This window comes from Coenobita brevimanus, chromosome 53, assembly GCF_032717465.1.
Source record: "Coenobita brevimanus isolate Jiangsu-jjx chromosome 53, ASM3271746v2, whole genome shotgun sequence".
Classification (NCBI taxonomy): Eukaryota; Metazoa; Arthropoda; class Malacostraca; order Decapoda; family Coenobitidae; genus Coenobita; species Coenobita brevimanus.
In genome coordinates this window covers 1,840,238-1,912,326 of record NC_137006.1, presented here as the reverse complement: position 1 = coordinate 1,912,326, position 72,089 = coordinate 1,840,238, and the positions used below count along the sequence as shown (strand labels likewise).

At 42.3% G+C, this 72,089-nt stretch overlaps 1 protein-coding gene, 1 non-coding gene and 1 pseudogene across 2 annotated transcripts; 1 reads left to right on the top strand and 2 right to left on the bottom strand.

Annotated features, from left to right (window-relative positions):
* Nucleotides 1–16,511: 16,511 nt before the first annotated feature.
* On the bottom strand, nt 16,512–65,609 carry form3 (FH2 domain-containing protein formin 3). The gene is made up of 26 exons (XM_080273138.1): nt 65,543–65,609; nt 60,303–60,418; nt 58,177–58,336; nt 56,488–56,521; nt 55,019–55,163; nt 53,555–53,752; nt 51,924–52,403; nt 49,275–49,466; nt 47,986–48,047; nt 46,664–46,852; nt 45,678–45,849; nt 44,257–44,364; nt 41,843–41,913; nt 41,299–41,425; nt 40,315–40,460; nt 39,429–39,541; nt 38,373–38,497; nt 37,467–37,623; nt 36,504–36,638; nt 34,397–34,574; nt 33,259–33,380; nt 26,503–26,670; nt 25,028–25,254; nt 24,186–24,312; nt 21,925–22,070; nt 16,512–18,761 (listed from the first exon to the last, which is right to left on the bottom strand). Exons 1-26 carry the CDS (start codon nt 65,607–65,609, stop codon nt 16,512–16,514), a joined length of 6,015 nt encoding a protein of 2,004 aa, XP_080129264.1.
* LOC145400852 (5S ribosomal RNA) lies at nt 25,612–25,730 on the top strand (annotated as a pseudogene).
* LOC145400891 (5S ribosomal RNA) lies at nt 56,335–56,453 on the bottom strand. The gene has a single exon (XR_013897515.1). It is a non-coding gene; the product is annotated as a 5S ribosomal RNA (ribosomal RNA).
* Nucleotides 65,610–72,089: the final 6,480 nt, after the last annotated feature.

Below are 72,089 nucleotides of genomic sequence, written 5' to 3'. Positions count from 1 at the left end.
TTCTGAACATCCTACCACACAGGTCACATTTGAAGTTTCTAACACCAATGTGACACATCTGGTGACACTTTAAGTTGCTCTTCTGGGTGAACTTCTTACCACACTGATCACACTCAAATCTTTTTAAACCTATGTGCAACAGCTGGTGAGTTTTCAAATTGCTTTTTAGAGTAAATCTTTTGCCACACACATTACACTCATGGTTCCTGATGCCTGCATGACAAAGTTTATGGCTTTTTAGGTTGCTTTTCTGAGTGAATGCCCTCCCACAAAGATCACACTCAAAGTTTCTCTCTCCAGTGTGAATCATGGTGTGTTTTGTGAGGCTGCTCTTCTGGACAAAATGCTTACCACACTCGGGACACTCAAAAGGTTTCAGCCCTGTGTGGGAGTCTTTGTGCCGGTTGAGGTTGATTTTCTGCGAGAATTTCTTCCCACACACGTCACACTCAAACTCTTTTAAGCCCGTGTGGATCACTTTATGCCGGATTAAAAACGCCTTCTGGGTGAACTCCTTTCCGCACTCATCGCATTCGTATATTTTCAAGCCGGCTTCGTCAACTTTAAAAAGCATGTCGTCTGTTTCACCACCTTCATAATTTTGGCTCTCTGATTCAACATGTTCAGAATTTTGGCCATATGGCATTGCAGTTTCAAAATTTTGGCCATTTGAGTCTGCACAACCAAAATTTTGTCTACCTCCTGTGCATTCCAAGCTTGCCATGTTTGATTTGCCAAAGTTAAAATGTTCCCCTCTCGACTCACCATTCTCTAAGTTTTCAAGCTCGGATGTGCCATAATCATCACTGTGTTCCCCGCTGCCAAAAATTCCATGCTGTATAAAAGGTCCAGTTTCGAGTAAGGCCTGGCTGCCTCCTCCGTTCCTAAATTCTTGAAGACCACTAAAACTCATTTCTTTGACAGCATCCATTTTGTACATCACACCATGGACCTTGTTCAAACTCAAAAATGTACCATGCACTCTGTTCACACTCTCAGCCTTGAAATCAAACCACGGGCTCTATTCAAACTCTCAGCTTTAAAATTGTACCACGGACTTCACACTCTCAGCCTTGAAACTGTACCAAGGGCTTTGTTCACCCCCAGCTTTGAAATTGTACCAAGGGCTTTGTTCAGACCCTCAGCCTAGAAATTATACCATGGGGTTTGTTCACACCCACTCCTGAAATCATACCAAGGCTTTGTTCACACTCTCAGACTCAAAATTGTATCAAGGACTTTGTACAAACTCATATCCCTGACCTTTAACTGTGGATCTTAGTATATGAGGCAGGCATCTAGGACACCTGTTGACAGTCTACTCTCATGTCCAATGCCTGAGTCCACACCTGAAATAAGAGACGCCATTAAATGTGTAGATCAGAAATATATTCATCCTAAGGTGTTTAATGGAAAAGTTTCTAGAGAAGAGAAAGAAGTTGTCTGCTGCCTTCATGGATTTGGAAAATGCATATGACTGAATGGATAGACAAGGAATGTGGAATATATTAATAATATATGGAGTAAATGGAACGCTGCTGAATGCTGTGAAGAGTAGGCCTATATATGAGGGTGCTAAGGCTGCAGTGTGTATGGTTGGTGGACTGAGTGAGTTTTTCTATTTGATGGTTGGTTTGAAACAGGGATGTGGCATGTCTCCATGGTTTTGTATATGGCTGGAGTTATAAAAGAGATACAAGGTAGGGTAGTGGATGTTGGAGTGGCCCTAATGGGACAGGGCAGCATTTGGAGACTTCCTGTTCTGCTGGTTGCAGATGGTACTGTACTGTTAACTGAAGATGATGGGGAACTGCAAGGCTTGGTGAATGAGACTGGGAGAGTATGTAAGAAACAGAATCTAAAGATGAATGTAAGGAAGTGTAATGTTATGGTCCTCAAGAGAAATGAAGTCAATGAATTCACAGTGAGGCTGGATAGTGAGGAAATGGTAAATGTGGGTGCATTTAAGTACAGTACTTCAGTAGTGTGATGAGTAAGGATGGTAGCTTGAAGGATGACGTGCTTGAAGGGGTGCAGCAAGGATGAAAGGTTACTGGTTCTTTGAATGCAATGATATGAAATAAGGAAGTGAGCAAGGAAGTAAAAAAGTTGCTGCATGATAGTATTCTGATGCCAACTCTAACATACGAAAGTGAAGCTTAGACCTTGTTGGAAGGACACAAGCATGAAAGCAGTGGAAATGAGTTGTCTAAGAGGAACATGTGGAGTTACATGAAGAGACAAAGACAAATGAGGAAGTGAAGAAATGTGGTATTGATGATGATGTGATTAAAAGTGTTAGGAATAATAGCCTGAGATGGTTTGGCTACATGGAGAATGAGACACACTAGAAAGGTATGTAAGTGAGATGGAAAGGGAAAGACACCAACGAAAAGATGGAGGGATGGAGGGGAGAGAGATATGAAAAGGGGAGTGTGAGTTGCATAGAAAGCAGTCAACTGGCAGAGAACAAGGTGACATGGAGGTGATTTGTTTGTGGCCACCCCTTGCAGGACTAAGGAGTCTGTCTATAGGCAGGTAAATATAAAGAAAAGTCTATGCTCATGGTGTCACTGCATGGTTGAGAAGTTTCCCGATGCCTTCTGGGGCTTCAAACCAATGCATGTAACATATGATGGTACTTTTCACCACTAAAACAGATATTATTACAGTAACGTTAACTGCCAATCCCATTTTGCACCCTTCAGGGCGTAGTGGCCCGAGGCTAGGCTACCGTAGTTTCGTTTTCGTTTTCGTTTTCGTTTTTAAAGGCTCCAACATGCTTGCATGTGTCGGCCTTGGTCACCTAATGGCGGCTCTCCATGCTGCACGATCCATTGCAGCCTCCCTGTTCAGTCCCTTAACCCTAAGGTCACACTTAATGACCTCGTCCCATGTCTTTCTCGGTCTACCCCTCATAACCCCACCCCCAATATTAACACTTCTCACCTTCCTCACCCAACTATCATCCCCCATCCTCTCCACATGTCCAAACCACCTCAATCTACCTCTCCTCATCACAACACCAATACACTCCAGTCCCATCCTACCTCTCAACTCTTCCATTGTAAACCCAGCCCCTCCAGGCCTTGGACGCAGGGACGCACTGCACATCCACCTAATCATTGTCATTTCTGTACGTCTGAGCAGCGAATGTCTTCCTCCTTCACTGCCCAGGTCTCACTGCCATACAGCATTACACTCCTAACACACGCTGCATACAAAGACCCCTTAGCACGTGAGGAGAGCCCCCTCAATGTCAGGAGGCAAGAAGCTCCCTGAACTTCTTCCAACCACTTCTCACCCTAGCCACAGAGCTAGCTCCAGCCCCACCTCCAGCACACAACATGTCTCCTAAATAACAAAACTCTTCCACACACTCAAAGAGATTCACCAGCAAGTTCAATTCTTTCACGTCTGACGATCTCCACCTGCTCACCCCGGCCACGCCGTACACATAAAATCAGCATTATCTCGCAGTCTACCTCTGATACCACTACATCTCTTATGCACCCATTTATCACACACACCGCACAAGATGGAATTACTTCCCACGCCCTTGTGGCAAACTGCACATGGCCACTCTCCCTCGTCTTTGACAGTACCGCCACCAACCCTAGATATCATCACTTTTGTTTTATCTGCATTTACCCTTAAACCCTTTTTGCCCCATACCATCTCTCCACTTCCTAAACCTTTCCTCCGCCTCCCTTTCATTCTCTGCAATCAACACCAAATCATCAGCATACAACAACTCCCACGGGAGTCCGTTTCTAAAGTCACGTGAAAGGGCTTCAAGTACCATGATAAACAACATGGGACTCAAGACTGACCCCTGATGCACACCAACATTCACGGAAAACTCATCACTCAAATCTCCATTCACTCTCACCTGGGTGTGAGCACCCACATACATGGCCATAACCACCCTAACCAGCCACTCCTCCAAGCCAAGCTTTCTCATTGCCCACTTCACCACCTCTCTAGGGACTCTGTCAAAGGCCTTTTCCAAATCAACAAAAACAAAATAAAGATCCCTTCTCCTACCAATATATTTTCCTGAAGCTGTCGAACAATGAATATGGCATCAGTGGTCCCCCTACCTGGCATAAACCCAAACTGCATCTCATCAATATTCACTCTTTCTCTAATCATACCTTCTAAAACTCTCTCCATTACCTTCATTATCTGATCTAAAAGCTTTATACCTCTATAATTCCCTCTTTCCAGGGCATCACCCTTCCCTTTATACACATTTACAATTACACTCTTCAGCCAATCATCTGGGACAACACACTCATAAATAATCCTATTTATCAGGTCAGTGACTAAACTCACCCCTATATCGCCTGAGTACTTCAACATTTCGGCAGTCAACCCAGACACACCTGCTGCCTTCCCCACCCTCATCCTGCCTATTGCCTCACTCACAGTAGCAGTATCAATCAAAGGCCAAGGGCCAGACACTGGATCTGCTGGCTCCAAACCTTCCCTGTCCCAGTCAAACTCCTCATTCAACAACCGGTTATAATGCTCTCTCCATGCATCTTTAATATCCTCACTGTTCACCACTACCCTTCCTTCATCATTCTTCACACACTGCTCACCTATGATATCCCGATTATCCCTCTTCACCTGACCTGCCACCCTAAATATATTTTTCCTTTCCCCATGATTGAGGTTATCAAGTAATTGTCTCTGTGACTCAGACTTTGCCCTGTATACCTCTCTCCTAGCCCTACGCTTGGCAGCCAAATATTCCTCTTTGCTACCACCCTTCTTCCATTCCCGGAAAAGCCTTCTTTTCTCCTTAATTGCAGCTTCTACACCCTCATCCCACCACCAAGTTACTTTATGTCTTGGTGGTCCTCTTGTCCAGCCGCATGTTACATTAGTAACTCTCAAGAAATTGTTCTTGAGGGCTCTGTACTGTTCATTAACGCCTCTGTCTACAGCTCCCTGTTCAGCCACCACTCTCCTCAACTCGCTATAGAAGGCATCCCTTACTACTTGGTTTTTCAGCTTCCATATTTTCCTCCTAGGTACATAAGTCCTCTTTTTCATCATTTGTTCTTTAAGCACCATATCACAAATCAATAGTTTGTGCTGCTGCACACACTCCTCACTTCCTATAACTTTAACATCCCTCACTAACCTCCTATCGGCCCTCCTAACCAGTCTGCAGCATTTAAGGGTAGGAGATCAACCTACATCCCTGGCAGCATTTTGCATGACACAAAAAACTGGTCACCAGCTGGATTAAAATTGTGAACCATAAGCCACAATATTTGGCCTCTAAAATTCTGCCACCAGGGCCCAGTACATATAGGTCACTTCCATTTGCTCATCATTTAAATCTTTAATACTGTTGTTGTTACTTAACTCGTCTGTATGGCCAGGCAGACCCACTGACTACAGGTAAGCAACTGCTTCTATGGGGTCTTTCTACAGATGCAGTACAGCATGTACAGTACACCCTGCAGGGAACCATCATCCCTTGTGGTAGATAGTGCCTTGCCAAGACCAGACCAGAAGCCTTCCCCACAACAAGGTGCAGGGATATAATTATGAGGGGGTTTGGCTCCTGGGTGGATGCTGCAGCTGCTTAGCTCCACCCAGGTGCACAGCACTACTGTGTTCAGGCTCTTCATCATCACCAAATCTTGGGTGTAAATAAATACAGTAGAAGTATCAGGAAGTTCTGATACTGCAGCAACTTCAGAAGCAATTCTGTCAACAACAGTTCTTACAGCAAAATACACAGACCCTAATGCCATGTTTTGAGGACGCAAGAGGAATATGAAATGGTGTTAAGAATCAGGTGTTCCGTTATACTGAATGGTGTGCTGAGTAATGTTGTGGGTCTGTATGAAGAAAGGTGTGCTGGGTTTTTGTTTGGTTATAGTATACTGTAATGATGACTGTTCCAGTCAACATGATGCACAAAATAAGCAAACTGGCATGGGATACAGAAAAGGTACCAAAGGTCAGAGGAAGGCAGTGATGTATATCAACCCTTTGAGATTCTTATGACTATTTCGATCATCATTTCAAGTCCAACCTCAGAGATGCCGATGATGCTTTTCATTGACATTTTACGAAACGTTTGTAAAATATTTACCATAAATCGTGTTTACTCATCAGAACAAAGAGGCACGAGCATGATGTCACGGAATGGTTGCTCTATGCATGGCGGTACTGCACAGCTGGTCTGACGCACGGCTTTGTTTCTTTATAACTTTATTCTTGAATATTTTTCAACACCAAGGTATAAAATTTTTGGTTTTTGCCTAATTTCAACTTGTCACTTTGACTTTATTTCCCTTGTCTTCCTTTTATGAACACACTACAATAAAGTACTGTACAACTATTTAGCTTCAAAATAACACCACAACCAGCACCTTATCATTAAAGGTGTATTTACACTGACCGATCAAAGAAAAACATCGCGAAGCGAATATGCAGCCGAGACTAAAATAAAATTGTGCATCTCTTTCCTTTTACTCTACTGCACAATGAAATGCAAGTATTACCATAATCTATATATCACTGTAAAGGTAATTTATTGTATTTTTGCATGGTTTAAACCAAATTTACATATCTTTACTCATTATTATTTTTGCCAAATATTTTTCTACAGCAAGGTATAAAATTTTTGCTTTTTGCCTAACTTCAACTGGTCATTTTGACATTTTATTTTCTTTGTTCTCCTTTTTTTAACATACTACGATAAAGCACAACTGTTCAGCTTTAAAATGACACCAAAACCAACATTCTTTCATGAAAAGTGTATTTACACAGAGTGATCAAAGTAAAATATCGGACCGCGAAGATGTGGGTCAGCGTGAGTGGCTGACTCTAGCACAGACATAATCTGCCCTGCCCAGAAACCTGATGGGGTTAAAAGGAGGGGGAATACAGGAGTCCTGTAACAGCTGGATTATTAAAACTGAGAAAGCATATTGTTGTAAGCAGGTCCCTAATCTAGGAAAATCAATTCTAAAACATCTGTCAGATGGAGAATGAGAGACTGACTAGAATAGCATACCATATGTGAGTAAGGTGGAGAGAAGCGGGGCAGACTGAAGATGAGATGTACAGTACGGTACAGTATATCTGAGGCAGAATGATATATGAGAGAGGGAGGTGTGAATTGTAGAGGAGGCAGCCAAATGGCTTGATATGAATCAAGGGATCATATTACTGTACTGTATTTACATTCATATTTCTTTCTCAGTACACTATAACCTAATTATCATTGTGAATAATTTAAAAAGTCATGAATACGAACAATTCTGAAGGTATTAAATTGCGAATAACTTATCAGATTTACGCAAACCATGGCAAATGGCCACTTGCCACATCAGGCTTTCAGGTTTATTTGACTCCAAAGTTTGTCTGACAATAAGAGTTTTGTTCCTACTAACTAACCTAACACAACTAAACCTAACAATCTATCTATCTACCCATGGCCTGATGCCTCAATCCCTTAAGGGGTGACCACAAACTGCTAACTAACCACAACAATTTGGGAACGAATGAATTTTGGGTCCGAATCAACTTATTGCCGTCTACAGGACACCACAGCCAGTGTCAACACATCTAACCCTGAGGTATCACTAACATATTTATAATTTCTGCAATATCTGTTATAAATGAAATACTGGTATACAATAATGAAACTTAATCTGTCACAAAAATGGTCATCTTTTGTTAATGATAGCCCTCCTGCAGTTTGTCCCAGTTCTTATACCCTGTCAATTTCCATGTTCTTTGGTCATATTAGCCCATCATCCCACAAAACCTGCACTGGCTATATAGCAGGCATATACCACAGTCAGCTGAATATGACAGCCACAGTGTTCACGGCCACGACCGTCCAACAGCCACACTAACATCTAACAGCCGTCTGACAGCCACGGAGCTCCTTTGTATTCTAAAATCAGAATATTTTGCACGAGAAGTGAGTTCCTTCTATCAATAATTTGCAAATTAGGCACCGTATATACAAGCAAAACCTTGGAGGGCAGCCCCACTAACCCTGAGAAGATTGGATCCAAAGAACACCACCAGCCTGCAGTCATCGGTGTTCATGCCTCTAACTAAACGAAAACTTGATAGTCACCTTAACGTGTCCTGGCGTTATGATTTGGTCGAAGGACAGCCGTGCACCTGTTGTTTTTGCTGTACAATCATGCAAACTTCTATAATAACAAGACCCCAAGAATAACACCCCACTATTGACAGGGCCGTCCCAAGTGGCGGATTCGGGATGTGCCTTTGACTCGGCTGCGTTGTCCGATTTTTTTTTTTTTTTTCGTTAATGGGGTGATTTTCATTGATTGATTGAAATTACTATTGCTGTAAAAGCATAACAGTACATACACAACTATAGAAGATGCTAGATCTTGCCACACCTTGCAGTAAATGGAGATACCTTGGCCTTTGCCATTCAACGCTAACAGGAAACAATTTAAAATAATTATCTACAATATAACTATCAGCTACAAGGACATACTCATTTTAATTAAGTCTTCGCCAGTTCGTGTCTCGTGAAACCATAACTATCTGTAATGCATTGGCAAGACCGAAACCTCTAATGAATTTTTTTTGGGGGGCAGAAAAGGAGGAAGATATTCGATGATTCACGCGTAGAGAGATGATAATGCTTAGATGGATGTGTAAGGTGTCCTTGAATGACAGTCGAAGGGGGGGGGGGAGGACCGCGAATGGACTTGAATGAGTTGAATGATTAAGTGATCATTCACATTCACATCATTACCACAACGCACCTTTAGCCTACTTCCTCCTTTGTCTGTCTCTCCATGTAAATCCACATTCGCCTCTCAAATATCTCATTTCTACTGCTGTCACTACTGACCTGTGTCCTATAGGTTCCAAGCTTCACTTTCATGTGTAAAAAGTGATCACAATACTGCCATGCAGTGGCGTCTGTACTTCCATACCCACTTCCCTAATCCATACCACTGATTTCAATAAACCAACAACCTTTCTTACCTGCTGTATCTATAAGCACTTCATCCTCTAAACTTCCATCCTTACTCACCACATACCTAAGTACTAATGCATTCAGTCTTCATATGATTTTCTCGCCATCCCACCTCACTGTACATGTTGTCACTTCGTTGTGACTTCATTTCTCTCAAAAATCATAACTTTGCTCTTATCAACATTCACTTTTGGCCTGTTTCTTGCATACACTCTCAAACCCTCCCTCATTACACTCCAACATCCACTGTCCCACCTAATCTATTCATATACAACTTGACAATTATGGAAGCATGACACCCCTGCTTCAATCCAACACTCAGACCAAAGAACTCACTCAGTTCACTATACTCTACACACTGCAGCCATAGCACCCACATATACTGTACATGTTCTTCAAAGCATTCAACAACTCATAATTTGTATATTTGTAATGCCTTCCCCACTCCCTGTATACTTACTCATTTGCTTTCTCCATATCCATGAAGGCAGCATACATACTTCTTTCCCTTCAACATATACTTTCCACTAAACATCTTCAAGAATCTAATGTACCCAACCTCTTCTCTTGTTCTCATCAACTAATTCCCATTACATCCCTCTGTTGACAAGCACCCTACCATATATTTTTCCTATTACATCATTAAGCAACGTTGGGTCTGGTTAGTACTTGGATGGGTGACCGCCTGGGAACACCAGATGCTATTGGCATCCCTACGTGTCAAGTGGGGTTGGTGGAGGATTAGTGCCCCTCCCTGTAAAACATTAACTCTAAGCCCTTGGCCACCCCGTTTGGGATACATGGCGTCTGGCAATGAATGAATGAAACATCATGAAGACAAATCACCCCTCTGACAGCCACACACTCCCCCCCCCCTTTTTTTTTTGTATGGGGGAACTATTATACATTTATGTGATGCTACAGAATGTGGTGAACATTTCTGGGGTATCTGATAGCACCAGGATTCCATTGGTTTGAATGATGAGTGAATGGACGTAGGCCCATTGGCTTGGGCAAATTTGGGCTGTCTGGACGTTGCTACTCCTCATGCTGCCCTAGAGTGGGAAAGGAGGTCCGGATTATGATGATGATGATGATGGGAACTATTATTCATGAATTTCATTTACCCTACCTTCCACCCAGGCCAATCTGCACATTTTCTATATCCATTTTATTACTACAGGTATCTCTTTCCCGTATTTTAACATTTTACCACACATTCCATTTCCTGTGGCATTCCCCATTCTGCTTTTCTTCATTTTTCAACTACTTCCATCATACTCACATCTTCCTCCCTGCTCTCATCTCCCAGCAATTCCCTAATCTCTCATACTTGAGCAACTTTCGTCCTCTATATTCAGCAAATCTTTAAAATATTCCCTCCATCTGCTCACTTACTTTCCCTCCTCCACCAATATTCTGCCACATTTATCTTGCACCCTTCTACAACATTTCCCTTATCATCTTGTCTTACTTTCTTGACCTTTCAAAACAGTTTATTACATTCCCTTTGCTTTACTGTACACCCAGATTTCTTCCAAACTTTTCATGCACTCTTCCCTTACCCTTACTAGTCTTTTCATTTCCCTCCTCTTCTCTACATACGAGTCTCATTTTTGTCTCTCCAGATCCTCTATTCCTCTACTTCCCATCCAGTCACTAAATGCTTTCTCCTCTTCCACAGTTCATTTCACCTCTTGATTTCACTATGCTGTTCCTTTCACTTATTGTTCCTCACCCCATCTGCCTGGTCATGAAGACCCATCAACCACAGGCATTCAACTGCCCCTGCAGGGCCCTCTTATTCAGGCAACTGGTGTTCCCTTGTGGCTGACAGCATCTCACCACAGCAAGATGCAGAGAAAAGTGTGGAGTTTGGTTCCTGGACAGACACCACAACTGTGTATCCATCTTGTTAACAAGGGCACCATTGTAGGCTCCACTCCACCCCATAATTTGTTTGCATATGGTAGGCCTATATGGTTACTAGCCTGTGTTGTAAATTTCTTGGGTTACAGGAAACCATTAGGCTTGTCACTCAGTGCAGAGTCACCTAAGGAGAAAGTAGGCAGCACATCAAGTGGATAACGGTCAGCACCACCTACCACATGGAAACAGGGAGAGAAGATACGTAACACTAGTAGTCTTTTGGTAACGTGTTCTAAGTACAGTAGTGTACATAAACAGTTTTACAATGTCGTAAGGGTAAGAAGCAATGCACTGTTGCTGCTGCTTGTACAATATCTCACAGATGCTGCAACAGTATGCACAGCAGGAGTCTGTACCCAGCAACAGATACTTTCTGGAGCTAACTATTCAGTGAAGTATACCAAACACAAACAGAAACATGAATGTATGTGTTGCAGCTATGGTGCATTTCTGTTTGATCATGTTACACACAGACATCTCTTAAATCAATGTTTATTGTATTCTAAAAATTTACACTGTAATATTACCACAAAGTGGAATACAGCAGACTGATATTACTCCTATGGTTACATTACATTAGTACGTAGCAAAATAAATACGTGTGTTAATTATCTGACTGACTGACATCTCTTCATTAAGAATTAATGTTGAATTAAGTTTCCATATCTTTTTAAAGTAAAATTTTAAGACAGAGTGACTCGAAGCCTCCACAAGAGACCAACAATTAATGACAAATACTTGGCACCACATCACAACAGGGAGACCACCGGAGGACAGAACACCTCCTTGGACCTATACAATCTCTGGCAACAAAATTACACCTACCTTGTATTATAAACAATATTATCTTTAAAGCACCATAATTAATAAGGAGAGACACAAATTTATATACATTTCCTCTGTACAGCAGCACCATAGCTCGAGTCTACAGCCTTGCGTCACCCCCACCGGGTCCTTTTATGGTACCTCTCCATTTTCTACAATAACCTTCCCATTTTCTATTGAGGTGTAGGGTGCTGAGGTTGGCCTATCATGGTCCAATAGATTTAAAAGTAGATGACCTGCCCGATTACCTTGGAGGCATTACAAGATTTTTAAAAACCCTAAGTCACCTCTTGGGGGATTCAGCGTATGCAAGGATGTCACTCCAACTGGGGGATTATAACCAACAGACTACTAGGCACCTCTCAAGTACTGCATAGAAAAAAAAAAAAAAAAAAACTGACCAAAAAAAAATGGGAAAAGATGAAAAATAAATAAATAAATAAAAAATGAAAAGATGAAAAAATATATACTGTATATCTGGGAAAATTGTGATGCATCATTTTACATATTTGGTTCAGGGTTTCAATATCTTTAGCTCTAGGTGAGGTATTGGCCCGATCCGACCTGACCCCAAAGGGAAAGGAGAGAGAGTTGTGTGAGGAGGGGATGACAGGAGAGCAGATCTTTCTTCAACTCTTTGACTATTCCCTTCACTACACTTCTGTATGTGACTGAAAAGCCTCCAGTCACGTCTGCTGCAACTTAAAAGCCTCCAGTCACTTCTGAGAGGTCAAACCTAAGGAAGGATGTCACTTTTTTTGGAGCACTGAAATCACTAGACCACCAGGCTCCAAAGACAGACACAGGAATTCCTTTCAGCCCATACTGCCACCCCCTCGTCTCGCCACAACTTCATAAAGCACCTTTGTAAATCGTAAAATGCCAATGGAAGAACTAGATGTATACAACAGATACACTAATATTATGATTTATGTACATTAGAAATACTATCTCATCCAACTATAAACAGACTTAGGCCAGCCGGTGCCCACACTTTGTAGTGGTGTTGTGGCTGCTATTTTGATTCTGAAAGTTAGATTTTGTAGCAGACCACAGTACAGTAAGTTCTTGTTATATGTCAGGGATGTCTTTGGAAAATAATAATAATAATAATAATAATAATAATAATAATAATACAACAATAATAATAATACAACAATAATAATAATAATGAACAGTAACTTTCTCATACAACCAATGATGTACCTTTCACTCATTTATAAAGGCTCTAACATGCCTGTATACATTGGCCTTGGTCACCTAATAGCTCTCCACAATGCTCGATTACTAGCAGCCTCTTGTTCAATCCCTTATGCCCCACAAGGAGTGTAGGGGCCCTGGGCTAGGCTACACAATCCTGGCATTTAGAGTGAAAGTGACCAGCTATTCTCCCCAACCATCCCCTGGATTTAAACCCTTATGGACACATCCAGTTGGAATGTCTTAGCCCATTAAACCACCAGGCATCCCTATAAATTGGGGAGTTCGTAAATCAGTTTTATGTGTAGCAATAGAAATGGACAATCTTTTACTGTAATTTACTGTAAGCATAAACAAAAAAATAAATAAGAAAGGGAGCATATAACAAAGACTTACTGTACAGATGCAGCGGCCTAAGCATAAAACCGATGTGTGATAATTGTACAAACGCTTGATATATTAGACTCCTATTTACAAAAAACCCTTAGAGAGTATACAAAAAATTAGTACTAAGAAATCACAAGTAAGTACTATGGGTTGCGTGACTAACTCGAGTAAAATGGAAACGAAATAATTAACACAAAACACAGAGACATGCTAAATAAAAAACACATAACCCAGTGAACCAGACACCAATTTCCTTTCATTCTTCCCACTTTCTGACCATTTTATTCAGCTTAGGGTAGACTTTTTTTAAACTGGAGGGGTTAGATATGCTATTACTAAACCCCTTCCATGCAAGAGGCCTTTACTAGATGAGTTAGCATTAAAATAACTCTTCAAAATGGGAAGACTTTTCTAGCTTCTAACAGGAGGGTTTAGAAATACTATTAACACATCCCTTCAGTATGAGGTCTGTCCTAAGTTGAATAAAATCATCTGGTACCAGCAAGAAAAAAAATCACCTGAATTCACTGGATTAAATATTGATTTAAAAAAAAAAAAAAATGCTGAGTAAATGAGTCAAAATACAAAAATTTAAAAAAATAACAAAATGCTGAGGCAAAAAAAAAAAAAAAACAGACATCCGCAAACTGCAAGAGTGTATCAGTTTTCAAGCCATTAGTCCGATAAATTAACATCAACACTTGTACATTAACTTGGACAAGGCTGGGCAGGGAAGGCACACACGACACAGCCACCACACCCCATCCCCTCGACTCCATGCAGTGTGCTTTCTAGTTTATCCTTGCTGTTGCTGGAGTATTTTCTTGGCCTGGGAGAGACTTTCAACAGATGGAGTTTGATATAGCCTTCATTAGCCTACCCCTTCACTACCAGGGGGAACACATGAACTATATAATATCATCCAGTGAAGGCAAAAATACAAGTGAATGAAATCTTTTGGTAACAAGAATAAACTTAAAAACAGTAGAAAAATGGCATTACTGAATTCAAGGGGTCAACCTCAAACTCAGGCAATGTCCATTCTAATTTCTTCTTGCTGCTGGTAGACAAATTTTGCATGACTCAAGATGAATGTCCAGTCATGAAGATGGTAGCGTAATTAAGTCTGTAAACCCTCAAGTTTAAAGTCTCAGCCAAATAAATAATCTGACAATAACAAGCATAAAATACAAAGCACATGACGGGACTGAAGGAGTTAATGTACGGTACTGCAAAAATCCCTGAAAAGCTCTTGTACCTCTGTTGGTACACACCGGCTTGGAAGAATTGTGATTCATTTTATATGGACTTTGCCCTCCATGCTTGATTCATTTGTTATGGACTTTGTCCTCAGTGTTCCAGAACTAATATATGAAGGTAGTTAACCTGTATTTACTAAATGACTGAATATGAAATGCTTTATTCATCAATGATGAGAAGTCTGGTGACTGTGTGTAAACGGGAAATACTTGTATGGTATTCTTTCAAGACACTGCATTAATAGTGAAAGAAAAATTCCAGCATCTGGTCCTCCAAGCATATGCCGAGAAGCAGAGCAGAACAAGCAGATATTTGTATGCAACACACTCTCATTTTGATGCTCAGCATTACAAACTACATATTACGACTGAAACAAAACTGTGAACTGGTTGGCTATGTGTTTATCTTAAGCATTCCTGATGACAGGTGAATCACATGCTGCAAGCTGACTGACAGCATATATACCACTGACAGATGCTTTGTAACAGTAAATTTATGCCGACTGCTACAAAGATATGCAACTATCAGCTTAAACTTCCCAACAATGGTCACTATAAATGACATACTAAACAAAACCTACAGTAATACAAAAGTGAAAATGCTGGCAAGAAATACTGGATAAAGAACCGCCATGCTAATATGTGCAACAGGCTAAATGTACAGTGGTAGTAAGTCAAGCACACACACCTATACACATGACTGGCTAGTGTGCATGTTGGCAATACACACCGATCTTTCACAGGCACGGAGCTCGAAACTGCAGTAGCATCTCATCTAAATAGGACTATGATACGCTGAGAGGAGCTACAGTGTGTGACAGCACAGCACGACATCACCACCACACACACACAGGCAAGCTTCTACATTATGAATGACTTCGTATCACATGCTGGCTAAAATGAAGGGGCTAGCTACACTTACTAAGAGGGAATCGTGGTAATGGCCCCCGAGGCTGGTCAATTCACCCGTTTATTTGGCTTACTGAGGCTGGGACAAGTAAGGCATGATATACCCCCTGTCACCTAACATGCACATTTTCAGGCCACTTTTAAAAAATAATATTGATATCTATTATACTCTCTTTACTCTAACTTGGCCCAAATTTTCATCGTTTTGCAGCTTATTTCACAAAGCTACTGGGCAGAAAAAAGACTACTGCAGCTCTACATCCTTTCCATAGTGCTTCTTGACTAGCATCACATTCTAATGCTAATCTACTGTTACAACTCAGAATTAAAGATGAAGAGGTGGCAATGATAGGCCAAGTTAAAGTAAAAGCAGTAGAGTCATCCCAGAATTATACACTCACTGCTGAATACATCACTTACAATTTACTCTCAACTATCCCCACAATCTGTCTGGGATGATTTATCACCGGGAAATGATGTGTTCTTTGCCATTCTTGTTTTGAAAATGACCCAAACACACACAATGTTGATGAATGACTGTAAACACCTCTCTCCTCATTCATAACCATCTCTTAGCGCTTTGTATTATCCTCACACAAAATTAACGATAAGGGGCAAAAGCTACTGTACTTTTGAGTTACACTTACATTCAGCTTTTCCACAAAATTACTGTTCTTTTTGAAGTGTGGACATATCTGTTCCACTCTTGCTAATCAATATAAGGTGAATCACGGCTGACAGTTTCTGCTTCATCAGTCCCTCAACTCAGATCTATACTAACAGTGTACTCATTCACAAAGTCAGGTAGCTTATCAATCATTGTGTAATTTTACAAATGTTTCAGTATACAATCTAAATGCAACTTTTGAAACTTTTACTTGCCATTCTGTGAATGACAAATTATATAAATAATAATATCTTCTCACTAGAGAATACAATTTGTAATAATAAGCACATTTCGCTCACTCATGAAGGAGTGTAGAGCATGTTGTTCATTTCACCATGGTTCTGGGTGCTGGTGTGGAGAGGGTGATGTTACGGGACACCACCTTCACCTTCCTTGGCGCTGAGGCCGACGCTGCGGCATCCCCAACGCTGCCCTTAGATGAAGATGAGGTGGTGGGACGCATGAAGGCCGGTATGCTGCCTCCCTTTCGTCCTGTGCCACTCTTGCTGCCGGCACTGCTTCCCGACCGACGTGGTGCTGACTCCGGTTTGGGTGGGGGTGCTCGCAGAGAGGCCGGTCGGTCGGAGAGGGGCTTGCTGGTGGTTTGGCGTGGGGTCGGGCGTGAGATTCCCCCGGCCCGGCTGTTGCCAGAATTGGAGCGGGAGAGGTTTTCTTTAGAGCTGCCAGAGTCTCCACGCTTCACCTTCACTGTGTCAGTTGATGGTGACTTGCGTGGGGTTCCGGTGCCGCTGCGGCTACGAGTGTCGGGAGGAGCCAGAGAGCGTACCTGAGCCGGAGCCAGAGGTCGCTTGCCTCGTGTGGTTGTTGAAGCTGTGGTGTGGGATGCCGAGCCCCTCCGCAGGGACCCATCACTGGACTGCTTACTGAGAGAGCCAGTAGATCGTGTGGAGTCAGCCCGAGACAGCGGGCGGGGAGGAGTGGCACCACCAGAGCTGTGCAGTGACCCTGAGGACCGAGTGTGATCATCCATGAAGGCAGGGTGGCCATCCTCACCTTGGGGTGTGGCAGGAGAACTCTGGGTGGCATCAAAGTCACCTCCGGTCCTGCCTGCCACCAGACTCTTTAATTTCAGGGTCTTCAGGGAATCACTGCCTTTACCTCTGCCTCCTCCAGTTCCTGGCACACTGGCTGTACTGCCAGAGCGTGAGGGTGGCCGGGCTGGGCGGACAGTGTTGACAGACGCAGCAGAGGTGAGGGAGGACCGTGAAGACCGCAGACTAGACCGAGAACCTGATTTGTCTATCCTCCTGCCTGTACTCAGGGCAGAATTGGACCCCAATCCACTCCTAGTACCAGTGTCTGGTCGAGAAGAGAGGCGACTAGTTTCTCTTGCTCTTGTTCTCTGTTTGTCCTGCTCTAGAGCCTGACGTACCTGGCCAGGATCTATGGCACTGAGAGGACGGCTGCGACGGTCTCGGCCCTTGCCTGTCCCTGAGGTGGTTGACCTGAAGGAGCCCCTTGTCTCAGTGCCGCGGGCCACAGTATCCTGGATGCGGCGCTGGAGTCGTTCAGAGGCTGGAGGTCGTGGATCAGAGCTAGTTTGGGCCACGGCTCGTAATTCATACTTCTCACCACTCGGGCGTAGGCGTCGTGTAATCTTGTCTTTCCAAGAATCTGGGTCACGGCCTTTAGGGGGTGCTGGGTCTATTTTGGTGGTCTTGATCTGCTGCCACCGCTGCAACCGAGTAGCAGAGTCCTCCTGTTCCGGCTGGATCACATCGGTGGCCGAGGCTCGCTGCACCTCTGTCGTTAAAGTTTCCACACGACCATCTTCTGCTACAGGCTCCTTGGCCACAGATTCGGGGCTCTGGGTGGTTCGTATCTCTGGCCGTTCCTGTCCCCGTTTGTGCCTGAGAGTCTTGCGGGCGGAGGAGAACCGGTCAAAAGATCCATCACCCAGATCATCGTTGGGCTGCTGCTGCCGTGCCAACATCTGCTCTGTCTCGCTGTCCCCATCCTTGGCCAGGTCTGCCAGGTGCTTGAACCGCTGCAGTCGCCTTGATGCCCCACGTTCCTCCACCTCACTGCCTGCTCCTTCATTCTCAGAGCTGTCCATTCCTGAGCGTCCAATCTTCTTTTCCCCGACCAGGGCGCGGCGGTCGTCGCTGGTGAGGCTGCGGAACCTGCGCCCCAGCCTTCTGCCCTCCATGTCATCCTCTTTCCCTGTCCCGAGCCATCCCGTATCCCCCGGTGACCGGAAGCTGCGCATTCCCAGTGCCCGGCGAGTCACGGGTGGCGTCTCGATATTCTCGGCATCGATCTCAATCTTATCCAGTTTTCCCTCCTCCCTGGATGGCCTCCGTAGGTGCTTAGGAATAGATGGAGGTAACAACTTCCCATCCTCCTTTTCGTCCTTCCCCTCTTCCTCCTCTTCTTCCTCCTCGGGTGGGTCATCCTCAAGGGAACGTATGGTGCCAGCAAGATGGGCTGACTGGAGGTTGTCCTTGAGGCGCTGCTGGAGGGCTGACCTAAGGCTGGAGGGTGTCATAGTGCGCTGGTAGGGCCGCTTCTCTCGTGTCGGCTCCTGACGCTTGGTTCCGCCCTTGCTTTCGGCCTGAAGACATAAACAACAATCACATAACATAAGCTAATAAAACTCAACAGACAATCACATAACATAAGCTAATAAAACAACAGACAATCACATAACACAGGCTAATAAAACTCAACAGACAATCACATAACATAAGCTAATAAAACAACAGACAATCACATTACATAAGCTAATAAAACTCTTTTCACCTTAACTTGGCCTAGGGTTTTGTCCTCTTGCTACTATCTATCTATTGTCAGATGCCTCAATCCCATACGAGGTGGCCACAAACAAATCACCTCCACGTCGCCCTGTCCCCCACCATTTCACTGCCCTGCTCCCAACTCACACACCCCTCTCTCATATACCTCTCCACCCCATCCTTCCATCTCATCCTCGGCCTCCCCCACCCTCTCCCCTCTTCCACCTCTCTCACATACACTCTCCTCGTCAGTCTCTCACCCTCCATCCTCTCCATGTGGCCATACCACCTCAGTGTGTGTTCCTCATAACGCTTCCTTTCACATCCACATCCACACCACAATGCTCCTTTATATCCTCATTTGTCAGCCTGTCTCTCCATGTAACTCCACAGGCTCCTCTTATACTCTATCTATCTATCTATTGCCAGATGCCATAATCCCGAAACTCTATCTATCTATCTATCTATAGCCCGACGCCCTAATCCCGCAAAAGGGTGGCCGCAGACAAAACGCCTCCAAGTCACTCTGTCACCCACCATTTGACTCCCATCCCCCCAACTCACCCCCCCCTCCCTCATATACCTCTCAACTCCATCTCTCCACCTCATCCTCGGTCTACCCCTCCCTCTCCCTCCCTCCACCTCACCTACATACACCCTCTTGGTCAGTCTTTCATTCTCCATTCTGTCCACATGTCCAAACCACCTCAGTGTATTTCTCCTAATCTTTTCAACCACATCCACATCTACCCCACAACGTTTCTTCACTTCTTCATTCGTCAACCTGTCCCTCCACGTCACTCCACATGCTCCTCTCAAGTAACTCATTTCCACTGCTCTCACTCTTGACTTGTTCCCCTCTTGCAAGGTCCACGCCTCGCTTCCATACGTCAGGGTAGGGATCACAATACCATCATGCAGTGACTTCTTAACTTCCATACTCACCTCCCTATTTCTCATCACTGCTTTCAGTGTACCAACAACCTTTCTTCCCTGCTGTACCCTTTCACGTACTTCATCCCTCAAAGTTCCATCCTTACTCATCACACTACCCAAGTACTTGAATGCACTCACATTCTCCATATCCTCACTGCATATAATTTAGTGACCGAAAAAGACAATACTGTGGCTATACATCTTTTCCACAGCATTTCTTCATGACTAACACTGTATTTCGCCCTTAAAATATTGCTACAACTCAACATTCAAGATGGATATAAGGCAAATTTAGGCCAAGTTAAGGTGAAAAGCATATAGGTTAGTATAGTATAATGCCTTTGCCTCCTTACCTCATCTCTTCATCCTGGCCTTTTCTACTCACCTATGGATTGGGTGAGGCTGGGTCCAGAAAACAAAGATACAGAATGCATGTAAAAGGAAAAACTATGATAATATGTTCAGTGAAAAGGGAGCCAGACACTCATTCACACACCATTTAAGCTCCCAGAATCCTGGGTCCAGCTCACAGGCCTAACCATTTGCTTTTGTTTTTCTTTCTTTCTTTGTTTATGCATTTTATATTACCTACCTGACTGTCAATCCATCACCCAGGCTATCAAATAAATAAATAAATAAATAAATAAATAAATAATGACAGACAGAAGGATAAATGAGGAAGTAAAGGAGCATTGTGGTATTGATGTGGGTGTGACTGAAAGCATTAAAAAAAAATACTCCTAAGCTGGTTTGCCCATGTGAAGAGGATGGAGAATGAGGGACTGACTAGAAGAGTGTATGTGAGTGAGGTGGAAGTGGAGACTAAGGATGAGATGGAAGGATGGAGTAGAGAAAAACAATTTATGAAAAGAAAGTATTGGTTGGAAGGAAGGAAGCCACATGGGAGAGGACTGGGTGACATGGAGGTGATTTGTTTGTGGCCACCCCTTATGGTATTAACACATTTGGCTATAGATAGATAAACAGATAGATAGTTAGATAGACAGACAGACAGATGGATAGATAGATATATGTCATCCACTTTGTTTCCCTATCAGTTTCCTTGTTTCATATCATCTATCCATCTACCTATCTATTTGCCTGTCTATCTATTCATCTATCAACTGCTAGACACCTGAATCCCATAAGGGGTGGCCAAAAACAAATCACCTCCACCCTGCCCTGTCCATCTGGCTGCCCACCCTTCAACTCACATCCCCCTCTCTCAAATATCACTCCACTCCATCCCTTCATCTCATCCTCGGTCTCCCTCTCGTCCTCATTTCCTACCATTACTAAATCACCTCTCTCTCTCTCTCTCTCTCCCCACTTTAAATTTGTTACTGGATTCCTTGTTGCCCGTCTCATGGTAAGGACAACTCCTGGTATTCTTCTTCATCTCACAATAGACAAATATATTCCGCTGAGAATGTCATGGATGCAAAATGATGATGATGATGATGATGATGATGCTATAATAATAATAATGATGAAAATAATAATGTTCCTCATCCTGTCCTAAGGTGGGAAAGGAGGTCCAGATGATGATGATCATGATGACTGATGATGTGGTGGTGGTGGAGGTGGTGGTGGTGGTGGTGGTGGTGGTGGTGGTGGTGGTGGTGGTGGTGGTGGTGGTGGTGGTGGTGGTGGTGGTGGTGATGATGATGATGATGATGATGATGATGATGATGATGATGATGATGATAATGATGAAGACAGTGATGATGATGATGATGATAATGATGATGATGATAATGATGAAGACTGATGATGATGATGATGATGATGATGATGATGAAGACAATGATGATGATGATGATGATGATGATGATAATGATGAAGACAATGATGATGATGATAATGATGAAGACAATGATATGATGATGATAATGATGAAGACAATGATATGATGATGATAATGATGACGACAATGATGATGATGATAATGATGACGACAATGATGATGATGATAATGATGACGACAATGATGATGATGATAATGATGACGACAATGATGATGATGATGAAATATGGCAGCCTCACCTCCTCAATGGAACGCAGGACATCCGCTGAGACGTCAACGGAGTGTCGGTACTTCTGTATGAGCTGCTCCGAGCGGCTGGTGGGGGTGGCGTCTGCTGGAGTTTGCTCTTCCTCTTCCTTACTTGTCACGTCCTCGGCCTTCACACCTACAGAGACACAGAAAAGGGTTTAAATTTGAAGGGTGGTTGGGGTTTATTGCTCACATTATGCCCACCATCCACTCACTTGATGATGTGCTACCTTCATGTGTCACCTACCACCCTCTGACTTAACTTTTCCTTACTCGTCACTTCCTCGGTCTTCACACCTACATAGACACACAAAAGGGTTTAGGGTGGAGAGGTGGTTGGGGTCTACTGCTCATATTATGCCCACCATCCACTCACTTGATGTTGTGCTACCTTCATGTGTCTCTTACCTACCTCCAACTTTCCAACTTTTCCTCTTCCCTACTCTTAATGTCCTTACCCTTCACACCTGCATACACACACACACACACACACACACACACACACACACACACACAAAAGGGTTAAGATCTGAGGGGTGGTTGAGGTTTATTGCTCACATTATGTCCATCATCCACTCACTTGTTGTGCAACCCTAATGTGTGTCTTACCATCCTCATACCATCAGCACACACCAGGAAATACAAACAGACTGAAACCTTTATCACACAGACGACAATTCTAACCTCATCGCAACACCATTACTGTATATCTACGAAGGGTGATCAGAAAGTAATGACAGTTCGTGCTATAACATGAAGACCTTGAATGATGGGAGGTAGGGGAGCAAGGAGAGTGCAGAGTTGTCTGTCCTTACGAGTTTGAACTTGTCGCCGTATGCCAGACTTTTCTTGTTTTATTGTTGTGAGTGAATGCTTCACTCTTGTTTTTGCTCTCTGGCCAGAAACATGGATTACTCGAAAGAAGGCTGCAGGTTCTACATTTTTACGGGGTGGAAACTGGGAAAGAAAGCAACAGAGATTCGAGGGGAATTATTACAAGTTTATCCAGACAATACTCCTTCCCTGGAAACTGTTTCCTGCTGGATTCGTGCTTTTACAGCAGGAAAAACTGAATTGAAAGATGAACAACGCTCTGGACGCCCCCGGACATCCGTGACCGAAGCAACAACTGTCCGTGCACGGTCCATCATTGACGAGGATCCAACTGTAACTCTTAGGTTCTTAGCCTTGGAGCTTGATATCAGTTATGGGAGTGCATATGACATCGTGCATGAACAATTACACCTGAGGAAGAAGTGTTGTCGATGGATACCCCATTTGTTGACTGATGAGCAAAAGGCTGAACGGGTGAGGATTTGTCGTGTCTGGCTTGCTGAATTTGAACCAAATGGTCCAAAACGGTTCTCAGATGTTGCTACTGGAGATGAGTGTTGGATTTCATTCTTCACAACCCGTGACAAGCAGTCAAACATGGTGTGGTTGGGCGATGAAGACCCTCGACCTCAGATTTTGAAGGAAGGATTTCGCAGCCGGAAGCGCCTTTTCACCATCTTTTTCAATTCTCAAGGACCAATATGCGTGGATGTGATGCCTGAAAAGTCCACTATCACAGCCCAATACTACACAGACCAGGTCCTTCCACAAGTCTTGGAACACAAGGCCAACACCGCACCAACCCGCCGTCGGTCTCGCCTTTTGCTGCACCACGACAATGCTGCACCCCACAAAGCTCGCCTCACTATGCAGTACCTGGAACAACAAGGTATAACTCTGCTCCCCACCCACCCTACTCCCCTGACCTGGCTCCCTGTGACTTTTGGTTGTTTCCAAAAATTAAATCTGCCATCGCTGGGAAGCAATTTCATCGCATCCAAGACTTGGCACGGACCGTCAATTCAGAACTCCAAGTATACCGTCTTCTGAGTACCACGCTTGCTTCATGAAGTGGAGAAAGAGAATGGAACGCTGCATAGAGGTTCGAGGGGAGTACTTTGAAGGAATGTGAGTCATAGTTTGATAGTTCTTCATGCTAATAAAAGTTTATGGACTCACTGTCATTTCTTTCTAATCACCCCTCGTATCAGGCACTGGAGAGGGAAGCCTTCATGGGGTGGCACCAATATAGCTCGGCCGCTCCCCTCCCTCAATATATAAATGTCCCGCAGCTCCCTCCCTATCCCATGAAAGGAGGATGGTAGGCTAGAGGTGAGGGGAAACTTAAACCAGCAGTCAACTGGGTTCACATCGATAAACCTGGGACCACGACAATAACAACAACGACAAAACTAACCGCGCTCCTCCTGTGATGGGCGTCGGATGTACAGCTTGAGGGTGTCGTCGCAGGCCAGGTTGGAGCCCAGGGTTTTGATCAGCGACGACCGACGGCTGGACTCGTCAACATCATCCTCGTCCTCCCTCTCCTTGTCACGGGAAAGGCTCTGGGTGGGGAGGCAGGTTGGGATATGAGAGGCAGGGAGAAGTGACATTAACTGTAAAACTGCTTCCAGATAATAATAATAAAAATAACAACAACACGATTATTATTATTATTTAGTCATCATTATCAACGTGGTGCTGGGCTGCCTTCATGTGGTGGCACTGCTGTAACCATGAGGCTTGAATCTATACAGGTGCTCGTCACCTCCTTCCCCATCCCCCCACAAGGTGAAATGAACTGCAAGAGGAGGGTAACTTCAGCCTGCAGTCTACTGGGTTTATATTTCAGATAAAGCCTGCAGTTGTCATTACTCCTACTTCTGCTACTACTACTATTACCATCATCACCATCGTCACCATCACCACTATCATCATATTATTTCTCACCTAAGGATGGGGTGAAGCTCAAACCAGAAACTAAGAAAAAGTATGAAAATGGGAGAACTATCAACACCATATCCAACAAAATGGGCCACACACTCACTCACACATCATTCAAGCCCATGGAATCACAAGACCACCTTTAGACCTATGTTTCTAGAATATTATGTCTAAATATTGGTACCTTTGTATACTCTCTCTCTCTCTCTCTCTCTCTCTCTCTCTCTCTCTCTCCATTTTTCTCTAAACATCTACCAATAGTAATCTCTACTGCCTCTCTCTCTCTCTCTCTCTCTCATTTTCTCTCTCTCTCACCTGCAGTGCCTGAACCACCTGCCCCGGCTCAATGTCTGACAGCGACCTCAGCCTGTGCAGCCTCCGTGACATGGTGGGGGCGGCGGCTGTGGTTGCGGTTGACTGCCTGGTGGAGGACGGCTGTTTGGCTGCCGCTGTGGTGGCCTCGCTGGAGTTGGCCACGTTAAGGTTGCTCTTGCGCCATGGAGACTTGTCCTTCTCTTTGCTCGGTGGTGGGGACTGGGCCTCTGCGGAGATATATATAAATTTTGGTACATTACACTACAGTGCTTTACATTAGGTTTCATTCAGTTACACTAGGTTTGGTTCAGTTTGGTTAGGTTAGGATGGGTTTGGTTTGTTAAGATTTGGTTGTCATCTTTGGTTAGGTTAGGTTGGGCTTCGGGGGAGGGGGGGGGTTAGGCTAGTCTATTATGTTTTGTAGGAATGGCTCAGTCTGTCGGTGTGGGTGAGGGCATGGCAGTGGGAATAGGAAATTTAAAAATGTTGCAAGGTTGACTTTGATAATACTGACTGAGCCATACACACAACACATGAGAAATTGCCTGACAGAGTGGAAGACTGGCCACCCCGTATTTCAACATTCAAATATTTTCTCTATGTTGAGTACACCGCTTCTCGTCCGATCAGCGAAGTTAAGCAACGTTGGGTCTGGTTAGTACTTGGATGGGTGACCGCCTGGGAACACCAGATGCTGTTGGCATCCCTACGTGTCAAGTGGGGTTGGTGGAGGATTAGTGCCCTTCCCTGTAAAACAATTAACTCTAAGCCATTGGCCACCCCGTCTGGGATACATGGCGTCTGGCAATGAATGAATGAAATGAATCTCTAAAATCGAATCTTATAATCTGGCTACTGATATCATATAATATAAAATTAATTGTTCTGATTACACAGGTCCCTTATAAGCTGAATATATCCTAGTCTCTCTCTTTCTTTCTTTCTTTTTCTTTTTTTTTTTCTCTCTCTCTCTCTCTCTCTCTCGTTTACGTGAGGGAACTGAGCCACTCCTAAAGTCTGAATGGTAAGTCAAAGCTGCATTATATTTCATGTGCCCTGGTTATGAGGTGGGAATGAGTCTCCTTGGTTATGAGTCAAATCAACCCTCCAAACTGACAACACATGGCCATCAACTGAGCAGGAAGATGTGATTTTTTCTTTTTTCTCTCACTGTCCTTTTTTTTTCCCATGTTCTATCAAGCAAACCAAATTAGGGTAACTGAGGTAATATTCAACCATTTCTGATCAGAGTCTTTTCCAAACTGAGTCAAATCACCTGATCTACTGACCTAGCACTCCAGCACTGAATATGAACCTTTGATTTGACTCCTGCACTACAATGTCATCTTTTACAGCTTTTTCGTCCCATCTCCAAGCAATTGTGTTCAGCTTAAGGAAGTCTTCATATACTGGAAAGGTTCCCTCCCTACCTCCCTCCCTCCCTCTCTCTCTTTCTCTCTCTCACATCCACACACCTTCAATAGCTTCCATGGCCTTCACAACATCGGTCTTCTCCACATCTGTCCGCCAGTCCTGGTAGACCCGCTTGTAGGTCTGCTGCTCCTGGCCCTCGGGGAGTGTGCCAAGGGTCGCCCCGCCCGCCCCATGCCCCGGCCCTGTTCCTGACACGCCTCCGCCCTCATCTGTGGAGAAAGAGATTAGCCAGCGGTAGTGGGGAGAGTCAGCGTGTAATTTCAACCATCTGAATCCACGTGGTCCCATTCATTTTATTCTTGCCATCTAATTTTTGTATTCATATCAAAATAAACCCTTTTTATTTTTAACTAGTGGGGTTAGATACTGCCTGAAGAGAATAAACCCCTTTGATAGAACATGCAAGGCCTCTCACTGTTGTTGTTGTTGTTGTGATCTCCAGCTTATCTGAAAAATGAACCCAATGGACTGCAGGTTTAAAGTCTGCCTCTCCTTTAGTCCTCCATCCTCCTTCTGGGGGTAGGGAGGGAGCTGAGGGACATTCATATAGCCAGGCAGTGGAGTCACCTGGGTATATCAGTGCTACCACAAGAAGGCATCCCTCGTCAGCACCAGGGCCTCTCATACTTTGAATTTGGCTGTCCTTTATTTATTTATTTTTTCTTAGAAGGAACAGTTTGTGGGCTCCTGGCTTTTGGTTCCTTCTTCCTTGTATAAAAAAAATAAATAAATACTGAAGGGATTTATTAAGGCTATATCTAACCCCTCCTGTTAAAAAAAATCCATTATAAGCTAAATAAAATCATAAGGACACAGCAAGACGTAAATGAAGGAGATATAAGGCACAATGGGTTAACTCAGTGTGCCCTGGGACATATTTTGAATTTTCTTCTCATATTCTTATTACTTTGAAAGTGCTGTTACCTGAATATAACTGTCTGGAATTGGCAAGCATAAAATGAAAAATAAATTATGAGTGAAATTATTAGGAAGGGAAAAAAAAATACAAAGAAAATTCTACCCCTATGAAATGCCCACACTACTAAAAGTTTAAACTACAGGCAAATCAACAGTCAATCATCAAAGCTAAGGAAAAAGGACAGACTAGGAAGAAATACTGTATGTACCTGGGTCTTTTAACACTAGGATTACATCATGTGGTTCCTCGCAATCAAAACTGTCGCCTAATTGAAGTGCTTGGTGGTGTAGTGGTTAGAAAGGCTCAATTGGAATGACGGCCTTGCATAATTTTGATACCCAAGAGGTTACTGGAGGGTTTTTCATTCATGTGACGTTACCAAGGGAAGTAAGCTGCTATCTACCCTTCAATGTATTGGTTTCTTGAAGTCTGGCACTGGCCATCCATAACTCAAAAGAGGTAATATGGGACTGGATTTTTTTGTTATTATACAACATTTAAGGTTAGGGAGGTTTTCAAAAATCAACTTCCATTATACTGGTATTGCACTGTATACCTAAAAAGAAGAAGAAAAAAAATCAGCCTTATAGGTAACAGGAAAACTTGAAGAAGCAATTTTTTCATAACTTATTCTGGACTTGATATAAAAAAATTAACATGTAAGAAAAGGCTTAATAAAAGAGCTTACTTGACAATACTGCAAGTCTGTACATATCCAGGTTAAGTAAATCCTTGGCATGCTACCTTTTTTTTTTCTTTTACGTCACTTGGGGAAAAAAAAAAAAAAAAAATCAAATTCCAGTGCTTTCTATACTGCTGATTTGTCAATTCCTCCAATTTACAATAGCACTTGTAGGTGGTGGTGACCATCATCCACTCACTTGATGTACAGCTACCTACTTCTTCCTTCACCTTTATTATTCTTTTTCTTTTTTTTCTCACCTTTCTTGTCACTTTTATTACCAAGCCAAATGGTTTCCTTTAACCCACCAAACAAATCACTGTGCTGGGTGTTAACCATATCACCAAACTACAGGGTGATGTGGAGCTTACTATGGTGCCCCTAATAACTGAATGGGGAGACAAATATGTGGCATCCATCCAGGAACCAAACCTATACACTTCCTCATCCTCGCCGCAGTAATTCACTGTCTGCCATGAGGAACACTGATTCACCGCATGGGACAGCCCTGCAAGGGTGGCTGCTTGCCTGTAGTTAATGGTTCTGACTGGCCAGACAGACCAAGGCTGCTCAACAACAACAAGAGTAACACTTATATGGAAGAAGGTGTTACATTTTGGAATAACTCTCTCACAAATACTGGCTGTAATTTGTGACTATTCTGCTACAGCATTACCTCTTTTAAGTTCTCCACACTTCTCTAAACACTAAACATTTACAGTCTCAAAAAACTAGTTCTTATTATAGAAGTTCTTAAGTGCAAACTATAATTTGAAAAGGCCTTAGATTGGCTTTGATTTCAGGTCTTACTGGTAGATAACTGATTATAATTTAAAAAGGGCTCAGGGGATGATTTACATGAAGCATCCTTGTGTTGAAAAAGACCCTCGATGAGAGCTGTGATACACGTCAGGCAAGAAAGACAGACAAACAAGATTCCACATATGAGTCAAAGATAGAGCTACAGCATCACTACCAAATATCAAATGACACTTCCCTGCTGACTGTGGCAATGGAAGGCAGTACATGATAGCACAATGAAACACATAGAAGTATTTGAAGGAAGGTTATTTACTGATGTTTGGGTAAGAGTAAGAAACACTGAAGACAGAAGACAATACTGGTTTAGCTTCCATTCCAAACAAGACATCAGCTGCACCATGATCAACTTCAACATGGGGATTTCTCAACAGGAAGCATGGCATCATTTGAAATTACTGATTCACTGAGAACACAACACCAGCAGGGGAATGTCAAAACACTTCTGACCGTGGTAGTACACGTGCAAGTCAGCTACCACAACACAGTACGATGGGGCTACAGTACCTGGCGACATCCCACCTCCCTGGCTACTGTCTCACCATTGTCAAAGCGGACTGAGTGGTGTGGAGGGGAAGCACTGTGCATTTTGGTTAATATTAAAGTACTGAAGCAGGTCCCTATACTCCTGATGGGGCAACACAGCACTGGATGATGGATGGATTACAGCAGGAATAATCGGGTAGTGTGGTGGATAAGATGGCAGTCAATATACTGTATATGTAATCGTCATTATCCTGACCTCTTTTCCCACGTAAATAGGGTTCATCACCTTCTCTCTCTCTCTCTCTCTCTCTGTCTCCCTTCTCTTCTCTTTCTCTCTCTCTCTGTCTCCCTTCTCTTCTCTTTCTCTCTCTCTCTCTGTCTCCCTTCTCTTCTCTCTCTCTCTCTCTCTGTCTCCCTTCGCTTCTCTTTCTCTCTCTCTCTCTCTCCTCTCCTCTCCTCACCTCTCTTCTCTCTCTCCCAAGAAAAACAAAGACCAAATAGGGAAAGGACAATTAGCCACAAATCCAGATGAAATGGGCCACACAATCATTAACCCACCAATCATGCCCATTGAATCCTGGCTCCACCTCACAGCCCTAACCATCTGCATACGTTTATTTCTTTTTATAACATTATTTTTCCTTATATGAGAGAGCAGGGCAGTGAAATGGCAGGAGACAGGGCGACGTGGAGGCGATTTGTTTGAGGTCACCCTGTATTGGATTAAGGTGTCTGGCAATAGATAGATAAGATAGATTTTTCCTTACACAAGAGAGTCACGTTACCTGCCACGCACCCACATAACAACGCAGCAAATATGTAATAATGAATCTGCTATCTAATCCACCATATTACAATTTCATGTTGTATGCAAATTATTTTTTATATTTAATTTGTTCTTCCTCCCTCTGTTCATCTTCTGTATAAATAAAAAAATGCTAGGAGTTGGAAAAAAAAAAAAAAAAAAAAAATGCTGATATCAGGTTTGTGTCTGTTTCATGTCATTCAAACTAGATGATATGACGAAATGAAGAGAAGATTGTTTGAAATTCTGATGTGGCTGATGTCTTTTCTGTGTGTGTGTGTGTGTGTCTATCTATCTATCTATCTATTGCCAGACGCCTCAATCCCGTTTGGGGTGGCCACAAACAAGTCGCCTCCAAGTTGCCCTGTCCCCCGCCATTTCACCGCCCTGCTCCCAACTCACACCCCCCTCTCTCATATACCTCTCCACCCCATCCCTCCATCTCATCCTCGGCCTCCCCCTCCCTCTTCCCCCCTCCACCTCACTCACATACACTCTCTTCGTCAGTCTTGTGTGTGTGTGTGTGTGTGTGTGTGTGTGTGTGTAAAACAACTTCAAAACATGGTAACTTCAATTATCTCTGCGCTGTCTTTGAGCCCTATCTGTGCAAACCATCCAGACATCCTGCGTATAAGTAAAGCCTCTGCCTCTGCGTCAAGCCGTACCTGCAGCTGAGCCAAGAGGGAACACGGCAGTAGGCCACAGGGATTGGTCATGGAAAGAACGGGAAATAAAGATCATGGTTACTAGGCACATTTCACATTGATTTTTCTCGTCTTGGCTGCAGCATCAGTATTTACATCATTTATTCATTTATTTTATTTATGTATTTATTTTTTACATGTCCAACTCTGTGCATAGGTTCAACAATCTTCCTACATGCCACACACCTTCACACATCACTACTTTGACACTAATACTGCTTTATTCATATGATATACCTTGTGCTGTAAGTTATTCTCACTACCCTCAGACAACTGCATTTACTTTTGGCTGAGAAATTAGTTTGTAAAGGGACTCAAGGGAACTGATATTAACCTGTCACTACAAACTGTTTCTCCATCCATCACCCACACCTTTCCTGCCTCATCAGAAGAACAGGGGTCTAGGACTAGGCTACTCAGTCCTGACATTTACGGATATGGTGGCCAGCCTCACTTGCACCTGAGTGGCATAATGTAAGCAGTAAACCCACATAAGCTTCACTGGACCATCTTACCCAATATACCACTAAGGTGTCATTTGGTCACTTGCCTACTACTCTACACAGTAAATGGTTTCAATGGGTTACTACAAGAAACCATTTGGCTTGTCACTCAGCGTAGTCACCGAAGGCAACAATAAAATGAGTGAGTGAATGGTGGGCGCCATCACTAACCACAAAACAGTTAATCCTACATTATCAGCATCAAGATGGCAAGAACAAAATGACAAATTATGTTATCCAATTCAATGGTTTAATCTTTGATTCATTGTCAGTATGTACTATGAAGCGGCATAAACATGATTTAATTACCCATCCATCCATCCATTGCCAGACGCCATGTATCCCAAACGGGGTGGTCAAGGGCTTAGAGTTAATTGTTTTACAGGGAGGGGCACTAATCCTCCACCAACCCCACTTGACACATAGGGATGCCAACAGCATCTGGTGTTCCCAGGCGGTCACCCATCCAAGTACTAACCAGACCCAACGTTATTTATGTTAAATCACCCGGTGGTTTAATGGTTAGAATGCAGACTTACACAGGTTTGATCCCCAAGAGATGGTTGTCTTTCTTTCTTTCTTTAAGTCATGTAAAATAATCAAGGGGAGTAAGCTGGTCATGTAACCTTAAATGTACTGCACAACAATGGACATCAAGGGAGTAACATGGGATTAGCTGTTCTAAGCAGGGGAGGAGGATGGAGGAGGAACCTAATAGCTTCAATGGCAGCCAAATGGTTTGAGAACTTAAATATATACTTCAAAAAGATGTAAGTTTGTTTCCAAGCTGGGACAGGTAACAAGTTTGAAGGCCTGAACTTTTTTAAACACAAACTTTACTAATTTTTAAAGATTCCATCAATATAATCCCCCCCCCCCCAGAGATACCAACACAGAAGCCCTGAATAAAACAGACCTCGCATATACAGTACTCCAAACAGAAGGTGGTACAGGTATTAGTGCCAAAATGGAGGCATGTGAAGGTGTGTGGCATGTATAAGGACTGCTGGGCCTAAGAGGATGTATTTTCAAACATACATCCAAAAAAATAAAAAATACATAAAAAGAAAAAAAAAAAAAAACATGGCTCTAGGCAACACTGCAACCAATTCCAGATAAACATACTATTGGTCATAAAGGACAGATTACAGGAAGGGGTGAAAATTATTACAGAAAATCCTCATTGTATATTGCATTTTTTAACTACTTTTTCCTTTTAAGTCCACAAATAATTTTTAGGAAAAAAGCCCATAAAGTTTCAATGCTATCCCTACAGCTGACTTTTCCCAATTTACAGTAGCAGTTGTGAGGAAACAGTTGAGATATTTTGAAACACAGTGAGGATTTACTGCACAGTGTAGGAGTCTGACGCAAGAACATTAACAGTACAAAATAAAACTGCTGAAGCATTAACTGAAGCATTGCACAGAATCTGGCTTTACAATTCAAACAGCAACAAGGCAGAATAACAAGAGCACTCATTTTATATATTAAAAAAAAAAAAAAATAAAAAAAATAAAAAAATAAAAAAAAGATAGCAGATATTAGGAGCTGTTCATAATGGGGACAGACTAAAACTAACTTATTAACTGCCTTTCATATGATAACTTACTGAACAGGATGAATGGATTACAAAAGAAAAATTTGCAAGAACTGACACAAATTCAAAGTAAGCCACACATATACAAACATAAAAAATATGCTTCACACACATATACACACACAATAATAATAATAATAATAATAATAACAATAATGGTTAACAACAATAATAATAACCACAATAATAATAATGATAATAATAATAATGATAATAATAATAATAATAAAAACTACCACCACAACAAAGACATCACAACCCCCACACTACGCCACATACCTAAGGAAGTGTCGAGATCGAGGGACTTGCGGTGCTGGAGGAGGCGACGCTTCAACTCGTCATTCTGCCGCTCCTTCTCATTCTCCTTGAACCACGACTCTATCTTTTGCCGCCAGTTTTTGCTGTGGGGCGAGGATGAGTGAGGTTAGGACAGGATATGGGAGGTGGGTTAGGTTAGGTTACGTTAGGCTAGGTATGATAAGGATAGGATAGGTTTAATTACAGGAAGCTAGATTTTTGATGTGGGGCGAGGATGAGAGAGGTTAGGACAGGATATGAGAGCTGGGTTAGGTTAGATCTGGCTTTGTTAGATTACAGAAAGCTAGATTTTTTTATGTGGACAAGAATGGGAGAGGTTAGGACCGGATTTGGGAGGTGGGTTGGGTAAGGTTAGATCTAGTGAGTTAGGACAGCTTTGGTTTGATTACAGTAAGCTAGATTTTTGCTATGGGGTGAAAATGGGAAAGGTTGGGCATGGATAGAAGTTAGGTTAGATTTTGTGAGATAGGACAGCTATGGTTAGATTGTGGCAGGGTAAATGTTTGTCGTAGAGTGACAATGGAAAGGTTTGGTTTGGACATGAAGAGTGAGTTTGGTTTGGTTAGATGTGGTATGTTTGAGCAGGTTTGGTGCTGGAGAGGGATGCCTTCATGTGGTGGCACTGACATGACTGGGTGGTGAAGCTTTCCAGTTATACAAACATCCCTCAGTCCCCTCCATCCCCCAAAAGGAGGATGGTAGACTGCAGAAGAAGGGTAACTTTGGCCTGCTGTCCATGTTGAATTTTCAATGAACCTAGATGAACCTGGAGTTGTGATGATGTGGAAAGGTTTTAGTTAGATTATAGTAGGCTACATTAAAATAGGTCAGATGCCAGTAATGAGTAGGTACACCATTACATAACCATCATCATCATCATCTATATCCTGACCTCTTTTCCCACCTAAGGATAAAAAAAAAAAAAAAAAAAAAAAAAAAAAAAAAAAACCAGAAAGTAGCAAACTCCGCCCAATCAAATCACTCTCATTCACTCGTTGTTCATGCACCCTGAATCCTGGGGGAAAAAAAAAAAAATAAATCACACTCCCAGGATCTTCATCCATCTCCCCCCGACCTACTACTGCTGCCTCTACTATACCTTGGTCTGTTGTGGTCTGGTGGCTGTGGCTTGTCTGGGGTGGACAGCGTTGAGGGTGACGCCGGTCGTTCCCGCTCATGCGCATCAGCCACCAACAGGCTGGGACGGTTCCTGCCTCCACTGCCACCACCACGACTACGCCTCGTCAGGGACCGATCCAATGAACCATACCCCTCTGCTGCAGACATAATTACTGATTACACTTCATTATGATAAACAACAGCACTGGAGAGGGATGTCTTCTTGCAGTGGTGCTGATATAACTTGCCTACTCTTCTTCCCAGTTATACAAACATTCCTCAGCTCCCCACCTATTCCTCAAAAGGAGGCTGGTGGACTGTAGGAGGAAGGTAACTGCAGCCTACAGTCCACCAAGTTCACATGCTTAAGAGCCTGTGGTTGCAATTTCTGCCACCAAAATAAATAATAAAAGTGAAAAATGCTTTTAAAACCAGAGTTGCAATCATTGGAATTCAACACTTTACAAAATTATATTTAGCTAAGAGTTTCACAAGTGTCTGAAAACATACTGGAGCAAAATTACTGTCTGCAACTGCATTAACCCTAAAAAAAAGTGTCCTTACTCAAATGATATATATATATATTTTTTATTCCTCTTGAGCAAGGAAGAGTGGCTGCTTGTGACAGAAATAAATGGAGAGAAAATGTGAATGAATAAATGATGACACAGCCCTGGAGGGATATTCTCCTGCATTTGGTCTGATCAGCTAGTCAGGTCAGGTGTGGGTAAGGGGATGGGTCTATTATGATGTGGCAGAGGTAAACCAGCTCTGCTGTCGGGCCCTGCTGCGGATGTCACTGATTGCATTGCGCAGTTGACCCTTGTGCGGTGTGGTGCGGTGAGGGTCTGTCCCTTCTCCCCTTTGGGGCTAAGATGCGAATGAATGTGTTTGAATGATGAGTAAATGGGGAGTGTGTCGTCCTGTCTCGGCTACCTCCCTTTCCTTGGGGGAAGCAGCCTAGGTATATAGATAGACAGATAATCCTCAATGTATACAGGCAAGTGTTACTTAAAGTGAAACAATATCAAGTCAGTACGGTGCTTCTTGTTCATGGTAATGTGGTTAAAAGCACAAAATGCAGCAATTTTTTAAACCTCAAATTAAGTTTATAATGAATCTACCTCTCTACAGTCAGATGCCTTAATCCTGTAAGGGGTGGCCACAAACAAATCACCTCCATGTTGCCCTGCCTCCCTGCCATTATGTTACCCTCCCCCCAACTCAACACCCCCTCTCCCATATACCTCTCCACTCCATCCCTCCATCTCATCTCATTTAGTGAAGAAAAGGTGTGTATTTATCAGCAGCTTAGTAAATATAAATGACAACTGATTGTAAGTAACCCACAGAACTAGAGAATGTTTTTCAGTTATGTATACTTCCTCTGCCAGTGTTATTTTGCTGACAGAGATCTCTTCTTCTTTTTTTTTTCTTTTCTTTTCAATACTTACTGGACTGGTTAAACAGAGCCTCCATATACCATTTCAAAAAGAGAGAGAGATTCCTAAAGTTATGAATATCCACTAAACAAACTGACCTCAGCCAAATCTAAAACCCAACCTAACCCAATGTAACCCGAACTAACCTAACCTACCTTAACCTAACCCAATAAAACCCAACTTGACTAATCCAGCATAATACAATCTCTTCTAACACTGTAACCTAATGCAACCTAACCAAACCAAACCATATGTGACTTAACTGATCTAACCCAACCCAACTGAACAAAACCCAACCCAACCAACCAACCCAAATGAACAAAACCCAACCCAACCCAGCTTAACCCAACCCAACCAGACAAACAAAACCCAACCCATCCAAACACTACTCAACTCAACCAAACAAAACTCAACCTAACTGAACCCAATCTAACCCAGCTTAACACAACCCAACCTAACCAAAAAACCCCAACCCATCTGAACACTACCCAACTCAATCAAACAGAACCCAACCTAGCCCAGCTTAACACAACCAACCCAACCAAACAAACCCCAACCCAACCCAACTCAACCCAAGTGAACAAACCCCAACCCAAGCTAACCCCAATACATCCTAGCCCAACCCAACTCAACACCGCCACTGACCTATGCCGGACCACGACTTGCGTTCGCGAGTGCCGTCATGGCCGCCGGTGTGCAGGTAGTCCATCAGCTTCGAGTCATCCTCCTCTGACGGCTGACGTGACCGGCGGCGGCGCAGGCTGCCATTGGGGGTCACATCTGGCGCAAAATGATGACAGGTAAGTTTTGGGCAAGATTCGGGATTGGGTGGATTAAAATGAGAAATACTTCACTGGTAAGGGAGTTAAAGATGCCAGACAAAGGTATTCAAACTGGGAGGGTTGTCATACGGAGTGTCAAAGGTCAAGGAGAGTTGTCATAGGGAGTGTCAAAGGTCAAAGAGTTGTCACAGGGAGTATCAAAGGTCAAAGAGTTGTCATAAGGAGTGTCAAAGGTCAAAGAGAGTTGTCATGGGCAGTCAAAGGTCAAAGAGAGTTGTCATAGGGAGTGTCAAAGGTCAAAGAGTTGTCACAGGGAGTGTCAAAGGTCAAAGAGAGTTGTCATGGGGAGCATCAAAGGTCAAAGAGTTGTCATAGGGAGTGTCAAAGGTCAAAGAGTTGTCACAGGGAGTATCAAAGGTCAAAGAGAGTTGTCATAGGCAGTCAAAGGTCAAAGAGAGTTGTCATACGGAGTGTCAAATGTCAGAGTTGTCATGGGGAGTGTCAAAGGTCAAAGAGTTGTCATAGGGAGTGTCAAAGGTCAGAGTTGTCATGGGGAGTGTCAAAGGTCAAAGAGTTGTCATGGGGAGTGTCAAAGGTCAAAGAGAGTTGTCATAGGGAGTGTCAAAGGTCAAAGAGTTGTCATAGGGAGTGTCAAAGGTCAAAGGGAGTTGTCATGGGGAGTGTCAAAGGTCAAAGAGTTGTCACAGGGTGTCAAAGGTCAGAGAGAGTTGTCACTGAGTGTGTAATCTTATGGGGTTAAAGAGGAGTTGTCATAGTGTGTGCAGTGTCAAAAAGGGTTAATGACACTATACAGGGATCACCATACCAGGCGAGTTGTCGTAAGGTGTGTCGGTGGTGACAGTGACGCCGGAGAAGGACCCCATGCGGCGCCGCGTGACCCGAGGAGACCCGCATACGGACGTCTCATCCTCGGACGTCATGCCACCGTTCTGCGCCAGGTCCAGCTTCTTGCCCTTCTTACCCTGCGGAGAATAAGTCAACGAGAGACAAGGCGTTAAGGGATGGGACTAGGCACGGATCAGGAAAAATAAATATCATCATCATTACCATCATCATTACCATCATCATCCCTGCCTTTATTCCAGGCTATCGATAATGAATATAATTATGCATGGTCATTAAAAATATATATTCAAAACAGAACATAAAACAGATGGGAAATTAGCAGCAGCACAAAACATCAATAATAAATATCAAATAATAACAAAATAATATAATAATAACAATAAAATAGTAAAATAATAATAATAATAATAATAATAAAATAAAATAAAAATAATAATAATAACAAAATAAAATAATAATAATCTAATCTATCTATCTATCTATTGCCAGACGCCATAATCCTGTAAGGGGTGGCCATTTGACTCTGAGTTATTTGTTTTACGGGGAGGGGCACTAACCCTCCACCAACCCACTTGTTGACACGTAGGCAGCACGTATGGTTTGGTTATATGGTTACCACCCAGCGTCGTAAATGGTTTCTTGGCTTACAGGAAACCATTTGGCTTGTCACTCAATGTAAAGCCACCTGTAATGGAAAGAAGAGCAATAAGAAGTGACAGGAAAGATGGGAGAAATAGGAAGAGAGGAGGGCAGGCACAGAAAAAGAATGATAAAGGCTAAGGAAGAAGTAGGCAGCACTACATCAAGTGAGTGGATGATGGTCACCACCAAATAATAATAATAATAATAATAATAATAATAATACCTTGTTCATGGCCATTTCGACAAATTTGCGCTGGGTGAAGCCGGAGCGGATGTCGGACAAGAGGTTCTCCATGATGTTTACCTCGGACTCTGAGCCGCTGAAGGACCCTGGACGTGGCTGGCCTCCTGGGGTGCAAGGGGAGGACATGATGAGGGTGAGAAAGAGGCATGGAGACTGTGGGAGATGGCCATGATGGAAGAGGGGAGGAGAAGAGGGGAGGGGAGAGGTGAAGAGAAGAGAAGAGGAGAGGAGAGGAGAGAAAATGAGAGGGGAGGGGAGAAAATGAGAGAAGAGGAGAGGAGAGGAGAGGTGAGGTGAGGAAAGAAGTGAAAAGGAGAGGAGAGGAGCGAGACAATTTTTTAATACTTTAACCTTCACTCACACAGCTAAACACTTCACAATCAAATTAGCGAATACCAAAGTGACAATATACAGAAAATAAATTAATCCATCAAAACAGTGCAATGTTACAGAGACTTGCTTATCCCGTCAATTGCTTAGGATCCTTTATAGATACAAATCCTGGACCCAGATTCACAAATGAGCTTAAAATTGATTCCTCATTTTTACTGGAACTTTCTTTCTTTCTTTCTTTTTTTCCGCACAAAACAAGAGACTAAGGAAGGTACTGTATCTGCAAAAACAAACATTACAACCAAAATGATCATAAGTCTGTTGTGATCTTCATTAAACCATCCATCAAGACTTGTTAGCCCCATCAGGAGCATTGAGGCCTGCAGATATGTGGGCTCCTGGCCTTTGGTTCCTTCTTCCTTGCGTTAAAAAAAGAAAAAAAGAAAAAGGTGATCAGCCTCAATTGCTCCCAGTGGCATTATGTGACTAATACCGTAAATCCCAATCATCCCTTAGACTGATACAATTATGGGACCAATAAATCCCAATGATCCCTTAGACTGGTACAATTATGGGTCAATGGTTTCCAGGGTTACAGGTTACCATTTGGCTTGTCACTCAATGGAAAATTCCACTGAACGCAGCACTACACTGAGTGAGTGGACGGTAGGTACTCAGTAAACAAAAAAGCCATGGCCTCACCTTGGGATGACGACCTTCTCTTGTTGGCGTTCTCCTCCCTGGTCCTCCGCCGCACCTCCGCCTGCTCCTCTTGTTGTCGTCTGCGCTCATTCTCTGCTATCGCCTGTTTGAACCTGCAGTGTCAACGGTCACCATTATATATAGTTTTAAAGAATCCTATTTCGTTAGTGACAAGTACAGTAAATGGCATTCTGGGCTACAAGGTTAGGGAGTCACCTGATGCTAGAAGTACCGTGAGTGAAGGGATGTGGCTATGGATGTCCTCACCAACAGTTGAGTTAGGTACAATAAGATAAACACATACAGAAAAGTACAAAAGGCAATCTTGAATATCACAAAAACATTACAGAACCTATAATAACCCGAAAAAAAAGATGGAAATTTACACAAGAGACTATACAAAGACCTGTAAAAATATGGGAGGAGGAAAGACTGCAAAATACAGGAAGGGGAAGAGGAAAGACTGCAAAACATAGGAGGAGGAAAGACTGTAAAATACAAGAGGAGGAAAGACTGCAAAATATAAGAGGAGGAAAGACTGTAAAATATAAGAGGAGGAAAGACTGTAAAATATAAGAGGAGGAAAGACTGTAAAATATAAGAGGAGGAAAGACTGTAAAATATAAGAGGAGGAAAGACTGTAAAATATAAGAGGAGGAAAGACTGTAAAATATAAGAGGAGGAAAGACTGTAAAATATAGGAGGAGGAAAGACTGTAAAATATAAGAGGAGGAAAGACTGTAAAATATAAGAGGAGGAAAGACTGTAAAATATAAGAGGAGGAAAGACTGCAAAATATAAGAGGAGGAAAGACTGCAAAATATAGGAGGAGGAACAACTGCAAAATATAGGAGGGAAGACTGTAAAATATAGGAAGAGGACCGACCTTGAGCAGAAGTTGTGTAGGATCTTGAAACACTCCTCAATCTTGAATGCGTTTGGATCCTCACAGAAGTATTCGGCCACCTGCTGCTTCACCTTCTCCACCTCCTCCAGTCCCTCCTTCAGAGAGTTCAGGTCGTTTGCGGCAATCTGTAACCGAAGACATGCTTAGCCTGGGGAAATTCATCTATCTATCTGCTTATCTCTCTATTCATCTATCTATCTATCTACTTATCTCTCCACTCATCTATCCACCCATCCCCATCCACCTATGCTAATCAATCAGCCAGACAATCAATCTCTACCTACCTACCCACTGATCTATTTACCTTTTTTCTATCTATCAATTAATCAGTCTGTCACTCCATCAATCAAAAACTATTCATACAACCTATCTACCTATTAATCAACCAATCAATCCATTCTGTATCAATCAATCAACCAACTTATAAACCAATCAGACTACCACCTGATCCCTCAATAAATCTACCATGGTCTCTCTGAAAATGGGCCCTGTGTAGGCCAAAACTTCAGAGTAATAGTAAACTAATTATCTTCACCTAATTCCTTTGTTTCCTCACACCCAGTATACACTCCCAGGCGGGGAACTCAACTCCATTTACCAAGTACAGTAGTCAAAATCCGGCTCAGACTACTACTCGTAAATATCTCCTATACACAGCTCATCTTGTTGGGAGGTATGCCTCCTCTACACTCCCTGCACCTTGCATGGTACTGTCTGCTACTAAAGGGTGCCTGTTTGCTTGCTGTCAAGGGGTCTGCTCAGGTAATTAGCTCTCTCTCTCTCTCTCTCTTAATGTGTATGACTCTGAGCGCAGAATTCACAGCCTGTTCCCAAGGCCCAGTAGTCCTCCTCCATACTTAAAAAATACAAAACAAAAAATGAAAATCTACAATATACACCAAAAAAATCAATATACTAACAACTACAAAATACTACACACACACACACACACACACACACTACCTGCAAGAAGTCTCCCATCTGCGTGATAATATCGGGTGAGGTGTTTTTCTGGTTGAGCTGAGCCGAGATCTTTGCTATTCTCGAGTCCAGCTGCTTCATTTCACTGACGAGCTGGTCGATTGTTGTCCTGGGGTGCGAGAAAGGTTATGTGAGAGGTGTGGAATAGTGAGGCATTTAAAAGAAGAGAGAAGAGGCCAGGAATGAAGAGAGGAGACGAGAAGAGAGGCCAGGAATGGAGAGGAGAGAGGACAGAAATGGAGAGGAGAGGAGAAAGAAGAGAAGAGGAGAGAAGAGAAGAGAAGAGAAGAGAAGGGAAGGGAAGGGAAGGGAAGAGAAGAGAAGAGAAGGGAAGAGAGGAGGAAAGGAGCAGAGAATTAACTCACAAAGCCCACATATATCTTTCTCAATTTTATCCAAGAGAAGCAGCTTTAAATAAGAACTACCATGACACACTACAGGATTCATCATATTATTCAAACAGCGGCAGACAAAGGCCCAACACCTGGTACGAGGGGCAAAAAAACAAGGCAAATGGCACACTTACTTGGTGGCCTCCTCCAAACACGACATTTCTTCCGGGAACTTCAGCAGCTCTGGGTCTTTCCTCTCTGCTTGCTACACCACACAACAGGCAAAGCACAGGTGATTAAACAGGCAAAAATAATAGTCACACAGGCCACACCAGATATCAAGGGGACTATCTTTGAACCCTCCTCTTAACCCCCTCAAAGAGTTCTCCCTGAGCCCCCCCTAGCCATGCCTCTCCACATACATATAATTAGCAGTACCTGTTACCAAGCTTTCCACTCACCCGCTAGTTTTTTCCTCAACTTAAGGGATTATCATAGCCAAAGTTTCACACTGAACAAAGACCTATTGTCAAAATTTAAAGGGTTGATGTGGATGTGACTGAAAACCTTATGAGACCTATTCCGAGATGATTTGGCCATGTGGTGAGGATGGAGAATGAAAGACTGACTAGAAGAGTGTAGGAGAGTGAGGTGAAGGGAGAGACAGGATATGATGGGGAATGGGGTGGACAGATGAGAGAAGGGATGTGAGTTGGGGGAAGGGCAGCCAAATGCCAAGGGTACAGTAACATGGAGGCAATTTGTGTGTGGCCACCCCTAATGGGATTAAAGCATCTGGCTATTGACGGATCCCATAGATATATAGTTCAAGCTTTGTTAGACTGCATGAGGAACAGTTTGTGATAACTCATGCAGTCAATAAGAGCTCTAAGCCACCAGCAACAGGTCTTTATTCAGTGTGCAATCTGGCTATGACTTCCTTCCAGGCAGGGGTAGTGGCAGGGAGTGGGTAGAAACCATGGTTCAGGACTAGCCAGCAAATGAGGTGCTCTGAAGTACAGGCAGATGAGCATATATATACACAGTCTTCAGTATAAGAGCTGTCGTACTAACTTATCAAGACTTTTTTCCATATAGCTGACACTGTAAATTCAAGGAAACTGACAATTCAATTTTATAGATAGCAGCACAACTTCAGTACGTAATACAGTACTTCTTTAATTTACTGTGGACTTCAAAACAAAGCGAACTTATAAGAGATTATCTATAACAAAGGTTGAATGTATACCATCAAGTAATATTTTAATACTGAAATATAGGCTTTAAAATTACTGCTTCATGCTTTATTTTATGCACCTGTCTGCCTGTACTTCTAAGCACCCCAAATAACATAATAAATACAGTGAATAAACAACATACAACATGCCCAGATATCATTAAGAAACAAATCAAAGAACCTGAAAAAAATACAGTTATACAAATATGCACTTTTTATATACATCAGACATCAGAAATTAAAGTGATAATCCTACAGAACATAAGACATGCCCAGGTAATATCAGACACTATGAATCTCAAAATTTACAGAAGAGATATTCAATCTTTATAGCAGCATACATGAAGACAATCTGGATTACAGTAAAAATTGCATTATGGTATAGAGGTACAACTAAGAACAACAACAAACAAATGCAGCAACAAAAGTACACAAGACATGCCTGAATACTGTAATAAACTGCCAGTCCCACTTTGACACAAGCAAGATCTATGACCCAACAAGAGGACACTATACTTGAAAACATTTAATGCCACTATACTCTTTTTTACTCTAACTTGGCCTAAAACTGTCATCTATCCATCACCAGTGCAGAGCTGTAAGACTAGATTAACACTAGAATATGATGCTAGTCAAGAGGAAGTGCAATGGAAAGGTAATAACACCCTAGTATCGTCTTTTTCTGCCACTGACCTACATGAAATAAGCTGCAAAATGACAAAAATCTGGGCCAAGTTAGTGTGAAAGAATTATAGTCAACATCTCATGCAGCAGTATGTGATCCAAACACTTAAAGCCACATTCACCAGGTCATGAAAAAAAGCTTCAAGCCCCTTCATTGAGATTTAGGACTGTATTGCTAAGACTGGGAGTGCGAAAGTGTGGACAAACCCCCAACTTTTTATGAATATTTTTGAGGCAGGTGATGATGCTAGAACATGTCTGATCTTTTTGTGTTCTTGCCGACTACGCTTACACTCTGTACTGTTGGATGCAGCTGATAATATTTAAATTACAGGTGTTCCATAAATGATTGTCAAAGTGTGGGTGCTTGCCTAACCCTTTGACCTATAAATTTTAATAATACAACTGGCAAACCAATGTGCAGGTGCTGAAGAGGGATGGCTTCATGTGGCGGCACTGATATAACTGGGTGATGGTGCTGCCAAGTTATACAAACATCCCTCACCTCTCTCCCTATCCACAGAAAGAGGGATGGTGTACTGACGGAGCAAGGTAACAGCCCAGAGTCTACTAGGTTCATATCCAGATGAACCTGGGGCCATAGCAACAATTACAACAACAACAAATACAACAAGCAATGAACAAAAGACACAACACAATAACCTTCGATCAGTAAAATAAACGAACCTGGACAACATAGTGCAGCAGTGTCATGCCTGGCTTGTTGGCCCGGATGTCGGTGAGTTTCTGCAGGGATGAAAGCTTCACCCCCGCTGCGTTGCCTGCGTACCCACCCTGCAGGAGGAGCCAAAGATGAGATGAAGATGAGGCAATGGAAAAGGGAGGTGTGTGATAGAAGAATGCTTACATTATATTACATACAGCTCCTAATATACATACACAAAAATGACACCATGTTTCCTATTAAGGACTCCCAATATTGAGGCTGGCTAGGATACAACTGATGATTTCTATGGACTAAAGTTAAACCAAATGTCAAAACCAGCTAATTACTTCCCAACAGTCTCTAGGAAACTGTTGAGAAAAAATAAATGTGATACAGTATATGTAATAACTTTTGTAACACCGAGTCTCAGCTTGGACTTAGACTCTACAGTACATACAGTTGCTCAGAAGAAAGAGTGTCATGAGGCAATACAATACTTGTGGCTGAATGTTTCCTGCCTATAAGTGGTGACTGTGTGGCTGGTTACCAAGCTTGTAGCCACATGTCAATCCCCTGATAGTACCTCCCACCACTGAGTAACCATTAATTTATTACCCAAAATTCTAACTGTATATCAAGTAAAGGCAAAGGTGAGGACAGCTGTCATGAAGGGCTAAACTACTATGTTCATTTCTGTAAATCAGGTCTTTGGGTCACACCTACAGTATATACAACATAAGATCAGGTTAGTCTGACAGCCTTTCATCCAACCACTGGCATAACCAACCTGAAATAACATCACACTCCAGTGGTGGTTGGTGGTGGCAACCATTACCCACTTACTTGACGTAATGCCTCCTACATCTTCCATCATCTTTATCACTGTATCTCTGTCTGACCTCTTTTCTTACTACTTCACCTTTTCCTTTCTGTCACTATTTACTACTCTTCTTTTCACTTCAGGTGACTCTACACCAAATGACAGGCCTAATGGCTTTCTGTAACCATTAACAGTGCTGGGTGGTAATCATATAACCAGATAATGGGGTGATGTGGAGCCTGCTATAATGCCCTTGTTAAATGGTACAAAGATGCAATGTGGCATCCATTCAAGAACCAAATCTCCACACTTTTTTCATGCCTTGCTACTGCAAGGAACTGTCAACTGAAAGGGAGCATCAGTTCACTGCACGACACGGCCTTGCAGGAGTGATCGTTTGCCTGCAGTTGTTGGGCCTGCTCAGCCAAACAAACCAGGGCTGATTAACAACAACAAAAACTATTCTACGTATAAGAGTGTGACATGGATGGAGAAACGACTTTAGAGATAACTTCTTGTTGTGAAAAGGGTGTAATAAATGAAATAATAATAAATGGACTGATTACTAACTGGACTACTATTGTAATAAATGTACCACTACTACACGGCCTTACTACTCACACTATTGAGGAAGTTGCCAGCCACAAGGACCATATAAAGGACTTCATGAAGGTGTGCGTTGGTGAGCAGGTCCCGGCCTGTGTAGATGATGGCGTTGATGGAGGGCTCGATCTGGTCCATAGTGGCCTCAAACTCCTCCTTCAGCAGCATGGACTCAATACGCAGCTTGTACCTTGGGAATGGATGAACGTTAGCAGCAAGTTTGATTAACCCTCACATTACATGAGCTCTTTCCTAACCCATATAAATTTGTCTGGCCATCCATCTAGCCATCCATCCAGCATCTAATACTTTTTGCCCCACCAGTGTAGGGTCCCAGGGCCAGGCTACTCTGTCCTGACATTTAAAGTAAGGGTGATCGGCCTCAATTGTACGAGTGGCATTATGTGAGCAATAAACTCTAACCATTCCTTGGATATAAACCCTTGCAAGCCCAACCCAGTTGGAGCACCATAACCCACAACACCACAAGCATCATATGGTTATATGGTTACCACCGATTGTAGTAATTGGTTTCCTAGTTTGTGGGAAACCTTTTGGTTTGTCAATCACTGTAGTGTCACTGAAGGCACCATTATATCAAGTGGATGATGGGCTACCACTAAATTTGTCAAGCAACAGAATGAACAAAAACAGACATCCTTAAAATGAAGGTGTTATTGAAACAGTTTCTTACCCTTACAGCCTGTGGAGGTTTCTCCCAAGCTAAATAAACCGCTTGGCAGAAGCCAGAAGAAAATAAATAAATAAGTAAAGACATCCCTGAACTGAAGGAATTAAATGTTTGACAGCTAAAGATGTATCTGGATAATTATGATAATCAGATGATTACTGCAAAACAAAGATAAATCCTGGCATTATATGGATGAAAAAATTTCCATATCTTAAGAGACATTCACCAATATGCAAAATTTCATCTCAGCCTGGTACCTAAAATCACTAGACCACCAAACACCACTGAAGCACTAAAACGTTTTAGCACTTACTGTGGCACAGCCATGAGCGTCAACAAGAACTTCTCAGCGCTGGCCAGCTTGGACCGGTCACCCTCAAACCCTCGCAGCATCTCCCCCTCGTCACTCTCGGGAAGGATCTTGAGGAGGCCACGCAGTTTCTCCGCACCAATGTCTGCGTGTTCTCCCCCACGGATCATTTCCATTATCTCCTCATTGGATCTGGGGAAAATATGGGTAAAAGAGGGTCAGAGTTCCTCCTGCTTGACATTTCATATTCACCTTTTTTTTTTTTTTTTTTTTTTTTAAATAATGCAAGGAAGAAGGAACCAAAGACTAGAAGTTGCAAATTGTTCCCTCCAAGAAAAAATAAAAACAAGATAATAAACAGAGCCAAATTCAACAAAGCACACTAACTTCACACTACCCAAAGCTCACCAAAGCATACTAACTTCAAACCATCCAAAGCAAACTTACCATCAAGCTACCCTAATCTAAAATAGTGCAATTCTATCATCATCGGTACAATTTTCATCCTGTTTCTCACTACTAGATGGGGTGAGTAACCATCCCATCCCAAGCTAACACCATGCTAACCTAACCTAATATTGAAGCAGACCATCCTAACCTAACCCAACATCAAGATAGCCAGGACAACCCTAACATAACGTTAATCTATCTTATATCAATGTAGCCTAACATACCCAAACAGGCCACCCTAACCTAGATAGCATACTCTAACCTAATGTAACATAATCTAATAGCTTATCCTAACATTACATAACCTAACAAAATCTAACTCCACTTCCTAACCCTACTTCAAACCACTTCCCCTCATAATCTAACCTAGTCTAACCTCACTTCCTCATCCTATTTCAAACAATTTCCCTTCATAATCTAACATACACTCACTTCCTCACCCTACTTAAAACAACTTCCCTACATAATCTAACATACTCTAACTCACTCCCTCACCCTATTTAAAACCATTTCCCTTCATAATCTAACATAATCTAACCTCATACTCTATTTAAAACCACTTCCTTTCATAATATAACATATACTCATTTCCTCACCCTACTTCAAACCACTTCCCTTCATAATCTAATCTATAGTCATTTTCTAACCCTAATTAAAACCACTTGCCTTCACAATCTAACCTAATCTAACCTCACTTCCTCACCCTATTTCAAATCACTTCCCTTCATAATCTAACATAACCTAACTTTACTTCCTAACCCTATTTCAAACCACCTGCCTTCACAATCTAACTTAATCTAACCTCACTTCCCCACCCTACTCAAAACCACCTGCCTTCACAATGTCACATCAAACATCAGCATAGAAACACTCACACTCTGAATTGCTTGAGGAAGATGTTGACGTTGAGGGAACGCTTGCCATCCAGGAGGTTGATCTGAAAAGGGGAAGAAGAAAAAAAATATTTAATAATTAGCAAACTGTTTTTTTACCTTACAATGCAGTTCTTAAATCCCCCAGTACAATTATTGCCATCATCATCATCTAGTCATTATTATTGCTATTATTATTATTTTTTTAATGGCTGAAGATTTATTTGCCTCATAAAGGAATCTCCCTGGTCAAAAATTTTATATAGCACTGGGGAAATTCCTTGTAAAGAAAAGGTGAAATGTGATGTATCTTACTCCTCTGCTGTGATGGGTCTCTCTCTCTCTCTCTCTTTTTTTTTTTTATTGCAAGGAAGATGGAACCAAAGGCAAGCCCACAAATATATGTATCATCATCAAGGTTCAATGAAAATGTAGAAAAAAATATCAGGGGGTTGAAAAAATTTTCTATTTATCTTTTCAGCACGATGATATTACATTTTATTCTTGGTATTTTCAGACAATTTCATTTTGCTTAGGAATCATCTCTTATTGCAAAAACATAAAAAAAAAAAAGTTGCAATCACATAAGGGAAAACAAACTCACCAGATTCTTACACTCATACGTAAACAAACAATAAAGGTGTTCTAAAAATACGCTACCGGTACATGATCTCTAACTGAATCCTGTATGCATTCTGTTATCCATATCTTCCTTCAGTTGGTTCATTTTCACCTGATGGAACTGAACAACTCTCATTACAACTTGAATACTAACTTACGACTGTAAGAAATTAGATGAGGCTTAGATATGGCAAAAGAATGAGTCTCCCAGGTTACTGCAACTGGTCTGCCTTCACCTGATACAACTGTGCCACTCCCACAACTTCAATACCAAGTCAAGATGGCACGATATTCAATAAGCCTTAGCTATGAGGTAGGAATGAGTCTCCCTGGTTACTAGTCAAATCAATCCTCCAATTTGAACACACCTGCCCATCAACTCAGCCAAAAATAAGCCAAGGCCTCACAAGTTTGGAAAAAGAATGCAAGAGGCAGACCAAAATACACCTGGGATGAGGTCATAGAGTGTGACCTCTGGGATAAGGGACTGAATAGGGAGGCTGCCAGAGATCGAGCAGCAAGGAGAGCTGCCATTAGGTGACAAAGCATGCTGGAGCCTTTATAGACCAAAAGAAACAATCACTTCTCACCTCGGATTGTTCCTTCCTCATCTCTGGAGTCATTTTGCCCTTATAAACGAAACAAAACAAAACAAAACAACCACTACTCACCTCCGACGGTTCCTTCCTCTTCCTCTCCTCGTCTCTGGAGTCGTTTTGGTTCTTGGAGGGTGAGCTTGGTGAGGGTGACGGGGCGGCCTGCTGACAGAATAGCCCCTCCATCTCCTCCCAGTCCAAGGCCGAGCACACCGAGTTCTTGTGTCGTCTCGCCAGTGTTGACCAAACGTTGTTCTTGGCCAGCACCTGCGAATGGAGTCACGGAATCTTTTACTGTAATTTGCACTGTCATCATTGTTATTGTTCTTACCTCCATCATCATCATATAATAATCATCATTATTATTCTTATCTCCATCATCATCATTATTCTTTATCCCATCTTCATCATCATCATCATTATTCTTTATCCCATCTTCATCATCATCATCATTATTCTTTATCCCATCTTCATCATCATCATCATTATTCTTTATCCCATCTTCATCATCATCATCATTATTCTTTATCCCATCTTCATCATCATCACCATCTTCATCATCACCATTATTCTTATCTCTGGCATCATCATCATTATTCTTATCTCCATCATCATCATCATCATTATTCTTTATCCCATCTTCATCATCACTGCCATCATCATCATCATCACCATTACTCTCATCTCCATCATCATCATCATTATTCTTAACCCCATCTTCATCACTGTCATCATCATCATTATTTTTCTTATCTCTGGCATCATCATCATTATTCTTTATCCCATCTTCATCATCATCATCATCATCATCATTATTATTCTTATCTCTGGCATCATCATCATTATTATTCTTTATCCCATCTTCATCATCATCATTATTATTCTTATCTCTGGCATCATCATCATTATTCTTTATCCCATCTTCATCATCATCATCATTATTATTCTTATCTCTGGCATCATCATCATTATTCTTTATCCCATCTTCATCATCATCATCATCATCATCATTATTATTATTCTTATCTCTGGCATCATCATTATTCTTTATCCCATCTTCATCATCATCATCATTATTATTATTCTTATCTCTGGCATCATCATCATTATTCTTTATCCCATCTTCATCATCATCATCATCACCATCATCATCATCATTATTCTTATCTCTGGCATCATCATCATTATTATTCTTTATCCCATCTTCATCATCATCGCCATCATCATTATCATCACCATTATTCTTATCTCCATCATCATCACCATCATTCTCATCATCATCATCATCATTATTCTTATCTCCATCATCATCATTATTCTTTATCCCATCTTTATCATTACCATCATCATCATCACCATTATTCTTATCTCCATCATCATTTTTCTTAACCCCATCTGCATCACTGTCATCATCATCATCATCATCATCATTATTCTTATCTCCATCATCATCATCACCATTATTCTTATCTCCATCATCATCATCATCATTATTCTTATCTCCATCATCATCATCACCATTATTCTTATCTCCATCATCATCATCATCATCATTATTCTTATCTCCATCATCATCATCACCAGTATTCTTATCTCCATCATTTATCATCATTATTCTTAGCCCCATCTTCATCACCATCATCATCATCATCATCACTGTTGTCATTCTAATCACAATCATCATTATTATCCCCGTCAATCACAAACATCATCATCATCACACCCAAATTTTCTATCACAGCGTGTGAGGAAATTCAAAAATATAGGAAAGGAAAAAAGAACTTCGAATTGTACAACAGAAAATTCATCCATCCATCCATCATCCAATCCTACGTTGCCCCATGAGGAGCGTAGGAGCCCGGGGCTAGGCAGTTGGTCCTGACATTTAAGATGAGAGTGACCAGCCTCACTCATCCCTGAGTGGCATTACGTGAGCAATAAACCCCAACCACCCCTTGGATATAAACCTTCACCGGCTCAATCTGATTGAAGCACAATAATTACCCACTAAACCACCAGGCGCCAAAATTTGGTTATATGGTTACCACCCAGCATAGTAAATAGTTTCCTGGTGTACAGGAAACCATTTGACTTGTCACTCAGTGTAGAGTCACCCACAGGCAGAAGGAAGAGGAAAGAATGAAGGAATCAAAGACAGAAGAGGGAGTGTAAAGTCACCCGTAGGCAGAAGGACTAGGAAAGAATGAAGGAAAGAAAGATAGAAGAAGATGGAAGGAAAGAAGGATGGAGGAGAGGACAGGGCAGACACCTGAGAGCAGCATTACACTGAGTGAGTGGATGATAAAATAAATAAATAAATATCATCACCAACACTACCACCATCATCATCATCATCCTATCCACATTTTTTTTCACAAAGGGCAGGGGAAATTAACAAAATAATAATAATATGCATGTGTAACTATTTTCTTTTTACTCTAACTAGGCTTCAAATTACCCATCTCTCTATTTTGAATGCTGAGTTGTACCATTAGATCAACACTAGAATATGATGCTAGTAACAAAGAAGTGCTATGGAAAGGATGCAAAAACCAATGCAGTGTCTTTTTCTGCTACTGTGCAATGGGATGAAACTCGGGGCCACACCAAGGTATAAAGCTGCAAAATGGCGAAGATTTAGGCCAAGTTAAGGTGAAAGAACTATAGCTATCATGGATGTGGTATGTGAGAGGAAGACATGTAAATTCCCTCCCCTCTACCTACCTTAGCATTGGGTATCTTGTTCCAGTTAAATGTCTTCATCTTGGCGCGTGGTTTGGGTGTGTCCATCTGCGGCAGGTTGATATTAACCTCCGGGGCAGAACCAGGCCCCGCCCCGTTGGCTCTCTTGGCCCCGGGTGGAGGTGGGGGGCCTCCGCTGGGTGGTGGGGGAGGTGGGGGCCCTCCTGGTGGGGGTGGAGGTAATGGAGCTCCCCCTGGTGGTGGAGGGGGAGGTGGAGGGCCCCCAGGAGGTGGAGGGGGAGGTGGGGGCCCGCATCCTGGAGGTAACGGAGGTGGGGGTGGTGGTGGGGGTCCTCCCAGGGGTGGTGGTGGGGGTGGTGGGGGCAGAGGTGGGGTGGGGTCAGTGGAGGAAGGGGAGGTGACAGTGGAGGGAGGCTGTGGGTGGCTGCCCAAAGCTAGATTAAGGGAGTGTTTCCGGGATTTGGGGTCGTCTCGGTGACAGGAACACAGGCAACCACCAACCTGGGGAGTGAATCATCATCATCATCATCATCATAACCATTATCATCATCATCACTCTATACTTTGTCCCACCTAAGGATAAGATGAGGTGGGACATGGCACAAATGTAAGGAACTCACAATGATTAGGTGGATGTGTAGTGCATCCTTGAATGCAAGGCCTGGGAGGACTAAGATTGCAATTGAAGAGTTGAGAGGAAGGATGGGACTGCAATGTATTGGTGTTGTGATGAGGAGGGGTAGATTGAGATGGTTTGGGCATGTGGGGAGGATGGAGGATGACATGAGTGTGTGGAATGTGAGAAATGTGAACGTTGGGGGTAAGGCTGCGAAGGGCTGACCAAAAACGACCTGGGATGAGGTCACTGAATGTGACCTCAGGGATAAGGGACTGCATATGGAGGCTGCCAAAGACTGAGCAGCACGGACAGCCATCATTAGGTGACCAGGGCCAATTCATGCATGCACATTGGCGCCTTCATAAACGATAAACAAATTAACCGAACTCCTGGGAATTCAAACCTGAGTGCAAAGGACCCAAATGGTACCTCAGACATTTACAAATTCAGGTCTCACTCCATTCACTGTAACTTCACGATGGGAGTCAAATTCTCTCCCAACAAACATCACTTTCCACATTTACTCTCAAGGCATGACACTCTCAGATATCTACAAAACTCTGCACCAGTCTACCAAGCTCTTGTCCACTATCTGCATGCAGCACTAAAACATCTACATACATTAGATTCAAGACATTCCATCCTTCACCATTCTGTACCAACACCATCTCTCTCTCTCCATTATTCATGTATTTAACTCTCTCTGAACACCATCCAAATTATTATATACTGGACCACTACGGGATGAGAAGTGCAGGAGGAAATCTATGTTGGAGTAACTGCATTTGTGAGTGAGAGAGGTAAAGGGGTTAACTCCTTCAGTCTAACAATGTATTATTTTCAGCTTACTCTTGCAATCTCTAGACAATCCTATGCACCCTGGGAAAGATCTGTTCCACTAACAGGGTTAAGGAAGACTGTATCAAATCCTTGCAGTTTAACAAGTCTTTCCCAAGTTGAAAAAAATTATCAGAACAAAGTTAAACAGGAAGGTGTTATGATGGTGAAGGTCTTAAATATCTCAGCAACAAACCTTGAGCTTTGTGAGTGAGCGGTGGGAGGGAGCACGGAGGAGCCTGGCAGATTCCTTAGCATCCTCAAGGAGTGTGGCGCGATGCAGCAGTTTCTCCGCCGTCTCCCACATCAGGTCACTCACAGGCTCCCGGGGGTCAATCCTCAGCAGGTGTTGCAGCACCGCCAGGAATGGAACCTCCTGGGGCGTCTCCACAACCTGCCAACATGGCACGAGTTTGTAAAAAGTCATTAGTATAAGTTGCCTTTCTTAATATCTTTTTTGCCTTTATGTACACAGTATATCACACACACACACACACACACATACACAAACCTATCAAATTTCAGCTGGTACCTATAATTTTCCCATATATTCTTTCTCTTAAACTTGGCCTAAAACTGCCATCCCTCCGTACTGAATGCCAAGTTGTATCAATAAATACTGGAATACGATGCCAGTCACATGGAAATGCTAAAAAAAAAAAAATAATTAAAAAAAAAAAAAATAAAGGGGATGTACAGCATTAGTATGCCTTTACTTCTACCACTAAACAATGTCAAATATAGTGCAAAAGAACAAGAATCTGGGCCAAATAAGGTGAAAGAACTATAATATCAATTCTCTTCCTTATGATAAACATAGCAAACAATAAATTTTAAAGGTCAGTAGTGTGATAACTGGAACCTGACAAATTATTCAGAATACTGTGTAAGTTTCATTAACAGCGAGTACAACCTAAACAAGGAGAAATATTCCTACCCACTGCTGTATCATCACATGCATCAGTGTGTGGGGCAAATGTGAAGCAAATATGTGAGGCAGGTGTGTAAGACAGGAATGAAACAAGTGTGGGGCAGGCGTGAAGCAAGTATACGAGGCAGGTGTGTGAGACAGGAATGAAACAAGTGTGAGGCAAGTGTGTGAAATATGAGGGGTGGTTGATAACTACACGACCTAAGGTAGAAGATGAGCGATACAGTTTTCAGTGTACAGTATGTGCATGCAGTTCAGTTTCTTGAATTATTACACAAAGTTTTAAGGCATTAACTTGATTTTTTTTTTTTTTCTGTTAGATAATTAAATCTTGAAAGTCAGCAGGTCCTGAAGAAATGGAAAAACATTAACCATTACAAGTATACAGTACAGTTTCCTGCTGACTTTGAAGATTTAATTACCTGTAGCAGAAAAACAACTCTGGTTAAGAATTTCAAATCTTCAGCATAATCATTCAACAAACTGAACTGCAAGCGAATTTACTCAAAACTGTATAGCTTATTTCCTACCTTTGGCCAGGAATTTATCAATCACCCCTTGTGGGCCAGGTGTGTGAAAGAGGTGTGGCAATACCCCAAGTTAGGAGACTGAGGAGAATAATACAAGCAGCTCAAGATTAAGACCTAGAGAACTGCCATCAAGAGGATACACCCACGCACACTCGCATGAACTCTAAACATAAATACACCAGAAGCAGAGTGCCCCCACCTGCCGCAGTATGGCATAGAAAACGTCGACGTGTGAAGAGAGGTCAACCCCATCTGGCCCTGATATCTGCGCCTCGTCTGCATCGCGCTGCTCGTCAAACACCTGGATCTGTACCGCTAAGTCGGAATCGGCGGCGGCATCTTGTCTGCCAGGGAAAAGAATTAGTAGCATATCTCTCTCTCTCTCTCCTCACACACACACACAAAATCTACCCACCTATTAGCATCTCTCTCTCTCTCTCTCCCTTCACACACACACACACACACACACACACACACACACACACACACACACACACACACACACAAAATCTACCCACCTACCTTCTACATCTCTCTTTTTATGACCATATGCCTTAAACCCAGAAGACGTGGCCATAAACAAATCACCTCCACCTCAACTGCCCTCTCCCATCGGGCTGTCCTCCCTCCAACTCACACCACACTCATTAGCATACCTCTCCACCCCATCCCTCAATCACATTCTTGGTCTCCCCCTCCCCCTCTCCACCTCACTCACACTCTCCCAGTCAGTCTCTCATGCATACTGTAATTCTAAAAATTATCTTGATTTATTTTTGAATCCATACATTTTGAAACAGATAAACTTTTGAAAATAGTGGACAGTTGCTTCTCATTAACATGCATTTCTGAAGCTCTATTAATACAGCATAAAGAAGGAATTTGTAAAGAATAACATAAAATACACTATGCATGCAGAAATATTTACATTTTAAAAAATAAATAAATTCATAAATCAGTATATAAAATAAATAAATAAATATGTCCCAGCACTCGTAAAACTACCAATCACCCGAATTTAGATATATTTTGAAGGTACTGTGCAAATGTAAGCATGCATTTATTTACACTCAAGATATCAGTATGGTAATTTGAAAATATAATGATACAGTTCAAAAATGAAGACATCAAAAAATTTAATCTCTTCTATATGTCTCTCTCCTCTCCTGGATAATACTGTATATTACTTAGAAGAGAGAAGGTTTGTATGATTCTCTGTCCACAGATGATTCTCTCTGACATGATGAATTCAAGATAAAAGTGATAGATATGCCATAAGTGTAAAGTAGATGCAGCATAACAGATGAACTTCTATCCCTGACATTACCACACATCATGGATAATGCAAAAAAATGTAATTAAATAAATAAACTGATTAACAGTAATAATTCATTCATTTTCATTGCCAGACGCCATGTATCCCAAACAGGGTGGCCAAGGGCTTAGAGTTAATTGTTTTACAGGGAGGGGCACTAATCCTCCACCAACCCCACTTGACACGTAGGGAGAACGTTATCCCAACAGCATCTGGTGTTCCCAGGTGGTCACCCATCCAAGTACCAACCAGACCCAACGTTGCTTAACTTCGCTGATCGGACGGGAAGCAGTGTACTCAACGTGGTATGGCTGTTTAATAATAATAATAATAATAATATAGTACATAGTTACCTTAATCTATTGATGACTTCTAGAACCTTCAGACCTGGGAGGAAAACAAGAGAAATATTAGCTTATTAAAAAAAAACTGCCGTACTGCAATGCAACAGAGCTTTATCAAAAATCAGTCTGCCTATTTACAGTAACTAACGATCTTTATAACAAATCAGTGTGCATAAACAAGGATATTAAAAATTAAAAGTTTGTATATGAGTGAAAATGCAGGTAACAGAATTCTAAGGAGTCGCTTAGGATTATAAAACCATTTACTTACAGAATAAAAGTGACAGACACAAGTATTGTATATGAATTTTATTTTTTGTAAGTCCAATAAATAGTACTGAAGATTAGAATTTAAAAAAATAAAGATTCTCTCATGAACAAAACAAAGAAAACTGTCCCTGTGTTTTTTATATATAACAATTTCATGTAACATTATAATCATATAACAATTTCATGCAACATTATTCAGTCCTTGCCACTTTCATCACCATAACTTGTTCCAATATTTATCTTATATATAAAAGATAATGTACTTCAAAGGTCATCACCATACACACAGCATCAGTGCAGCCCAGGACTTCAGCTGTTATTTCCAATCTCCTAAAAAGTACCCCAGACCACTCTATAAAAATGAAATTCTCTTGTACAGTATATGGCAGACAGGGAACATGCAACTAATTCCTTACTGATGTGTACGTGATCTTTATTGGCCAGGATAGACATCTAAAAATGCAAACAATCCATAATGGTCTCTGATTAGCATTCTGGAAAAATCTATCTATCTATCTATAGCCCGACGCCCTAATCCCGCAAAGGGTGGCCGCAGACAAAACGCCTCCAAGTCACTCTGTCACCCACCATTTGACTCCCCTCCCCCCAACTCATCCCCCCCTCCCTCATATACCTCTCAACTCCATCCCTCCACCTCATCCTCGGTCTACCCCTCCCTCTCCCTCCCTCCACCTCACCCACATACACCCTCTTAGTCAGTCTTTCACTCTCCATCCTCTCCACATGTCCAAACCACCTCAGTGTATTTGGAAAAATGAAAGTAAAAATATTAACAGGGGGCAAAGAGAATCTTACCAGCAGGTTTATTCCTGATGTCTTTGCAATCCCTGAGCTTTCTGGAAGATCAGACTTCTAATACTGACCATTGAGAATCCTATCCAAGAACAAGGAGGCTTAGGACTGATACTTATTGACTGCCAGAGGGTCAACTAAGGCAAACAATCAATTTATGTTGCCCTCATCTTCCCCTGGAATACAACCCACAGTGGTTAATATCACAACTAGGTACCCTATTGCACTGCTGGGTACAAGACAGGGATGCCTTCATGTGGTGGCACTGATATAGCCAGATGGCTCCACTGCCTGGACTTTACAACTGTCCATAAACCTCCTCCCTATTCACTGAAAGATGGAGGACTGCAGGAGGAGGGTAACTTCAGCCTGCAGTCCAACAGGTTCGTATGATGATGAGCCTGGAGTAACTAAAAAAAAAAAAAACTAACCACAAGATCTAAGGTAAAACAAACTTATCCTACCAATAAACCTGATTTTTATTAGCTGTTGGGTGAAATATCCAGCAGGTGAAGGCAACTAGGAGTCTCAATCTTCTCCCACAACAGTCACTGTTCCAAACAGGTTCCTAACTGTACTATCGGGTGAAGAGGGACAAGGGGACAACAAACCTACCAATAAACTCGTTCCTGATGTGTATGCGATCCTTGAGTTGCTGGGTGGATAGGATGATGCAGTTGATGAATGCAACGAGGGCAGTCTGGTACTCTGGGGTGGAGGCGCCTCGTAGTTCCTCCACCACTACACGCAGGCGGTACCGCTCCCCCTTGAGGATCTGCCGGCATGAAAGGGAATTGTCTTTAAATACTCTCAGGGTCCTACGACTCACTTTCAGCCAAAAAAATAACTTGCCATTAGCTGAAAAAGAATACCAGTTTCTCACAGTTCCTCTCTTTTATCTCTTTTCTATCACTACTTCAATGGTCACTGCTCCTCTGAACTGACAGCTTGCATTCCTCCACCTCTACGACGGGCACATAGCACCTGTCTAGCAACAAACTCTCATCCCTTTTCTGTCCAACTCTCTAATGAGATAGTTAACCATTACTCCCGGTCCTTCATTTATGCAAAAGGTCAACTCTGGAACTGTCTCCTTCTGTCTGTATTTCCTACTTCCTATGATCCCCAGTCTTTCAAACGTAGTGTATCCAGGCATCTCGAAATGAACAGATCTTGAATTTGGCTCTGTTTTGTACTATTTTTGATTTTTTCTTGGAAGGAACGGTTTGTGGGCTCCTGGCCTTTGGTTCCTTCTTCTCTGCATTAAAAAAAAAAAAAGTAAGTGATGCTCACCCTTAAGAGACTGCTGTGGTGATGGGCGATTTTGTTTTTTTTGTTTTTTGTTTTTATACACTGTTTGAGAACTAATCTACATACAGTACTAAACAGGAATGACATCTATAAGAAACAGTTACTGTAAACAATGTATATCAAAACATATTTAGATTGGTCTATGAATACAAAATTAACTCAATTACTGAAATAGGAGAAAAGGTTTATATCACACCAACTGGCAAACTGCGACCTGAGATGGAACTAAGGTCAAAAAGAATAATACTGTTTGAAGTCCATGAAACAAGGTACATGAGTGCATTATGCTAAAAATCACATCACTACCACCACCACTCTTATAAGAAATACCAATACCATCCCCTAACCACACCACACTCAAAATCACACCAACATAAATCACAATCAATCTTACCGCAATTACCACACCACCACCACCACCACCACAACCAGTCTTACCACGCCTATAACCACAACACCAGTACCATCATTACTTCACTCCATTATGCCATTACCAACAATGACACCAAACACTAGTGCAACATTTCCACCACCACACCACAAATACCACCAATCATGTCACTTCCACTCATACCACAGGAATACTACGCTTATCAACCCACGCCACATCTTCAACATCAACCTGCAACCCACCTACACCACATCACACCAGCATTTATAGCACCACCACTCACAACCACCACACAAGTACCAACACCGTTACACTACAACTACCATCACCCTACCACAACTACCACCAAACTTACAGTCACAGTACCACACTACCACCACTAAAAAGAAACAACACACATGCAATCACCCTACCACAGCTACCACCAACACACACACCACTATACCACCAATACCATACCACAACTACCACCACCACCAGCCCTCCCTGCCACAAACTACGGGTCATTCACCTTAACATGGCCTAAATTCTCAACCTTTTGCAGTCTATTTAAAGTAACTCAGCAGAAAATACAGCTGCACTCTCTCCATCCCTTCCACAGCACTTCTATCTCTCTATCTATTGCCAGACGCCGTAATCCCGTAAGGGGTGGCAACAAACAAATCGCCTCCATGTTGCCCTGTCCCCCTGCCATTTCATTGCACTGCTCCCAGCTCACATCCCCCTCTCTTATATACCTCTCCACTCCATCCCTCCATCTCATCCTTGGCCTCCCCCTCCCTCCACCTCACTCACATACACCCTCCTCGTCAGTCTCTCACTCTCCATCCTCTCCACATGGCCAAACCACCTTAATGTGTTTCTCCTAAAGCTTCCTATCACATCCACATCCACACCACAACAGCACTTCCTCATGACTATCACCATACTCTAGACTTACTCCACTGTTACAACTCCAAATTCAAGATGGAGGGATGGCAGTTTTGGGCCAAGCTGAAGTGAAAGGAGTACACCAATCCCTACCACAGCCACCACCCACCTTGTAGTGCTCCAACGCATCGAGGGCGCGGTTGTAGCCATCCGTGTTGTAAACGCAGAGGGCCGACAGCAGTTCAAACACCTGCTTCTTGATTGTCACATTGTTGGTGTCGAGAGCTGCAATGAGAAAGAAATGCATGAGTTGGGGATGTGGGTAAGGTGAACAGAGAAAGATGAGACAAAGGTGTGATGTGTTTATGAGAGTGTGTGTGGGTTGGTGAGGTGTGTGAATGGGAAGACAGTGGGACAGGTGTGTGGGGTAGGTGTGTGACAGGTGTGTGGGGTTAGTGTGTGAGGCAGGTGTGTAGGGTTGATGTGGTGTGTGAATGGAAAGACTGTGGGATAGGTGTGTGGGGTAGGTGTGTGAGACAGGTGTGTGGGGTTGATGTGGTGTGTGAATGGGAAGACTGTGGGATACATGTGTGTGTGTGTGTGTGTGTGTGTGTGTGTGTGTGTGTGTGTGTGTGTGTGTGTGTGTGTGTGTGTGTGTGTGTGTGTGTGTGTGTGTGTGTGTAATTCACCGGGTCGGTCAAGTTCTTGAGGGTCGTGATCGTCAGCTTATACCCTCCCGGAAGGGAGCTGAGAGCTCATATAGTCCGATCTAAGGGCAAAGCTGTGACCTTCACACACGCACACACCCGTCCCCTTGCTCAAGGGGGACAGTAACCACCCACTTCGTCAGTGAAACTTTTCGCAACCTGAGTGAGGCACGAACTCCCGTCCACCAGTTGGCAAGCGAGAGCGTTACCACTGCACCAGCGAGCGGTGTGTGTGTGTGTGTGTGTGTGTGTGTGTGTGTGTGTGTGTGTGTGTGTGTGTGTGTGTGTGTGTGTGTGTGTGTGTGTGTGTGTGTGTGAGAGGTTGGTGTAATGGCAGGTGTGTGGTTTAGGTGTGTGAGGCTGCCCTGTGACAATTAAACCAAAAATCACTTACCTTAATCAAAATAAATACATTACTAAAAAAAAAAAAAAAAGGAAAAAAGGAGAGAGAGAGAGAGAGAGAGAGAGAAGATGTAGGGAGGGAAGCAGGAAGGAAAAATACTGAGAGGGTGGGAAAGGGGGAGGGGGAGAGGGAGAAAGGGAGGGTAGGAAACGGGGAGGGAGAGGGAGGGGGGAGGGAGAGGGAGGGGGGAGGAAGGGAGGGTAGGGGGGAAGGCAGACGGAGGGAGGAAGGAAAAATAATGCAAGGGGTAAGAAACGGGGATGGAGAGGGGAGGAAGGGAGGGTAGGAAAAGGGGAGAGAGAGTGGGAGGGGGGAGGAAGGGAGGGTAGGAAAAGGGGAGAGAGAGTGGGAGGGGGGAGGAAGGGAGGGTAGGAAAAGGGGAGAGAGAGGGAGGGGGGAGGAAGGGAGGGTAGAGGGGAGAGAGGGAGGGAGGAAGGAAGGGTGGGGGGGTGGGGAGGAAAAGGGAGAGGGAAGTAGTGATGACAGAGTGAGTGAGATGGATGGGTGAAGAAAAGTGGAGGAAGGGAAGGACATGACGGATGAGACAGATTGATGAACTGACAGATGGCAGACAGACAGACAGGTAAATGGAGGGAGGGAAAGATGACGATGGAGGGAAGTGAGAGAGAGAAACGTGAAGGAAGGAAGGAGGAGAGGAAGGAAGGGAAAAGTGTAGAGGAAGATGGATGGAGGAAAATGAGAGAGAGAGAGAGAGAGAGAGAGAGAGAGAGAGAGAGTAATGAGCAGCTATGATCATGCACGTAAACAACAAAAGAAATAAACAAAAAGAAAACATTAACAAACAAAACAAATAAAACTTAATAAAACAAAAACAAACAAGAAACAAAAAAACAACAAAAACAATGAATAAAGAAAGCAAGAAACTGATGGAAAAAAACAATATGAATACTTAAACAAACAAACAAACGCATATTCTGTAACCCCTTTCACTTTCATTGTTAGGCGCGCGCACACACACACACACACACACACACACACACACACACACACACACACACAATCAAACATCGATACACACATACATAATATACAATCGAACAGTTACACACACACACACACACACACACACACACACACACACATAATCATACATACATACATACACACAGACCATACATACACTTAAACAGACATACATATCTACACACAAACACCCACACCCCCTCCCACACACACACACACACACACACACACACACACACACACACACACACACACAGTACATACATACAAACAGACATACATATCAACATACATTTAAACACACACACACAAACCGTAACACCTCTTCTTTAGCGATTTTTTCCACATTCCAACATAATACTGTCATTTATGTTAATTTATGTCTTCTCAATATCCACACTGCTTCCCTCGACAAAACTATTAACACTCTCAGGCTCCTATGACCCACTTTAAGCAAAATATAATGGCGTGGTTTTGATGGAAGGAGAGGACTAGAGTTGCTCCGACGATGAGAGGGTTGGGGCTCCTATTTCCATCTATCTTTTGCCAGACGCCTATATCCCGTAAGGGGTGGCCACAAACAAATCGCCTCCATGTCGCCCTGTCCCCCGCCATTTAGCTCCCCTCCCCCCCAATTCACACACCCCCTCTCATATACCTCCCCACTCCATTCCTCCATCTTATCCTCGGCCTCCCCCTCCCATTACCTGTGACCTTGACCCATTACCTGACCTTGATCCATTACGTCTGACCTTGACCCATTACCTGACCTTGACCCATTACGTCTGACCTTGACCCATTACCTGACCTTGACCCATTACCTGACCTTGATCCATTACCTGACCTTGACCCATTACCTAACCTTGACCCATTACCTGACCTTGACCCATTACCTGACCTTGACCCATTACCTGACCTTGACCCATTACCTGACCTTGACCCATTACCTCTGATCTTGACCCATTACCTGACCTTGACCCATTACCTGACCTTGACCCATTACCTGACCTTGATCCATTACCTCTGACCTTGACCCATTACCTGACCTTGACCCATTACCTGACCTTGATCCATTACGTCTGACCTTGACCCATTACCTCTGACCTTGACCCATTACCTGACCTTGACCCATTACCTGACCTTGACCCATTACCTGACCTTGACCCATTACTTGACCTTGACCCATTACCTGACCTTGACCCATTACCTCTGACCTTGCCTGACCTTAACCCATTACCTCTGACCCATCTGCACCACAATCTCTTCCTTCACTCTCTCTCTCTCTCTCTCACACACACACACACACACACACACACACACACACACTAGAAAAAAAAACGCAATTCACGGTCAAACCCTTGAAAATTTTTAGATACTGATAGGGAGAGAGACAGACAGACAGACAAAGTGTGTGTGTGTGTGTGTGTGTGTGTGTGTGTGTGTGTGTGTGATGGGCAATGTCAAGGTTTCTGAGTGATGTCACAAGTGAGACAAGAATGAGACAAGTGAGACAAATGGCAGATAAGAGGAAAAAAATGGTAGTAGTGGTAGTAATAGTAGTAGTAGTAGTAGTAGTGGTGGTGGTGGAGGTGGTGGTACGAGGAGGAGGAGGAGGAGGAAGAAGAAGAGGAAGAGGAGGAAGAGGAAGAGGAGGAAGACGAGGAAGAGGAGGAGGAGGAGGAGGAAGAGGAGGAAGACGAGGAAGAGGAGGAGGAGGAGGAAGAGGAGGAGGAGGAGGAGGAGAAAAAATAATAAAAAACAATAATAAAATAATAATAATAATAATAATAATAAATAATAATAATAATAATAATAATAAAATAATAATAATAATAATAAAATAATAATAATAATAATAATAATAATAATAAAATAATAATAATAATAATAATAAAATAATAATAATAATAATAATAAAATAATAATAATAATAATAATAATCACATTCAAAACTGCATATACATACATGTAAAAGTCAATACATACATACCCGGTACGTACATACATACAGACATGCACATGAGGATATGTCTCGCCCACAAACCACAAGCCATCACCGTCTTAAACACACACACACGCATACACACACACACACACACACACGCATACACACACACACACACACACACACGCATATACACACACACACACACGCATATATACACACACACACACGCATATACACACACAAACGCATATACACACACACACTGCACTGCGGAAAAATTATCTGAAACACACACACACACACACACACACACACACACACACACAATCATTTATGTCTACTATGGCATACACATACACGTACATAAAACACACACACACATGTAAACACATCTAAACCACACACAAAGAGCTTCTGACCACACGCACACGCACACTCAGCTTCTCTGACCGCACTAACCACACACACACACACACACACACACACACACACACACACCATTTCCAAAACCACTCTGTTTTATTAGCCATTTGTCATCAATGTAACGGTGTCATCAATAGTCATCAATCATCAATGTAATCAGTCATCAACGGATCATCAATGCAGTCATCAACGCCACCAAACATCAGTGCAATCAGTCATCAACGCCACCAAACATCAGTGCAGTCATCAACGCCACCCATCAATGCAATCAGTCATCAACGCCACCCATCATCACTGCAACCAATCATCAAGGCAATCAGTCATCAACGCCACCAATCATCAATGCAATCAGTCATCAATGCAATCAGTCATCAACGCCACCAATCATCAATGCAATCAGTCATCAATGCTACCAATCATCAATGCAATCAGTCATCAACGCCACCAATCATCAATGCAATCAGTCATCAACGCCACCAATCATCAATGCAATCAGTCATCAACGCCACCAATCATCAATGCAGTCAGTCATCAACGCCCCTAATCATCAATGCAATCAGTCATCAATGCCACCAATCATCAATGCAATCAGTCAACACCATCAACTACATCAACATTATCAATCATCAACACAACCGTCAAAGCAACGAAACATGCATTCAATCGATCATCAACGCCATCAATTCTCAATGCAGTCATCAACGCCACCAATCAATATAGTCATCAGTGTCATCAACCATCAATGCAATCAGTCATCAACGCCACCCTCAACGCAACAAAACATCCATTCGGTCACCAACGCCACCCACCATCAATACAACCCTCAACGCAACGAAACATCCATTCAATCGACCATCAACGCCACCGCCTTCAACGCAACGGAACACCCATTCACTCATCAACGCAGTCATCAATCATCATCAATTCTTAACGCCAACACGCACCTGCCGCAAGCTTGGTAGTGTATTCCTTATTCTCAACGATGTAATCCAGGCCGATGCGCGAATCCATCACGGAGCGTATGGCGGCGGCACACTCCACCTGAAAGACGAGGAAAATTGGGGCGAAATTGGGTGAAACAGGGCAAAAATTGGGTGAAATACAACAAATAATTGGTTGAAAATGGGAGAAATAGGGCAAAAATTGGGTGAAAATTGGAATAGGGCAAGAAATTGGGTGAAAAATGGGCGAAATAGGACAAAAATTGAGTGAAAATGGGTGAAATAGGGCAAAATTGAGTGAAAATTTGGATGAAAGAAAAAATAGGGCAAAAATTAGGTCAAATAGGGCAAGAATTGGGATGAAAATGGGTTAAATAGGGCAAACATTTGCATGAAAATGGGCGAAATAGGAAAAATTTGGGTGAAAATGGGAGAAATAGGGCAAAAAATGGGTAAAAATTGGGCAAAATAGTGATAATAGATTAAAACTGGGCAAAAATTGGGTGAAATAGGGCAAAATTAAGTGAAAAATAGGATGAAAGAAAAACAGGGCAAAAATTGGGTGAAAAAAGATGAAATTGGGTGAAGATTGGGTGAAACTGGGTGAACTGAAATGAAAACTGAGTGAAACTGGGCGAAGATGAGCTAAAGTTGGGTGAAAATGGGTGATATGATGTAAAAATTGGGTAAAATTGGGTGAAATAGGAAAAAATGGGTTAAATTGTGTGATATGGGGGAAATTGGGTGAAAATGGGTGAAATAGGGCAAAAATGGGGATGACACTGGGTGATAATAGGTTGAAGTTGGGTGAAATAGGGCAAAAAATTGGGTGAAACTGAAATGACACTGGGTCAAGATGATACTGGGTGAATTGGTGGAAAATGGGTGAAACGGCAAAAATTGGGATGAAACTGGGTGAAAATGGGTTAAACTTGGGCGAAATAGGGCAAACATTGGGTGAAAATGGGATGAAACTGAGTGAAATAGGGCAAAATTGGGTGAATTGAGGTAAAAAACTGGGTAAAGCTGGGTGAAATGGGGCAAAAATTGGGTGAAAACAGGTTGAAATTGGGCGAAATAGGACAAAAATTGGGTGAAAATGGGATGAAACTGGACGAAGATGAGGTGAAAATTGGGTGAAACGGCAAAGACTGGGTGGACGGGAGGGGAATTGGGATGAAAATAGGTGAAATGGGGCGAAACGGTGAAAATTGGGAGTAAAACACACACACACACACACACACACACACACACACACACAAAGGCGCAGACAAACACAACTAAACGAGAAAACCATTGAAAAGAAACTAACATGAAGAGAGACTGGCAGAAGAGGACATGAAACTACGACCGTGGAACGCAAGTGGAAGGAACTGTGAAAGAAGCGTGAAGTACAGGTGAAAACTGTGAGAAACGTATCAGGTAGAGGGAGAGAGAGAGAGAGAGAGAGAGAGAGAGAGAGAGAGAGACTTGAAATTCATATATAAACTGAAATACAAAATACGACAAACCAGGAATTAGAGAGAGAGAGAGAGAGAGAGAGAGAGAGAGAGAGAGAGAGAGAGAAATAACATGAATTCAAAATAAAAAATATATAGAAAAATGAAAATAACGCGTCAGTCCATGAGCAAAACTATACCAGAAAATTATTATTTAAAAGTTTAAATTTCAAATAGGAAAAATATAAGAAAAACTGACGCACCTGAAGATAAGCGAGAGAGGGAGTGTGAGGATGATGTGGTGAGATGCAGTGTGAGGATGATGTGGTGAGATGCAGTGTGAGGATGATGTGGTGAGATGCAGTGTGAGGATGATGTGGTGAGATGCAGTGTGAGGATGATGTGGTGAGATGCAGTGTGAGGATGATGTGGTGAGGTGCAGTGTGAGGATGATGTGGCATGATGCAGTGTGAGGATGATGTGGCATGATGCAGTGTGAGGATGATGTGGTGAGATGCAGTGTGAGGATGATGTGGTGAGATGCAGTGTGAGGATGAGGTGGTGAGATGCAGTGTGAGGATGAGGTGGTGAGATGCAGTGTGAGGATGATGTGGTGAGATGCAGTGTGAGGATGATGTGGTGAGATGCAGTGTGAGGATGAGGTGGTGAGATGCAGTGTGAGGATGATGTGGTGAGATGCAGTGTGAGGATGGTGTGGTGAGATGCAGTGTGAGGATGGTGTGGTGAGGAGTGTGAGGATGATGTGGCATGATGCAGTGTGAGGATGATGTGGTGAGATGCAGTGTGAGGATGATGTGGTGAGATGCAGTGTGAGGATGATGTGGTGAGATGCAGTGTGAGGATGATGTGGTGAGATGCAGTGTGAGGATGATGTGGTGAGATGCAGTGTGAGGATGATGTGGTGAGGTGCAGTGTGAGGATGGTGTGGTGAGATGCAGTGTGAGGATGATGTGGTGAGATGCAGTGTGAGGATGATGTGGTGAGATGCAGTGTGAGGATGATGTGGTGAGATGCAGTGTGAGGATGAGGTGGTGAGATGCAGTGTGAGGATGAGGTGGTGAGATGCAGTGTGAGGATGAGGTGGTGAGATGCAGTGTGAGGATGAGGTGGTGAGATGCAGTGTGAGGATGATGTGGTGAGATGCAGTGTGAGGATGAGGTGGTGAGATGCAGTGTGAGGATGATGTGGTGAGATGCAGTGTGAGGATGGTGTGGTGAGATGCAGTGTGAGGATGAGGTGGTGAGATGCAGTGTGAGGATGATGTGGCGAGATGCAGTGTGAGGATGATGTGGCGAGATGCAGTGTGAGGATGATGTGGTGAGATGCAGTGTAAGGATGATGTGGTGAGATGCAGTGTAAGGATGATGTGGTGAGATGCAGTGTAAGGATGATGTGGTGAGATGCAGTGTAAGGATGATGTGGTGAGATGCAGTGTGAGGATGATGTGGTGAGATGCAGTGTGAGGATGATGTGGTGAGATGCAGTGTGAGGATGATGTGGTGAGATGCAGTGTGAGCATGATGTGGCGAGATGCAGTGTGAGGATGAGGTGGTGAGATGCAGTGTGAGGATGATGTGGTGAGATGCAGTGTAAGGATGATGTGGTGAGATGCAGTGTGAGGATGGTGTAGTGAGATGCAGTGTGAGGATGATGTGGTGAGATGCAGTGTGACGATGATGTGGTGAGATGCAGTGTGACGATGATGTGGTGAGATGCAGTGTGAGGATGATGTGGTGAGATGCAGTGTGACGATGATGTGGTGAGATGCAGTGTGAGGATGATGTGGTGAGATGCAGTGTGAGGATGAGGTGGTGAGATGCAGTGTGTGGATGATGTGGTGAGATGCAGTGTGAGGATGAGGTGGTGAGATGCAGTGTGAGGATGAGGTGGTGAGATGCAGTGTGAGGATGAGGTGGTGAGATGCAGTGTGAGGATGTGTGTAAAATTATACCGGGAAATGATATTAAAAAAAGAAAAACATATATATCAAAAAATACTCGCGCGTCTATATACCTGCCGCACCTGCAAATAAGCGTGGGAGATGCAGTGCGAGGATGGGGCGAGGGAGTCCAACAGCACCCCTAGGCCGTCCCGGGCTAGGAAGTCTTTCAGCCAGTCCGAACTACTGGAATATAATAATAATAATAATAATAATAATAAAATAAAATAATAAAGTAATAATAATAATAATAATAAAATAATAATAAGAAAAAGAATAAAATAAAATAATAAATTAATAATAATAATAATAAAATAATAATAATAATAATAATAATAATAATAATAATAATGAGTACAATAATAATAAACAAATAATAATAAGTATAATAATAATAAAATACATAAATAATAATAGTATAATAATAATAATAATAATAATAATAATAATAATAATAATAATACAATAAAAATAAAATAAATAATAACAATAACTAATAATAATAATAATAATAATAAAAATAATAATAATAACAAAAGAGTATAGACCGCAGAACCGTATTTAAGCCAACCCTTGAACTCAAACCCAAGTCTGGATATTTGGCGACTCGGGTGCTGTCGTAACGCCTCTCCCTTAGCGATTTATTGTACAGGGCGGTCCACATATAACGCTATCCTTTTATTTCTCGTGTTCTGCGGGTACGGCTCAGCGCTACCAGTGTCTATCCTGCATTACCTACTCCCCACTCCCACTGCCACACCCACGCCCACACCAGCAGACTGAGCGCTATTTATGGACATTTTACACCTTCTTCGCCTCAATAATATTCTTCTGTTACCAATGTACTGAATGTTGATATTAGCTCTCTCTCTCTCTCTCTCTCTCTCTCTCTCTCTCTCTCTCTCTCTCTCTCTCTCTCTCTCTCTCATGGTATCAGTTTTGTCTCCCATATTTCTCTCTCTCTTCTCTCTCTCTCTCTCTCTCTCTCTCTCTCTCTCTCTCCCTCTCTCTCAGCTGAATACAATCGTCTGCAGATAGCAAGAACAAAAGAGAATGCGTGAAGGTGTTAAGGCTGTATTAGTCCCTCAAATATTCTCTCTCTCTCTCTCTCTCTCTCTCTCTCTCTCTCTAAGCCGAATAAAATCGTCTGGAGATAGCAAGAACAAAAGATAAGTCAACTGCGGAAAGGCGTTGAGGGAGAATCCGAGAATAATATAACAGTACCGTCAAGAGAATAAATCAATAAAGTAAATGCGTTGAGGAAGACAGCAGTACCACCAAGAGAATGAATAAGTTAAGAGAAGGCGTTAAGGAAGATATATTTTAGTACCCCCGGGAGGATAAATCAATTAAGGGAAGGCGTTAAGGAATATAAGAGAAGAAATCAATTATGGGAAGGCGTTAAGGAATATAAGAGAATAAATCAATAAAGTAAATGCGTTGAGGAAGACATCAGTACCACAAAGAGAATGAATCAATTAAGAGAAGGCGTTAAGGAAGATATATTTTAGTTCCCCCAAGAGAATAAATAAATTAAGGGAAGGCGTTAAGGAATATAAGAGAATAAATCAATTAAGGGAAGGCGTTAAGGAATATAAGAGAATAAATCAATAAAGTAAATGCGTTGAGGAAGACATCAGTACCACCAAGAGAATGAATCAATTAAGAGAAGGCGTTAAGGAAGATATATTTTAGTTCCCCCAAGAGAATAAATCAATTAAGGGAAGGCGTTAAGGAATATATTAGTACAGGGGAGGGGAACCTTTCTCCTATTAAGGGTTATTAATATATTTTTTAACGTCATCAGCGGGCCTCTCTCTCTCTCTCTCTCTCTCTCTCTCTCTCTCTTGCGGGTCTTATACGGCCTGGAGTCCGGACTGTATTAGTACCTGAGTTGTGACTTGAGAAGGCTGTACACCCGGACCGAAGGATGCCGCAGGAGGGAGACGACTGAGGCGGCTCCTAAGGGCGGGTGTTGACGTGACTCTGTAAATATATAAAAATAAATAAATAAAGATGAAGTTACTTAAATGACAAATAAAAATAAAGATAAATTGAATAACAACATGAAGACAAAATTAATAAAAATAAATAAATAATATAAGAAAATGAAAACAAATAAAATAACGGTAAAATTTAAAAAAAATCGATAAATAAAAAATAAAGATAAACTGAATAAAAATAAAATAAAATAGATAAATAAAAAAGATAAACAATAAAAATATATAAAATTAAATAGATAAAAAATAAACTGAATAAAAATAAATGATATAATTAACAAAAATAAATAAAAAATAAAGCTAAAATAAATAAAAATAAGTGAAAGCAACATTAATGGAAGCAGTAGTAATGATGCAACAGAGCTGGTGTGGAGAGAGAGAGAGAGAGAGAGAGAGAGAGAGAGAGAGAGAGAGAAAGAATTACGTCATCAGGCTTTCATTATATAATGCCAATTTAAAGGGAAACAACTAAACATCAAATAATAATAATAATAATAATATTAATAATAATAATAATAATAAATAATAATAATAATAATAATAATAATAATAATAAAACACTCAGAATGTATACCTCGAGTTGCTCCCATCATGAAAAGGTTAATGTAGCTATCAGTTAAACAATTCACTCTGGCCTTGTGCTTCCCTTTCCCCCTCACCATCATAATATAATCACTCTATCCTTGTCTCAGCCACGAATTTTCTCACTAAATCTTCCTGATTCTTCCAGTTATTTTTCATGATTCTTTCACTATTTTTTTCCGTAGTAAAAATTAATAGGCAGACTACACTCCAAAAATTGTACCCTCTCCTGATCAGACCAACTCTATTACTATTATTATTATTGTTGTTGTTGTTGTTGTTACTCATTATTATTATTATTATTATTATTTTATTATTATTATTATTGTTACTCAATATTATTATTATTATTATTGTTGTCACTCATTATTATTATTATTTTATTATTATTATTATTATTATTGTTATTATTATTATTATTAATATTATTATTTTGTATTATTATTATTATTATTTTGTATTATTATTATTTCTCCTTCTCCATCTTCTTTAGACGGACGTAATTCCAGGTGTTAAATAAATGATAATATATGAAGGGTTTACCCGTGTTTATCCTTTTTATCCTTTTC

Bases quoted from the DNA above. Each gene is read 5' to 3' on its own strand.
- form3 (XM_080273138.1), bottom strand. From the start codon at position 65,609: ATGGATTCGCGCATCGGCCTGGATTACATCGTTGAGAATAAGGAATAC. The intron at 46,853-47,985 runs GTGAGTGTTTCT...TATTTTCCCCAG, and splicing joins TTCCTCAAGCAATTCAGAGT to ATCCAATGAGGAGATAATGG. The intron at 24,313-25,027 runs GTGAGAGAGAGA...CGTGACAAGGAG, and splicing joins AGGTGGTTCAGGCACTGCAG to AGGGAGGACGAGGATGATGT.